This window comes from Lissotriton helveticus, chromosome 1_1, assembly GCF_964261635.1.
Source record: "Lissotriton helveticus chromosome 1_1, aLisHel1.1, whole genome shotgun sequence".
NCBI lineage: Eukaryota > Metazoa > Chordata > Amphibia > Caudata > Salamandridae > Lissotriton > Lissotriton helveticus.
Window position 1 is genome coordinate 1,716,228,699 of NC_136057.1, and position 72,089 is coordinate 1,716,300,787.

At 44.4% G+C, this 72,089-nt stretch overlaps 1 protein-coding gene across 1 annotated transcript; it reads right to left on the reverse strand.

Annotated features, from left to right (window-relative positions):
- Positions 1-3,626: 3,626 nt before the first annotated feature.
- LOC144774094 (aquaporin-5-like) lies at positions 3,627-39,252 on the reverse strand. The gene is made up of 4 exons (XM_078659123.1): positions 38,890-39,252; positions 38,319-38,483; positions 5,135-5,215; positions 3,627-4,670 (listed from the first exon to the last, which is right to left on the reverse strand). Exons 1-4 carry the CDS (start codon positions 39,250-39,252, stop codon positions 4,452-4,454), a joined length of 828 nt encoding a protein of 275 aa, XP_078515249.1. The 3' UTR covers positions 3,627-4,451.
- Positions 39,253-72,089: the final 32,837 nt, after the last annotated feature.

Here is a 72,089-nt window from a genome sequence, read left to right on the forward strand (position 1 = left end):
ATGCGTCTAGCCTCATAAGTGCAGTACATCAAAAACCTACAGATAAAGATCCTCTGTTACATTACTCCTCCTTCCATCCATGGACTTTGAGGGATAATCTCCCTGTGGTTAATTTTTTCAAAAGAGAAGGAACTGCACTGTTGTCCATACCTACATTACCGAATCCTCTATGTCCGAGGAACTTTTTGAGCAATGAGCCTACCCAAAAGAGGTTGTCAATAGGGCCTGGGAGAGGGCTTTGAATACTCCACGCTTGGCACTCCTTGAAAAGTACATGAAGTCCAGTGCTGAATGTCTCCCTATGGTGATTATTATAGACTCTCTCTCCACCAAAACCTGTCAAATTATATTTAAAAACTGTCCCCTCTTAAGTGTTGGATCCAACAAAATGCTGATGCCCCGTTTTGCATTTTGTTATGTTCCCAATCTTAAAGATATACTGGAGCATACATGCACAAAGAAGGTGACAATTACTATATAGCTACATTAACTACGGGACACTTTCCATGTGGGGATGTAATGTGTGTCAACTCACATCCCCATCCAAAAATTTCAAATTGAGTAATGTTCACATTTGCCACCCAAACAAGATGAGTAATTTTAATACCAGCTATGGCATCTATAAGCTCACATGTCCATGTGATCTACACTATATTGGATTAACAACCAGCAAGGTGAAGCTCCAGATGCAGGAACATATCAGTATGTTAAAAGCAGAGAACTGTCAACCAAAGTGGTGACCCAGTTCAAGGAAGCTGGCCACGGTCCTTTGGATTTTCACTGGACAGTTTTAGAGTATCTGGGTCACAGATGTGAAGCAGCATAGGAGGCTTTGAATAAAAAGGAGGTTATAGGTAACATGGGAACCCGGATGTCAGATGGGACCTTGGGGAAGCTTAGGCATAAACAACAGTGGTCCTAAGACCATAGATATCACAGTCAATGTACAAATACAACAAATTATCAATTAATGTACTTGTATATAAAAAAAACATGAAAAACCATGTGAAGGCACAGTGGATGTATGGTGAGAAACATGCACAGTGCTCTATATAAGTGATGCACACATGTGACAATATGTGATCAAGAGTGTGTATCAAGTAACACAACACAACCCATTTTATTTTTATGTATAATCAAATTGGTTCCGTAGAACTAGTCAAAAATGTTTTGATCCTTTAGACAGATAGATGGATCATCATCAGGACTCTAAGAATACATGATCCTGAGAAAAATGGGGGATTGGCATTAGTCAAATATTGCTGAAGGCACCAATGGGCTCAATTCAGCTACACATGTGCAAGGATTGTGTAGACTGTCAAATACATAAAGAATTGCCAGTGTACTTCGGATGGGGTACAGGGGATCTGGTAACTTGAGCGGATCAGAGTGGGCTGCTTCTAGAATGTAAAAATGTCTCCAGAGAAGGCCCGCAAGATCTTCTTGGACAGCAGACAGTACTGCTTGAAAGGAGATCTTAGTGAAGTTGGCTGGGTGTGCTCCAAAAGATGGCTGCTTCTCCTGGGGCCAGTATTGTCTGCTGTCCAGAAAGATCTTGCTGTGCTTTTCTGGAGGTCCTTTTACATATTAGAAGCATTTTGTTCTTACTTGATGCACTCTCTTGATCTCATATTGTCACCCTTTTGTATCACCTGTATGAGCGCACAGAGCATGTTTCTTAACACTCATCCACTTTTGTTTTTTTAATATAAAATTAAATACATTGATAATTTCATGTATTTTTATGTTAATTGTGTTTCTGAACAGACTGACAAAGGGGGTCTTAATGAGATAGTGGAGTAGCATAAGATCCAGCACTGAGTGTTGTACTAGTACTTTTGAAACCATTAATATTTGAGTAGTGGGTTCCCTAACGTATTTCTCCCTGGAGGTTTTAGGTCGGACTTGTTTAATATGCAGATTGTTTAAAAGTCTTTTAGGAAATTGCTCCCATTTAAGATGAGGTTACCTTCCTCTTGTACCTTTTTTGTCATCTTTATTTTGTATTGGGTACTTTGCTATGTTTCTTTCCCCTATTAGGGCAGCCATTTTGCTTTTGGCACACTTTAAGATGGTATCAAGGTGGGTTTATGCTCCAGCAGTATGGTCGGCCATCTTTTTTTGTGTTCTTCCCCTCAGGTGCCGCAGTGTATGGGCTATGGTCTAGGGTTTGATTGCCGCATCATGTGGTGTGTCTGGGAAGTTTTATCATTCCATACCTCAGTGCCCGCTGGGGCGTTTTGTGAAATTATGGCCCGCTGGCACCATAGTTAAGCTTCAAGGACATTTTTTCAGCGCCTTTCATGCCCCTGGCTTTACAACGTGTGGCTGTATTAGCTACTGGTAAACAAATGGCCCATGATGTCCCTTGTGTGTAGACATTTTTATAAGAGGAGAGTGTGTGATGAAGTCATATCGGCATACGCCTGTGCTGCTTTCACTGAAGTCAGCATGTTGTGTTTTTACGGCTTACAGAAGTGATATTTTGATCTCTTTTGAGATATAATAAGGAGCCTCATACTGGTTGGTTACTGTTATGACTCTGTTCTGTTCTCAGGCGGCCCATGGTCCTTCTTTTCTTTTGAAACCAATCTCGTTGCCCACTGGTAAGCATTCAGCTGGTGACTTTGTGGTAAATATGCTTTAATATTGTCAAAGCAGCTTTGTTTCTTGTGAGTATATTACCATTTTGGGTTTCTCGCATGGTTGTTCCTATTTTATTTGTAGGTATGGTGCGCAGTTAGGTGACACACGGGTCTTCGTGCCCTGATGAATTTGCCTGTAAGCTAACTGAGGAAATGAAACAAGTCGGTCATTCTTTACACGTTGATCAAAACGTGTTAGTGTGTTGTTAGTCACGGGCTTGGGCATACATATTAAAGAAATTTGAGGGATGCCATATAAACTCCTTTTATTATAGCCTTGCATCGAGGGAAAGGATTACATTTCGTAGTTTGTGGACGCTCATACAATAGGGTGCAGGACATTGTTTTAACAGTTTAGAGTTCATCTTGTTGATTACATGCAGCCAGTATATATAGAGTCACACATACTATATGGGTTCTCCTGCCGTTCGAGAAAAGTGCAAATGATTATAGAATGAGCTAGTTGGTAAGAATTAGCAAACTCTTTCTTGGTAGTTGCTTCTGTTAGGCACTTCCTAAATTTTTACCGAATATGTTCTTGCTGTGTGGGTGTTGTGCTCCATGGCACCAGTTCCTCATTTTTTTCATATGCACCCTTCTAATTGCATAATTACCATAGCAGGTTGGTTTCCTAGAGTAGGCTAGACCACAGGAGCTCTATGATGTCCAGCTAAGAATTGCTTTGGTGTAGTGTGTGTGACAGGGATTTTTTCTTTTTTGTTGAGAACTCATTCTACCAGAGCCAAAGCTGCTACCACTGTTTTGGCACGTGGAGTGCTTGTTCTTGACAAATGTCAGGCCGCATGGGCGCTATTGCACACGTTCATGAAGCATTACTGACTTCACGCTCAGTTCCAACGGGAAGGTTTTGTCACCCACTTGGTCTTGTAATGCCTTTTGGTTTGAGCCCAATACACAGACCCTCACCTTTGGGAGGCATTTCTTCAGGATCTATCCTAAATGTGAGGAAACTGTGGCTAGACATATTCACCAGAAGAACAAGGTTCTTACCTTCAGTAAGGCTCTTTCTGGTGGATACTCCATGTGAGTAGTAGAATGATAGCTACAGAGCGTATTTGTTTTGGGATATTCCATAGTGGTGTCATGATGTCAAGAGTTTGAGGTACAACATATTGGGATGGAAAGAGGTGCAGGTTTTTTCAATTTTCAGGTGCATAGTCTCGTTGGATGTGGTGTGCACATTGTTTACGAATGTTGTAGAGGTGCATAATGTAGCGTATGCATTTGTGGGTATGCGATATGTATGGTCTGCACCTGTTTTAAGTTGCTGGCGGCAGAAAACTGGAATGTATGACACTATTTTTTTATGATACAAATTACAGGAGTAGTTGGATAGCTATGTGGTGTATTAGGTCCTCCGAAGAAAAGTCCATGACACACAGATCCTATAGCTTTTTACTTCATTATTTTGTTTATCCATATGTACCTACTACCTCTCATAGAGGTACATATAACGGATCCCTGTCACTGAGATTATCATACTTTTATTCAGATACCCATTTCTCTTTGCTATTCATCCTGATCAGTCACAATGTTTGTAATTCAATGTTCTTGGCTTTTTCCTTCGAGTACATAGCTAAGAGTCTAAAAAATATGTTTAGGAGATGTATAAAATGTGATACTTCTTAGACAATTGTAAAATTACTTAATTCGGACATCTGCTCCTTACATAGGTCCGAGTTAAGACCAGAAAACATTCATCTACTTCTACCCGATTCGCACTTAACACTACTGACCACATGTTGCAGCAATAAAAAATTAATATCTTTGCTTCGGTGGTAGCCCTCACACTTTGTCCATGCTATTGGACATACTGTACAGTGATTGTCGGTCCACAGAGGTTTTCCTGCACTCAAGCTGGTGGTGTTCCTGCTCTTCTTGGCGACCTGTGCAGCTCCACAGAACAGCCAACTTCTCAGACGTAGTCATGTCACGTGGTGAAAGTAGATAATAGTAGATAAAAACTGCAACCGTGCCTCCTAGTATAGGTCCGATCCAGAAGATCTGAGGTAAAAAAATTGAACATTAGCTCTGAACTACCCAAAAGGATCCATATCCGTGTTGCTATCACTCGCTCATTTTTCCAGATTTTCTAAACTTACCATTCCACCACCACCTCACTTTAAACTCTCTTCATACTAATCCATGGTCTCCCTTAACATTGAAGTCTTCCCTATCCATTTACAGCCTTGCTGCTTCATGCAGACTGAAATAAAATGTCACCCCACTATATAAGTGTTTGCCCTTGAGGCTACAGCCCACATTGATCAATGGGTATCCTTTCCTTTACGCATGAAATGCACTCCTCTAATTTCCTCCAGTCATGCGCTCTGTAACTCCTTCTTTCCATAACTGGAGTTATTTCCTCACGGTTCATATTATTCCTGCGTTTGGAGCTGTCTATTTTAGGTCCATATTCTCACTTCGCAGCTTGGGATTTCCTATGTGAATTTCAGACAAATTCTTACCCAGTGGACAGGGAAGTTTCCTGTTATCAGCGATGGTCCAAAGGATCGAGCAGGATTCATAGAGCAGCCAGTATAGTATATCTAAAAAATGAGTACAGAATCAGAAATCAAACATTACAGCCTCAATTTTCAGAGCTCAGTGTTAATACTAAAGAGATAATGTAAGGTATGGAGGAACAGTGTATCCAACATAAAATGATGCTTTGAGCATTCCACCAACCTCTCAGTTCCTTCGCCCCATTTACAGGTGGAGAAGCCGGCGGGGTTCTGTTGGCAGAGCCCCATCTGTCTCTGCCTGTGGAAACCCTTGATCTGCCCACCACAGGGCTCCTGAGCTATAGTGACGACTGCCCCACCCTATTTAGGGTGGGTTACTGTCACTAGTTTTCCAAAACCGGAACTGCTGTACAAGACATGGCTGTCCCTTGTAGCAAATGTACGCCTTGGCCCCTCACGCACTCTTGGGGACACTCCGTTTACATCAGCACACTGTCATTTTCTTCTGCAAGACCAAACTCCAGCTTAAAATACTTATCCAATAAAGATCATCAAACATGGCACCTGTTTGGCAAGGCTCAGTCCCTTCAGTAGAGCTGCTGTTGTGCCTGATACAGAGGAAGCTGGCATGGTTTAATACTTTGAAAAGCATGGTTAAAGAAAATTCTAATTCCAATTTCTATTCTAAATTCTAGTTATAATTGTTATCAGAGCAGACCTTGCTGGAGGATTTGCCACCACCATGCAACAGCAAAGGAGTGGTAATTCCTCTGTTGAGGAATTTTCCTGTGGAAATTACAGATAAGAAGGAAATTATGTAGCTACTGTTTTTCATAGCACTATTCTCAAAAGAAGGAAACATTGTCTTTACAAAGGCCTTGCAACAAGCTGCTCTCAGTACATTGTTAGCAGCAATGCTCGTTGTTATGAAGGCCCAAAGTATCAAGAATTGGAGAAGCAGTTGCTGTGTTGTGGTTTGCTGAGAGTGACTGTCATTGTTTCTGTTCATACCTATCTCCTAACCCACCTGCCTGTTACAGTTAAGCAGGAAATATGCTTTTATACGGTGCTGCTTGCTACGTGGAAGTAGCGAGTATAATTCCGCCTATTACAGAGAAGCAGAGAGTATGTTTCCATGTAACAATAAAGTTGCTCATTACAGCAGAGGAAACAGTATAACGGTGCCCGCTAAAGTAACATTTGTGTTGCCCTTTTTTCCGCTTGCTATAGGGAAACAGGCAGCGTGTTTTAATGTAGTGGCTCCTTCAGGAGAAGCAGGTAGTATGTTTTTGAATCCCTCTTCCTGCCTATTGGAGAAAACAGGAAGATTGTTTCTATAGGGTTATGCCTGTGACAAGGATGAAGTCATTAATTTTTATATATGATGCTGCTTGCTACACCCAATCAAGCAGTATTTTTCTGTGTAATGTTGACTGTTACAAGGAATCCGTTTTTTAAATCTATTTTTTATAATTGTGAACATTTGCAGGTCGCATTAAGAGAACCAATTATTCCCCTTAACAAAATATTTACTTTTTAATGCCTTTATTATATACTTGAACAGGTGCCTGTAAACTTCCTGTACTGTTTCCCCTGCTGTCCTCGGTCTGTTAATCAGCCTAGAAGCCCTCTGAATCGAATGTGGCCTTCAGCCACATCATGTGCTCAATCCACTCCTTCGCAGAGCTCAAAGGACGTGGCCTTCTGGTGTGCCCAAAAAGCTCAGGATGATGAGGGTGATTTTTAACTTTGCTAAGCTGTACCCCTTACTAAAAAAAAAAAACCTTTGGACAAGGACTTCAGCAATGCCCTCTGCATTGTAGGTTTTGGGTGCGGCTGAAAACCACACCCTTGGCCTCTCTGCTTTTATTGAACCTACTGACCACAGTTTCTGGTCATACTGTATGAGCTCTTACCACGCTTATGGCCTTCGGTCATGGCTAGCATTGCCAGTCATTCAACCCCTCTCAGTTATTCCCCAATGCGCACAGCTCCTTCTAAGTAAGTATGGTGTTGTCTATGACCATGAGATACAACTAGTCAAAATGCCTCCAGGGGCTGCAGCTCATGCCTTTCTATTTAGGACTCTAGGTGCAGATTGAGGGAAAGTTTGACCAAAAGGTAGAGGGAGAGTGAGAGGATATTTTAAATGTATGTTATACATCTTCTCATGCATTTACATCTATGAATGAAAATATATAACGTCCCTGTAGGAAGCTGGCTTTTAATGTAGTTGGCCAATGTAAGGGCACACTGTGCAAAAAGTCCATATGACCCTTATTGGTTTACAGGGGTTTACTTTAATAATCCCAAATGCTCTGTCTGTGGTAGTGTGGTCGAGCAGCTTAGGCGTATCAGAGGGAAGTGTTAAGAATTTGTTGTACACACAGAGTCAATAAATGGGACACACACTCAAGAAGAAATCTGAGACCAATTTATAAAAATAACACAGATTTTGTTATGAATTTAGACACCAACATCTTCAGAATCAGGTAAGTACTTTTTAAGTACTTTTAAAGTTATCAATTTTACAAGTAAACAGTAAAATACTCAAATTATGTTTTTTGATGTAGGAGCCTCGAACTGGTAATGTTATCCTATGGGAGGAAAACATACGCAGCAAACATATGCTTGAAGTCTGTGATTGGAGGTGCCCTTTAGGACTGGAGGTACTCTGGGGCCAAGGTGTCCTGGGGTGTCCGGGTGCAGAGGTGCTGGTAGGGATGGTTGCCTCGAGTAATACATCAGTAAAGTCAATGTACCTGATATAAAGAGGCTGCAAGGGAGACTTGGAGACAAGTCTAGAAGAACCCATAGGGGAGTTCAAGTCGTGAACAGTCAGGGGTCCTGTACCTGGGCTGTGGGGCTCTGGTGTAGAGAAGTTTGTCTGGATGGCCGTTTGTGTTTGTGGCTCTCACGGGTCTCGGTTGCCTGCAGAGGACAGGAACAAAAAGATAGCAGGGCCACTCTCATTGTGGATCTCACCGGTCCTTAAGTCCCTCATCGTTTCACTGGCGGTGGTGTCCGGGCTGGACACAAACAACCCTTTGGTTGCTGCAAGTGCTCCGGCCCTCAGGGTATTGGTGTGGGGGATCCTGGAGGGTCTAGCACCTCGAAACTTGGCAGAGAGACGGAGCTGACCTCCTAGATCTATTAAGACTTCCTCCTAATGTGCTGCTCCCTCAGTGGGCCCAACGGCCAGCAACACGGTGTGCCGGACAATGGCAGTCAGTGCCTGCAGATGGCTCCTCCACCCGAAGGGCAATGCTAGATGATTGGTGAAATGCTCAATAGTCCTCCATGTGTTGGGGAGGAAACACAGCTTTTGGATAACTCGGGTCTTTGTAAATATCAAGGTACCAGCCGTCATGCAGGGTTTTGTGACAAGTTCGGGGTAGCTCCTCAGTTCTCGCAGTGATGACTCTTCTTTGTCTTCCTTCTGTTCCCAGGTAGAAAAATTAGTTTCTCTGGTGTCAGGGACCCCTAAATACTCAATGTAGGGACATTTAGGGGAGTATATAGCAGTAGCTAATGGGCTACCTACCATTAGGGGGATTACAACCCCAATATCACTGTGCCTGGCGGGAGTGGGCATAACCCTGACCCAGAATTCTCTATTTTAACCAAAACAAGATGGCGAAACCCTTCTCTGCATGTTCACTTTAGGTAGCCCACCTTAGGGGTATGACTAGCCTGTAAGTGAAACACCCTTCCTGAAAATCTCATTTTCTGCCTGCTCTGATGCCAAATGGGCCTCAAGGCTGGGGATGGTGTTCCCCAGATCTGGGGGAAGCTGTGGTCAAATATCAAAGGTGGCAGAGGCTTTGAATTTGAAGCCTCTGGCCTTGACATGGAAAATTAACTAGCCATCCTGCTGGAGGGGGTGTGATCATCTTCTGCCAGGCAGGCAGTGTTCCTGACCTCTGAGAGTGTGGGCTCTCACCTGCAGGGGGTCAGAAACTCATCTGTGGGGGGTAGCTGGACGATACCATTCAGACAACACACTAAGTGATTATTATGGATACAGAGGGCACCTCTAAGATGCCCTCTCAGTGCAAGAATTCATAAATCCAATACTGGCATGAGAACAGATTTATTAAGACAAGATGTTTGATAGCAAACATCAGTATTTTCCGTGAAGCCATTATGTAGCTGGGTAACTCGTAATGACCAGTGCCCAGTACATACCTTTAAAATGGCGTCATGATCACTTTAAATGTCTAGAAATGAAGCTAGTCATCACAGGGGCATAACTGTTCAAGCAGATGTACCCTCACATGTAATATAATGATCCCTGCCTTAGGGTTCTAAGACCTGTTGTAGAGTTGAATTACATATGGGACATGCACTGTACATGCACTGTACTTGGGCATTGCACACAGGAAGGGGGAAATGTCCAGTTTTTGGAATGGCTTGCACCATTTCATGCATCTTGCAATGGCAGGCTGCATGCAGTTTGTGTGTGGGTCCCTTTGGGTTACATAATACATGTTACAGCTCTTAGGGACCCTCTTTAGAATCTATGTCCTGTGTTTGCCAGGGGCACCATTTACCAGGGACTTACAAGGGTGCTAAAGTATTTGCCAATGGGTTACAATTACGCATTTGTCTTGTCCTTAGGGAAAGAGCAGTGGCACTGAGGCCTGGTTAGCAGAGACGGGGTGCACTACCAATCAACATCTGTACCAGTATGCAAAAAGTGGGGGTGACCATGCCAAAAGTGGTACTTTTCTACAGTCTCCAAGGAAAAGGAGAGGAGCACTTGGTAGTATGAACTGGAATATAATCATATGATTTACTGTCACTTGGAATTCCTATTTAATAAGGCGTGAATCTTTCAGCCATTTGAATGCCATGCTTACTCTTCTGCTTGCTGGCGAGAATATAGTATATATATATATATATATATATATATATATATATATATATATATATATAAACTTACCTGTAGGTGAAATATGAAAGGTATTAATGTGCCTTATAGAGATATTAAAATAGTGAAAGCAAGGTCCGGCATCAAGGGTGTTTATTGTCCCTTATATCCGGAGGTCATCATGTTTTTGCCAACTTTTCAAGCCTCACGAGGAGTCAATGGCATTCTTCAGGACCGAAGAGTCCACCAAACCTATCTTCCTACAGTGAACTTTCACAATGGATGCAAAATCATATGAGACAACGAAACACAAAAGGTTAAAGCAAGCCAAGCATTGTTGTCATTCATGAATCTGGAATGAAGAAGACAGCAATACTAAGGTTATTCACTTCATCTCTCCATAATCACTTTATAGGTAGACAGTTAGAAATAGTTTTCTAACTCGAACAGAGCTACAGTACACTGCAAACACATGCATTCCCACTGCATATGTTCTGTACAGATTTGGTGAGTCAAACGTGGAAAAGTCCTAGATTACATTTTCAAAAAGGGCCTTCAATGAGGATACAACACGAGTACATTTCTATGTCACAGATTAAAGTATGAAGTAGCAACACTGTGGACATCTCTTGCCCAGAAGCATGTCTCATTATTTTGAGGGAGTAAAAAGGGGTACCTACTACTCCACGAGGCGTTGCCGTACAGAGGCCTCTGCTTCTTCAAAATGAGAAGATACCTTGGCAATGCCTTATTTGAGTTCCATGGTCGAAATGTGACACACTGATCCCAGTTTCTCTTCACCCAAATGTCATAGTCCCTTGCCTTTGGCTGTATATAGTGGGTCCTGAGTACAGTACATGATATTTCACCATAAACTACATGCATCCCCAGAGCTCAATGTGCCAGGCCTTCTACCTTACCCAGTAACTTTTTCGCACAGAGCTTGGATTTAGTTCATTCCCAAACACCATTTCCTAATTTTCTCAGAGCCCACTGGTCCATGGCCCTTGGCATTGTTCAACAGACGTTTGGCACAGGACATGGTCTCCAGCCACATAATACACCCAATGCCACTGACTCCTGAGCCATAGGCATTACCTTTGCCTCTGCCAAGCAGGGTATGAGCATATGCTATAACATTCAACTCTACCCTTCATCCCGTGGCCCTCCCTTCAGAGCCTATTCACAGACTTTTTTTATTCCCAGAAGTCTCTGGGCACAGAGAGTTGACATTGGCCACATCCCTAGCCTGGTCTCCAGCTGCCAGCGCCTTCCACAGTGTGTCTTTTTCCCAAGTCTTGGATCTAGTCCTCTGTTGTGAGAGCAGGCAGGGCACCATTTTCAGTCATGAACAGTTGCCCACCCCTTACTTATAGCTTCTGATCACAGACGCTTGGCTTTGACCAAGGCCTGCGTCAGCTAATCCTTCTGCCAAATCACTGTGGCCAGAGGTCCTGGCCTCCGTCCATACTTCGTGCCCACAGTTCCATTCTTCACTGCCTCCTGGACAAGGCCTCGAATCATGTCCATTGGACACTTGGAACAGGGAATTGTCCTTTGTTGCAGTGTGCTCCCCGCCCCTTACCCTGTACCCCATCCTCAGGTGTCAGTTCAATCCTCAGGCCGCTACAGTTGATAAACACAGCGATAGGACGGGAATGGGTCACACAGTACCCCAGGTTACTATTCGTGATGAACCAGGCTTTGTTAAAGAAGAATCAGTGAGGTTTCCAATATTTCCCGATGCTGAAGTATGCAAAGCATAAACTGACTGAAATCCAGGTATGAATAATGAATACAGTGACGCCGTAAGGATTATTTAGAGCTCTGAACAAGACATACTTTGGGGTACCCAGCTGCAACCACTTTGAATGTATCACCCTCGTGATGCCAAAAAGCACTGGATTATACTTTAAAGTTTCAGAAAAAAGGGGCATGCAAAAACACAAGAAAGCATAAGTCCACCAACAAACAAAGCGTGAACAAGTATTGATAGAGCCATTTCTTTTGTGCCTAGATCTAGATTCATGCAGGGAATATAGTGTCAGCCATTCCTCCTACTGTAGGCAAAACACTGTAAGGATTAGTTTATTTTTTAGAAAGTGATTAGTGCTTTATAATAAAATAAGACCTACACACTGTACTTGAAACTGTAACTTCAATTGCCAGATATTTGTAATGAAAAATTAATTATTTTCACAACTGGCACTCTCACTTGAACAGTGAAAATCAATGTGATGATCCTGAAATTTGGACAGAGCCATCTAGTGAAATCTGACCTGCTCGTTTTATCTCAGTTTTATATGAATACACTTATCGGGGAGACAGTGACCAAGAAATATGCAGAGAAAGAGAGGTAGTGAGAGAGAGGTAAGGCTTTAGAGTGAGCTAGAGAACTTAAGGGATAAGGAAATTAAAATGTGGAGATAGGTGGGAGTGAAGACATTAAACCGCGGAGAGCGTATTTTATTTTATGTGCTTGCATTAAAAATGTCAACTGTTTTACACTACATAATTGCACATTAGTACACATTTTAAACATATTGCCATTTTGTTTTTTAGTGTTGTAACTTGCACACTTAGCCTTATGTAACCTCATTTTAAAATTGACAAAGCCAAGCAAGAACTGCAGATTTAGTGGGCCGCTTCCTACTGAATCCTACTGTATCTTCATCCCAAGGTGTTATCGCATTTTTCTGATGAGAAGAGCTCGACCTCTGTTCATTAGTGCCTAGCTCGAGCTTTATTGTCAATATGTAACTTTCCCTGCTTCCTGTATTGAAGAAAATGTATACAAGTAGAGCAGAACTGTATCCAATGTATCATTAAGTGATCCAGCACTTCAGAGAGAGATATACTGGTCCATTGACTTTATGAATCTCACTTAGAGTAATTTTGTCTGCTTTATTTTTGGCTATTAAAATTCTGTTAGACTTCTATGAGGTTCTCTGAATGTTTATTTTCTATTAACATAATAAAGAAAGAAGCAGAGGTAGACAAAGAGATTTTGGCAAGAATGGAGTAAGTTAGTTCTAGATTTGAGGTGGAATTGACAGAAATAAAGAAGTTTGCAGGTAGAGAAGTTAGGTCGTGAATGAATGGAGAGGTAAATTGAGAAATTTGGTAGAAAGAGAAGTGGGGTAGAGATATGAAGTAGTAAAAGATAAACGCATCAGAGAAATTAGATAGGTGATGTACACGTGGTGAGGAAGAGACAAGATGAGAGAGGTAGAGTCATGCGGTATAGAGAAATGGAGGTAGTGATAGAGAGATCAGGTAAAGAGAGATGAGGTTAGGAGATGGAGATGAAGTAGATGTAGGAGAGCTACAGGGAGATGAATGGAAATATAGCCGAGGGGAGTGAGGTGGGGAGTGTTATGGGAGAGAGGTGATATAGACAAAGGGATGTAGAGGTTGGCACATGAGAGGTAGGGTCATGAGAGAAGTAAAAGGATGCCGTTGTGAGCGATATTGAGAGAGCGGTGAGTAACACGAAAATGAGGTAGAGAGTTGAGAAAGAGTTGAGAAAGAGAGAAAAGGACTAGATATGTAGAGATAAGCAGATGCAAAGAGAGAGGTATAAAGAGAGGGCTGAGTTGGAAGAGGTGTCATGAAGTAAACAGAGAGGCATGAGACAGAAATATTACCTTTTCATTACCACTAACTGAGATCCTAAGGATTGAGGTTAGGCAGGGCTCATATGCACACTAAGCATTTGTGAAGTGTGCATCCCCTGATTTGAAACTTAAAAGTCTGGGGCATATTATCAAGACAGGCGATAAAATTATCGCCATTTTAGCGGCAGAAAACTGCCGCTAAAACGGCGATAATGGGCTTGATAATATGCTCTATGGAATTCCAAATGAAGCCCATGTTAGATGCTATTCACATCTAACATGGGCCTAGATGTATCAAGCCTTTTGCGAATCGCAAACGGTCTATTTGCATGTTTTGGCATGCATCCAAAATTCGCAAATTAAGGAATAGCAAAAATTTGCCATTCCTTATTTTGCCATAGCATTTAAGCAATCGCAATTTTGCGATTCCTTAAAAGCTATGTATGTAGCATTTTTGAATTGCGATTTTTGGTTGAGAAATCGCAAATTACCACCAACTTGTAGTTGATGGTAATTTGCGAATTCTTTAAAAAATGCACAATTTAGCATTTTTGAAGTTGGCATGTGACGCACACACATGCCCATAGGGCATGTATGTGCTCCATATGCACACACATAGGAATGAATGGGAAATTATTCCTTAATTGCGAATTCGAAGGAAGATTAAGAAATCGCCAAAAATGGCGATTTTTTTACATACATCCCATTTTGCTATTTCTAAATAGCGATTCCTTAAAAATAGCTATTTAGAAATCGCAAAGGGGTATGTTGATACATCTACCCATGGGCTTCAATTGGAATTCCATAGAGCATATTATCAAGCCCATTATCACCTGTCTTGATAATATGCCCCTCTGTTTTTAAGCACGTTGCTTTTACAGAGTGGCTTCTGACTGTCCCAATCACTTTACTAATGACCCCCTTGCAAGGTGAGCAGCCTGGGCAGATGCCCACTTGGTCCATCTTAAAGTGTCTCTGCTTACACAGTACTAAAGTAGCAACAGATCTTCCTCCTGTTTTTCCTCCTCTTCCTCCTTCTGCCCCCCTCTCACTGTGGCAGAATGTTAACACTAAATAGGCTGACAGCAGCCTCTGCTATATTCTCTGTCCTGGTAATTAGGCACTTAATATCCTCGGAGCTGTTTCTCGTCTCTTTGATTCACTAAGTGGACTGACTGAGGTAAAAACAGTGGCTGCCGGGATACTGAATACTTTCTCCACCAAAGTGTCTGCTTCTTATATCTGAAGAGCAACTTAGGGGTGCTACGGAGGACTCTGAAGTGAATTGAATGGTGGAAATTATGTCACATACTCTACGCTGGCAATTCACCCTGAAATGGGGGTACATTGTTTGTGACCATATAGCTAGCCTTCTTAACATGCATGGGGCGTTTCCCAGCATGTTAGGGGCATAACCCTACCCTTCTTGTTAAAGTTCTCCACAGATGTTGTTCACAATGCAACTTTTCCAAACATGGTAGTAAGTCTCTGCTATAAATGGAGTGACTGACCACCACTATGTTTGGTGAAGTTAGCACTGCTGCTTGGTGGACCTGATATTGGAAATAGAGGTGTCTATGCTAACTTCAGAGCTCTAAATTGAATGTTCAAGCAACCTGAGATGCAGATGGTGGAATCCCTGTTCTTGGCAGATCCTCAGGTGCTGCACTCCTTTTAATGAGGCCCTAACAGACATGCTGTTATGCGTGCATACTGAATAAGTAGATATGTTCACAGACATTAATGATGCTGAGGCTGGTGTGAGTTTGGATGTCTTGAGGGGTGCTTCATCACACTCGACCATTCTGCAAAGATGGGGAGTGGCAATGTAGGGGAAGGAGACAAGTTCCTCCCCATCACTTGGGCAGGGTCTGAAAGATATAGAATTGCATTCCATGAGCCTGAAGTGTAGCCATTGATCCCAGACATTCAGTGGTGTAGCATGAAGACAATGTTAGTATTATTCTCTCCCCTACCACCATGACAAGCGAGGAAAAGGATGAGCGAAGGAGAACAAACCTTTGACCTACCAATGTTTGCATTATGTTTCAGTAGGTCTCCCACTGTGCTGCAACTTGTTTTCATCTTATCCCAATGTTAGCGAACATAGGGAGTGTTGTTTTTTTAGGTAAAACAGCTGTCTCCTTCCTCTCTCAAAATCGAATATGCTACACAATGTCTGTCCCATTTGAATGGTGCAGTTTGTTTTGGGAATTTAAAACGGCCCTTTCCCCTTGTTTAATCTCTGGTAGGAATCATCTTCATGCTTATGATACAAATATAGCAAACAAGATGGCTCTCCTCAGACATTTTCAGATTTTCAGAGTCTCAGCCAAGCATGTTGCTCCTTTTTTTAACCAATCATTTTTTTCGGGTACATCAGGAAAACATAGCCAATTAGGAGGTGTGTTTCCCTTTTAAAATTTTCCAGACCTTTTCAAGCACATCAACAGATCACACATTTGATCTTATTGAGGTTTTGCCCCAACGTCTGACCAAAATACACAAAACTAGTTAGAGGACCACATTTTTCAGCATTTGTTTTCTGTTGTCCCTGACGAATTTCTCAATTGAGACTTCTAAGGGAATTCTTCACAGTGATGGACTTTCCGGATGGCCTATTAAAAAAGATTTCAAGAGTTGATGGATACTAATAATGTGGCCTCTCATATTAAAGGTCACAGTTTGAATTTGCTTAAATGTAAAAATATAAATATTGTATGATCGGAACATTTCTTTCTAAATTTTAGATAAATTTCACCCATCCCGAGCTGCTGTCACAGTGTGGTAGGAAGATACCGATTGCACGGGGGCCACCAAAGGCCTCCACACGTCCCGCTTTTCCCGGGCCCACCCCGCACGTGCTTGTGCCATCGCTGTGCTTGCACTGTGAGTGTGGAGCCGCCTGCCCTCGGCTTTGGGTTGACGCCGCCGCATCCCTCAGACTCACGTCTGGCGGTGGTGAGCGGCGGTAGAGAGCACAAGTTGCACAGAGCCACAGCAAGGAGCCACAGCAAGGAGTCCAGCACAGATCAAAGCAAGTAAAGGCGAGGAGGCACGGAGCTACACAAACTGATAGCGAGCAAGTTCGGGAAATAAATGGTGAAGAGTTGGTGCGGGGTTGTTGTGAGGGGCTTTGACTCGGACCTGGTTGCCCCCCCCTTCCCACACTCTGTTACTTATCCTTAAAGGAAGGTCAGGCTAAATTACACCCATCACCTTTGTACATAGCCTGACTAATTCAACCTTTGAATTATTTGAAAACTGCTACCTAGATAAAAAAAATTAAAAAACAAAGGCTAATCTTAAATTTATCTCCCAATCCTCATCCCTTATATCTCAATTTACAGTTTCAGAACTTCAGTTGCCCATTCGGGATAGGGCAACTCTTTGTAACAACTCGCCATGAGATCAGGAAAACCCAGAGGAGGGGAAAAAAAAGATAAAAAGCCCACTGTTAGTTCAAAGAAGGAGATGATAATGGATGGAGCCAAGGTGCTGGTTAAGGCGGATATCAGTACTTCACTCGGATTTACACCAGGAATCACACCTGGAGTAACACCAGGGGGGACCAATGCAGGATGGGGGCAATTCAACGGTGACAGGCTGCAGGTGTTGGGAGTTTCAACCTCTGTTATGTCTGTTACATCAGTAACCCATGGATCAGCAAGTGTAAAGTGAATCACCTTCAGCAGCAGCAAAAATGTCACTGAGTCAGCCCCTCAGGTTGCCCATGACAGGGGCAAGAAAGGAACTTCATCAGTTCCACCAGCACCATCAAGGCACCACTCATGCCCTAACAGCAGCAAACAGGCATTGATCACAGATTTCCTAAGTGTGGCAACTAAAACTATTGAGGAAAATAAGGAAAACAATGTTAATAATGACTCCAATAATTCAAATGATTTTACAAGCTTAAATTACAATAATTCTAATAATAAAATTATAGAAGTTCAAAACATAATTGACATAAATGTCTTCCAAGACAGAAGCGATAAATATAGCAAAATAGCAACTGAAGATCTCAGGGAGATACGACCATACACTCAGTGCACAATAGATTTTGAAGTTCAAGGCTCCCAAATCCAAACATCCACAGCGCTCCTAGAAAGTGGACAAAGTTACAATGCAAAGACGACGGAGGCACTAATCCATAATAATCCTTTCTTGTCAGAAACACAACTCCTGCAGAAGCAACAACAGTCTTTCACCGGTCTCAGTAGCAACAATGAGACCATTCCAAAACATCAGATGAGCTCTAACATATTTATTCCTTATGGAAATAGATATAATTAGTAGGAGGTCCTATATGCAGAGGTGCTGGTTTGTGCTAAAATGCACACAAACAAGCAGGACCAATTCACCTTGCCATCTAAGTCATTAGAAAAAGACCATCTAAGTGGACATGAGCTCATGATCTTCAATCAACATGCTGATAAGTACCTTAAAGGCAAAAACCTTGATAATTCTTCGATGATGCCACCGTCACAAAACAGGGTTCGATCAAGGGAGTTCTCTGGCGTACTGGATTTTTCACCTCCAGACGTCCACCGCCTTCAGGAACAGAGAGCTAGCTCTCCACCATCAGCAGTATGGTCACACTTGCTAGACACTTTGGATACCATCGGTAAAGCTATGAGTTACCACGCAGATAAATTAGATACCCAAGTGGAACTTCTAAACACGCTTGCCATTTATGTTCAGGGGTGGAACAAAAGCTGCAAAATGTTAATGAAATGATCACGAGGGTACAGTCAGATAGAGAAACAACTTACCAATCGTGTCACTGTTACTGCGCCCAAATAATAGACCAACTAGCTGCAGTCCCAATCATAATGACCGAACTATTGGGGGCCATTAGGGCTACTCCTTCAAAAATCAATTTATTAGCAGAGAGAGCAAAATAAACACAGAGGGAAGAGGACCAGACTTGTTTGAGCCCTTACAAGGAGGAAAATGTAAGAGTCATAGGGATCAATGCAGCTCAAACACCGGGCGCTACCAACACACCACAGCAATCAAACATTACAGAAAACAGACATGCCTTGGCCACTTCACGAGCTGATAATTGTCACGAGCAAAATACAAATCAAACAAAAGGCGTAGCTCCTCTAAGCAAGCGAGAGAGAAAACGTCTGAGAAAGGCCAGAAAGGTAAAAAGACAAGACAGGACCCAAACGTAATCAACACCACGTTAGAGCCAGAAGTGACTCGAAACTAAGCTAATGCTATAATCACAAGCAATTAGGACGCAAGCCCAGCGGCTCATTTGACCGTATCAATTCAAAAATCCATCGCCTCGAAAAGCCTCACTCAATTTACAACGGAAAATTCCCAGGCAGTAAAAGTCTACAGCATATTTAAGCCCTTAGAGAAGGGAAAGAAACGGCACTCAACAACTCAGACTACACAAACTATAAGTACATTACCCCCACTAGGGCCTAATATGATAGAACCTACCACAACCAGCATTAAGGGAGTTCACCTTCCCAAGGAGGGTGACAAGGAAGAGGAGAGGAGAAACCTTGAACTTATAAATAGACATCGTCTGGGAAGTTGCGCGACATCGCCGGCTAAGGCCAACAACACATATATACAAAGCAATACATGTAACGTTCAGAAATTCTTTGGGACCTCCTTGGAGCAAATTGTGGGGGTAAAACAAAGTGATATGAGTGCAGTTACTAAACAAAGGCCGGACATTGTTGACAACAACATTAAACTGGAATTTATCCACCACTATGTCTCAAGGGAAACTCAAGATATCCTCAACAGAGGCGCATTATTAAAATTAATTAAAGCACTTCCTTCCCTGAGCCATATTGGTACCTGCAATTTAGAAAGTATAGAATTCAGACTCAATTCTGACTCAACGGGCCATGAAATCACCATAGCAACTTTTTCCGACATTTCCATCGTTGAGCAGATTTAGTAGCAACAGGATTTATTTGCCAAATGGGGCATAGAGATAGAAAAGCTTGCTCTGCCCCGTTATCCAACACCGTTACAACTACCAAATCTACTGAAGGGTATGCTGAGAGGTGCGAAAGGCCCGGATCAATCCAGCCCAGGCAATGGCATAGTTCAAACCGGTAGTAAAATCATCATCGACATCGCTCAGCCCGCAGCAGACAAGCACCCGCCCCACGGGCAGAGGAATCCGTCTGGTACCAGTCACGGTATGGCATGAAGAAACCCACCCAAAGCATTAAATCCAGCTAATTGCTGCAGCATCTGCTCTTGGAATGTGAACGGCCTAAGTGCAAAATTGAAAGATCCAGACTTTAGGGAATTCCTTACTCAATATGACCTACACCTCCTCCAGGAGACATGGCAGACAAATCCAACATCAATTGTGGGATATAAAGAATATCTCAATCCGGCTAAGAGGGTTTCCAAATATGGTAGAGCAAAAGGAGGTCTCTCCATTTTTGTTTCGACAAACCTTTCTTGGGAAGCTTCCGAAATAGATCTTGACTTGACTTGGACGTCATGTATGAAACTAGTGGCTACATCCTCCTTTATGCATTTGCCCCTTGCTATTAGAACCTCGAAAAATAGTACTCCATGAGATTTTTAGGAAATATCAATTGAGGTCGTGCAGAGCTGCAGTGATACAATGCCTTGGTGGACTGTCAATACAGTTGTCATGTCGAGTCATCACCTTTTGGAAAATGGCAGCCAAAGAACTGGACAAAAAAACATAATAGTCCACATGGCAAAGATATATGACTGTCTGGTCACTCCCTTCCTGCACTGACATTAAATATCACTCTTTTCATATTGCACTGCGATGAAGTTCTTACAATTTGTATAGATTACAATATTATTTTATGATAGGATAATGTTTTTACTTGTTTGCATTTTATAGATTTTTATCTTTGATAACTATTATGTAATATGTGTATTTTTCCATGCTTTTATGATTTTTAACGAAATCAATTAAAAGTAATACTTACTTACTTATCATGATGCTTACAGAAAGGATGCTGTTTTAGAGAAAACGTGTATATATCGACAAAAAATACAGCTATTAAACAAATTTGAGTTATACGTTGTTATATAAAATACTAGAAACTAATGTCATGGACAGCTACAAAGGCATTTAAAACATACCATCAACGGATTAGCTACCAGTCAAGTTTCCTCCGCAAGACAGAACTGAAGCCATATTGAGGCACGTCAAAATGACATTCTGACGGCCGTAAATGAAGATGGATTCTCATTAACATTAATTATCCGCCTTCAACTGTAGACTGCAGTAGATACGATGTAGGAAGGTGGCTTTTAATGTATTACACCAAAATGAGGTACACTATGTAGAAAGTCCAAATGACCTTTACTGGCTGACAGAGAAATGCTCTCTTCTGTGGTAGTGTGGCTGAGCAGTTTAGACTAATAGAGGGTATTACTAATGCATATGTTGAACAAACAAAAAGTCAATAAATGAGACAAATGCTAAAGGAGAAACTCTAGACCGATTTAGAAAAATAACACTTATTTTTATATATTTTCTAACACCAAGAACTTCAATCTTATGTATGTACTTTTCTAGCTAATGATTTTACAAGAGACAGAAAATGCACTGTATATGCAAAGTAATATGGTAATGAAATCCTATAGAGAAAAACATATACTGCATACAGTCACTTGCCAACAACTTGCGGGACTAATCTTCAGGTCTTAAGATAGGTAGGGACCAAGGCCCAAGACAGCAACTACAGGTGACCTTGGTAGGCTCTGGGGAGTCCTGGTGCAGAGGTGCTTTTTGGTGTGGGGCGACCAGTTGAAGTCAAAGGGAGCAGTACCTACAGAAAGAGTACAGCAGAATTCAAAGGTGAGTTGAGGTATTGGGGGTCTCTGGGTGCTAGAAACGCAGTTGGTTAACTTGCACTCAGGCCATGGGCCTCGGGCACAGAGGTGCAATGAGGGGTCTGATTGCGGAGGTAAGAGGCCCTTGCTTCAGGTTGTGACCTGGTGATGGGTACACAACAGGACAGCTGGGCCACTCTTGATGATGTCTTCTGTGTTGCTAATGTCCCTCGCTGGCTGGCCAGTCTCTGTGGGGTCAGTGTCTGGATTGGACCACCAACAAGTCTTGGCTGGTGCTAGGATTCCGATACCCCGGGTATTGGTGCTGGAGGGCTCCTGAAGTTACTAGTGTCTCATTTCTCCCTGGGGAAACGGGGCTGACCTCAGGGAGCATGGAACACCTCCTCCTGAGTAGCTACTGCATTAGTGAGGCCAGGGGTCAGCAGTTCAGTAAACCAGAGCTTGCATTTTGGTGCACTGCAGGCTGCAGGGAAGTAGCTCTGCTACTCCACGGGAGAGGTTGGCTGTTTTGTGAAGTGCTGGCAACCCTCAAAGACTTTTGGAGGTTGAACAGCTGCGGGTTGAGTCATCTTTGTCGCAATTGTCGGGTACAGCAGGCAGGCAGGCAGTGCTGGTGCCAGTCCATTGCTGGGCCTCAATTCTTGCTTGTGGCACTTCGGTGTCCTTCTTCTTCTTGAGTCAGTTGAAAGTTCCTGGTGTCAGGGGGCCCACCTAAATACTGAATGTAGTCACTTAGAGTGGCACAATACGTGCTGCAAACCTTAAGGACCCTCTTTAGTACCTACATGGGTGCTAAAGGTATTGCCAGATGTGGAACAATTGCACTGTCACTGGGGACCTTGTTAGCAGGAACCCAGTGCACTTCAGTCAAAACTGCATCAGATACCAGGAAAAAAGTGGGGGCGACCATGTCAAAAGGGCACTTTCCTAGACATGGTGAATGATATACTTCTTCTCAGTAGATTGTAGACTGGTGCACTTGTTTCTGGCAAGAATCTATGACGTTATCCCACATTTTTTTCCCCGCAGGGAATCACAACGCGGTCATTACAACAACCGCGTTGTGATTCCGCATACCATTACTCTGCAAGTCTGAACAACAACTTGCGGAGGGGGGTGCTGGATGTTGGAATAGTATCATTTACTATTCCAACTCCAGTCTGTGCGAACACTAGGGAAGGGGTTGGACACCTCCCCCGCCCCCTCCGCAAGTCGTTGTTCTGACTTGCGGAGTAATTGTATGCGGAATCACAACGCGGTTGTTGTAACAACTGTGTTGTGATTCCCTGCATTGTAAAAGTTTCGGGGTAAACGTTGTTTACCTTCTGGCAAAGCTGCATGATGGCTTAGGTCTTTTTTTTTCAAACTGAACACAATGTTTTGAATTCTAACTACAGATTCTACAGAGAAGACTGGATCTGGAGATTTTTCTCAGCAATTCCATTATACACTAGTAGGTGTCGTCGTGGGGCTCCCTGTTGGGTCCTCCTGCCCCACCCTGTAAGTTACGTGGTGGCTACAATAAAACCTCCACATGTCAACATCAGTTCTGTTCTTTCTGCAACTTCCAACACAAATCCGGAGCTAGCTTCTGTGATTTCTGTAACCGGACAGTTCTTTTTACCAAATTCTTCCTGTGTGAAAAGGTCATGTTTTCCCCTAAAACGAAAGGTTTCAAACCCTGCAAGGTCTGCCACAAACAGCTGTCAGTGAAAGACCTTCACACGGTCTATCTCTGATTTCTGGAGTCCACGCATGACTCGACTTTGTGTTACAAATGCCCTTGGATGAATCCGATGGTCATCCTTGACTGCAGGGCCAAACTCTATGTCGCCAAGCATCGCAGGAATGCTCAGGAGGTCCAGTATCATTCGAAGTTGAGGATGTGAACATGTTCTCAGTCACGAGTCAATTACTGAGAGAGGCCATCCCCCCACTACAGGTTTTCAGGTAGGTTGAAAAAGAAGAAGCGCAAAAAGATAAAACAAGTCTCTACTATCTTCCCACCACTCTCATCAGGAGTAGCCACGCCAATGTGAGGGTAGTTCCAAGATTTGGTTTCGGTCCCCCACCTGGGAACCAACCCCTGCATTAGTCCAATCCAGCCCGAGTTCCCATGGCCATTTGCGACACTGTAACAGTTTCAAGCTTTCAAAGAGGTTATGTTGCTGAATTTTTATATCCTTCTAGATCCCTCAGGAGCGCTTCTGCATTCCATGGATCCAAGGAGGCCTCCAGTTGGGTCATTGCCTGCAGATCTGTGTCCTACTGCACATCTTAACCCCGTGTTGGGTCCACCCTGATTCCTGGGCCAACACCTGCTTTGACTGCCAATACGGCACTGAGGCCTGTGCTGGGAACCCTTAAGTTGGTACGGGCAGCAATGCCCCCAATGCCAGTTGAAGACCCCCATAGTCCTATTCGACTAGAAGGTGAATCCAGCATGACCTTTTTCGAAGTCACACCCACCTCACCAACTCTTACAACCCCACTATGATTCTTATACGCTTCCATTGCTCAATGGATTCTCAGATCTGGAGCCACTATATCATGACAGCGATGACACATCACAACTATATGGTGTCGAGAACCTATTTGAAGACCTCCAAGCGTCCACTGGACTTGACATCTCACCTGCTTGTCTCAAACCTGCCTCACTTCTCCACCTGGTTCTTCTACAGAGGAATCTACCTTGTTTGCCATGATGATAAAGAGGCAGCAGGCAGAAGTGCTTAACCTCAAGCTTCCCTCGGTGGAGGTAAAAAATGTACTTACAGACGTACTGTAGCTGGACAAAACCTCCTCAGAACCACTCTTTTAATAAGGCTTTAACAGGCATCTTTTAGGCTCTTGCTCTAAGCCCGATCGTGCCCTCCTGACAACTTCCAAATATCCAGGAAAGACAGACGAGCTCCTGACTATAAAGTTTCCTGCTGCAGCATCAGACACCCAACAGCTTTGTGGTTTAGGCCTCCACCAGTAGGTTGAACCAGAACGTGTTCCCAATCACCTTATCACACAGGGAGACATAACGCATGGACGCATTGGGAAAGTAAATGTTCTCATCTGCTATTCTTACCCTCAGGTCCCTAAAACTGAGTTGCCTCCTGGGGCGTTACTCACATGGGTTGTGGGATATGGTGGCTGGTATCTGGCCCACAGTCCCATAAACCTCCATGCCAGTCTCTAACAGATAATTCAGGATGACCACGACGCAGCAAACTATGTAGTCAGAGTGTGGATACTGTTGACTGTCTGGGTAGGGTTGTTGTTACTTGTATAATGCCTGGAAATGCTCAAAAGCCTCTTCAAGTGATTTCCAACCATCACTCTGGGACATGCTCTTTGATGGTACCCGTCTCTTTGAAGATAAGGTGGACTCAGCGCCAAAGAGCTTTCAGGAAAGCAAGGCAGCAGCGCGCTGTCTTGGCCTAGCACCACCCATTTTGCCTGCCTTTAGCAACAACGGACCTCCGAGGCGTTTTCTAACCGAGGCTCGAGATCTGGCTGACAGGTTTCAGGCCCCTAGGGGCAGCAAACTACACAGTCCCACCTTCCAAGCCACCGATGCTGAAAATAATCCCCTTAGTGGCTCACTGTCACCTGGTTGGTGGCCAGGTAAATGATTAGCTCTACAGATGGCAAAGCATCACATCAGACAGATGGGTGTTTCAAATCATCCACCATGGTTACACCCTACATTTCCTATCCATCTCCCAAACATATCTACTACATTGCAACGGCTTCTGGAGGACTACTTGTAAATTTTGCAATGGTTAGTTGAAGATCTGTTGGGGAGGGAGCCATAGAGAGGGTACTGGCATCATAGGGCAGTACCGGCTGTTACTCCCGCTACTTTCTGTGGCTAAAGAAAGTCAGAGGACTTTGTACTATTCTGGACCACTGCCCTCTGAACTTCTTCCTCAAGCAGAACAAGTTCAAGATGCTCATCTTGGCCCAAGTACTGTCTGCCCTGGATCCAGACAACTGAATGGTGGTATTGGATTTATTAGCAGCTTATTTCCACAGTCCGGTTCTGGAGTCCCACAGATGTTACCTGCTGGTTCAGGTCAGCCAGGACCATTTTCAGTCCGTAGTGCTCCCTTTCAGCCTTACCAGCACATATCAGGTGTTCACGAAAGTGATGGTGTTGGTCGCTGCCCATCTTCGGAGTTTGAGAATACTAGTCTTACCATACCCCAATGATTGGTTGCTGAAAGTGGGCTCCCCTCAAACAGTTGTAAACTACCTTCAGAAAATGAACAACCTGTTGATATCTCTGGGCTTTTCAATGAACATGCCAAAGTCAAACCTGACTCCTTCACAGATGCTCACTTTTATCAGAGCCATCCTAGACATGGTTCTGTTTTGGGTATTCCCTTCACCTCAACAAGCTCAGTACATTTTTGGTTGTGATCCCAATGTTTAACCCTTTTACCTGGGCCTCAGTGAGAGCAGGTCTGAGGCTTCTCCTGCTTGCTACTACTGAACCATGCCAGTGGAAGATGCAGGCTCTGCAGTAGGATTTGAAGTCTCATAGTCTCAGCAGATTTGGTGATTATATTGGTGCCCCAACATACCTTCTACGGTGCCACGACTCCGACATAGGGCTGCACGACGCCACCTATTGCCATGCGAGGGAATTGCTGAGAAAATCTCCAGATCCAGTCTGACACCTTGTGGAAATTTACAAGGTGAGGAGTCTGCGGTTAGATAGAGTATCCACCATAAAGAGCATTACCGAAGGTAAGTAGGTTGTTCTTCTTGTCAATCTACAGACATGAACCTGAATTACAGGGTTCCTCAGAGATTTTGGTTATCTCCCCTACTGTTTAATATCATCAAACCTCTTGTCCACATTTTCTGCAACAGGGGTCTTTTGAACCTACACTGTTGACATACACAGATATCTTTGTGTCCATGAAATGAAGCAGGCATTTACAACCCTTAAGGAAGGCCCAGAAGAGGTTCCATGCTTAGGGAGCTAAAGCTAAACAGAGCCATGGCTGGAGAATTTCTAATAGGCACATTACTTAACAAATGCAGTTGAGAGAAAGTGCCATATGTTCGACACATGTTTGGACTTTTGACCACCTTCATCAAACAAGCGTGAAATCTAGGGATCATCTGGGATTCTGAAATAACCCTCAAAGCACATGCAGGCTCATCAGTTAAGTCACCTCCTGAATACCAGCAAAAACAGAAACAAATCATTCCCTGCATTTACCAAACACACCATAAAATGTTACTAGGAGAGTTTATTGTGAGTTCGATTATGCTAAATTATTTTAGAGGGACCTCTATCCGCATCAGTTAGCTCAATTCAGCTAACCCAAAATGTTGCTGTACATTAGTTCCTCGATAGCAAAAAAATACAACCTAGCTCTGCTGGACTTCATAATTACTTTGGCTACCAGTGGTCAAACTGGTTAATTTCAAATTATTGTGCCTAATAAACAAGTGTTTTAACAATTTTGTCCCAAAATGACTAACCGCTGCACTAGCAGGAAGCCAGGCATTTTTGGAATATTGTCAGTGCCAAAATCCACAGGGAAGTGCAGGCACTCGGTTGTGAGCTCAACGCTGTGGAAAGCTTTACCCATGGAAATTAAAAAGACAACCCTACATTATGAATTAGCTTTAGGAAGACAGTGAAAACTCTCTTATTCACAAAATTCTGCTACCATTTCTAGAGTGCATTCCTCACTATTGACAGTTTTTTGTTATGAATTTTGTATGGCCATAGTGCCTAGAAATAATCATAATTTAGTGTGTGTCCTATAAAAATGAAATAAATACATACATGGTGCTTTAAGGCCCTCTTCTGTATCTGTGGTCTCCCTTTCGACTATTGCACCAAATTAGGCAAAATATAAGTGAGCTACTGGAATTTTGTTATGAAATATTTTGTGCCGCTTGGTGAGTGAAGGCAAGCAATTGGCAAGGTAAAAAGAACTTTTCTATGCAACCTCTCCATCTTAGCTATTCAGGATATGTATGGGGCAAAATTAGCAAATCTCTACATGGTCATCATAGAAAAGTAGTCATGGCACTTACTAAGCTTCTAACGTTTTTATGTTTGTTAATGTTTAAAGCTTAATCCACACCATATCTCGCTTCTCAGCCCTAAATCTGACCATAACCCTAACAATAAGTCTCATCCTAATGCAGCTTCATGTGACGGTTTATTTCCACGATTTTGTATTATAGGTGTGACGTCTATATTACATACAAACTTAAAAAGAGTTACCTAAAAAATAATTTTTAATAAAATTGTAATATAAAAAAGCCATCGCAAGAATCGATTATTGAAGTTGCAGGTTACAGCAAAGAGGGTTTGATTAACTTCACCTCTAGAAACGTTTGTTTTTTTGTGGTTAATTTTCATGACAGAACATATACATGCAAACTAGCCTGCGTTTTTAATTGTTAAAAGATTAACCTACATCATCGTTTTCTAAATTATATATTTCTTTTTTTTTTTTACAGACATTATTTTTCAATAAGATTGATCATCTTGAGAAGCACAATCGCGCAAAACAAGATGGCCGCCGCCTAGGAAGCTCCAGCGCGTCGGATCCGATTTTCGGCATTTTAACGCCGAAATCTTGTCACAAAAATGGCAAAAATGGATTTAAATATGTTTTAAAGCTAATACCTCTTAGGTTTGGTGCTTTTTGACGATTATTTTTGTCTGTGGAGCAGCTTTTTTCTTCGATTTTGCTTCTGCTTCCAGCTCTGCTCCCAGGATCAGCCAGGTCAGTCAGTAAGGGGGGCGGAGCAACACTTCAGGAAAGGGCCTGGCTTGGGCCTAGCCACACCCATAGCTCTTTTTAGCTGCTGAACCTGCTTTACTGAGGATTTCCTATTGCTGCCTTATAACTTTGAACATATTATCCATTTTTTCACTGAATTTTTTGTCTTTCACTAGATTATTAAAATTGAAAATAAAAATCCTGTACCTTCTAAAAGTAGGCAGCAAGTTTCACCTCCTCCAATGAAATCTAAAGCGGTTGAATCATTAGAACCTTCATTATCTCTGATTTTAGAAGAAATTCAAGCTCTTCGCAGTAACACAGATTCTATTGCTTCAGACATTAAGAATGTTCGTAAAGATATGGCGAGTTTATCGATGAAAATCTCTGATAATGCCATTAAAATACAGGATAATAAAGCTAAGCTTCACTCTATTCATCCACCTGTTGCCAAACTATCACCAATGTCTACACATCTTCTAGACATGGAAAATCGTAATAGGCAATACAATTTGCGCATTTTCAATTTGCTAGAAGAAGTTGAAGATGATAACTGCAGACTGTATTTAGAAAACTTGCTTCCAGGCCTTTTATAAATTACATTTCCAGGAAAAATTGAGATTGATAAGCCCATAGGATTCCTTCACATCGCAATCCTAAGCTTTCTAAACCTTGTCAAATGATATTCAAAGTTCTGCGTCATCACCATCTAGTTTTGATACGCAAAGTTGCGAGGGAGATTCCTTCCTTGGTGGTCAACGGGAATAAAAATGTTATACACCAGGATTTTGCAAAGGAGACTGTTGTTACTCGCAAGGAATTTTCTGCTCTGCGTCCCCAATTGTGAAGTCATGGGTTCAAGTATGGACTTTTTGACCCTTCTATTATACGCATCTGGAAAGACAATTTTTCAAAATCATTTCAACGTCCTGATGATTTACGTCACTTCTTGGATCAGCATTCGCACCATTCCATGGCTACTTATGATTCAAATACTTGAGTTTAACCATCTTCTTATACCCTGACAAGGTTATTGTTTCTATATACTTTGGGCTCCAACGGTTCCGGTCATACTTATAGAACGCATGTGCGTTTCTTTCTTGATATTAATGTACTCTGCCTTTTTCCCCCTGTTTTCTTTTCTTCCTATCCTTTTTTCAAATCTAGAGTTACTGTCTTTCTTATATTTCTTAGCTATGTTTTATTCGCCTCTTCTTGTTCCATCGCTTTTCTTCCTTTGCTCTTCTCTTAATATTGGCTAATGTTCATAATATTAAAGTTATTTCTCTAAATGTGAAAGGTTTGCGACACCCAGTTAAGCGTACAAAAATGTTGGATTATTTAGGAAGTTGTAAAGCAGACCTTAGTTTTGTTCAAGAGACTCATATTGATGATAAATTATTAAATTATATGAAAAAGAAGTGGGTCGATACTATTGTGTCGTCTCCTGCAAATGGTAAGAAAAATGGTGTTGCTATTTTCTTTGCGAAAAAATTACATTGTCAAGTTTTAAGTAAAATTTCAGATACAGAAGGTAGATACATAATAGTTAAAATAAAAATTCATGATTCAACTTTTTTTTGCTTAATATTTATGGTCCTACTGCTGATTACCTTACTTTTTGGTCCAATATTACTACAGAAGTCTTAAAGTTGGGTAAAGTTCCGTTGATTGTAGGGGGTGATTTTAATGTTATTGCTGACCCATTATTAGATAGGTTGTCTAGTACTAAATTTAATCCACCTAAGGTTTTTCATGCTTTTAAATCCTTTATTCATACCGCCAAATTAGCTGACATTTGGCGTCTACATTTTCCTACTGACAAATGTTTTACCTTTTTTTCCAATCCCCATAATTCGCATTCCAGAATTGATTATTTTTTACTTTCTACTCCACTTATTCAATCTGCAACTAACCCTATGATTGGTAATATTGATATATCTGATCATGCCTTGATTTCTTTTGTTTTAAATCTATCCTCTACTTTTACCAAACAAACCAGATGGCGTATGAATACGGATATTGTTCTTAATGAGAATAATAAGCCGAAACTATTAAAAGCCATTCAAGATTATTTTTTGTTTAATCCGGAGGACTCTACTTCTATGGTCACTAGATGGGATGCCTTTAAATCCTATATTAGAGTTACTACAATTTCTATTATGGCTAACGAGAACAAATCCTTCAATGCTAATATCAAACACCTAGAAAAGCAAATAGCGAAATTTGAAAGGTTATTTATTACATCAAATGATCCTCAATACTGAGTTAAGCTACAAAAGCTTCGTTATGAATTTAACTCTATCCTCGGTAAAAGAGCTGGTGTCCAAATCTCTAAATCTAATGCTAGATTTCATTTTAATGCCAATAGGTTTGGGAAACTCGTGGTGAATTATCTGCGTATCAAAAAAGATAAGACACAGATTACTTCTATTCAAGGTCCGCATGGCAAGATTGCACTATCCCATAATTATATTGTTAAAGAATTTCTGGATTTTTACTCTAATCGATATAACAAGCCAGACTTTCACGATACCTCATTAATTGATTCTTTCTTACATACTTGTGATTTCCCAAAATTTCACAATCAGATAGACTTGGATTAGATTTACCCATTACTACTGGTGAAATTTTAACAGCCATAAAATCTCTTCAAAAAAATAAGTCCCCAGGCCCTGATGGTATTCCAGCTGAATTTTATAAAGAATTCCAGTCTCATCTTTTGCCATATTTATTTCAACTTTTTACTTTTTTTCGGTTCTTCTGGGACTATTTCAGGTTCATTTGCTGATGCTTTAATTATTGTACTTCCCAAGCCTGATAAAGAGCCTACCCTTGTTTCAAATTATCATCGTATATCTTTAATTAATCAGGACTGTAAATGATATGCTAAAATTCTCTCTAGATTAGCCCCTATACTGCACTCTATTATCCACCCAGACCAATCAGGATTTATGAAGAATAGATATTCTGCTAACAACACGAGAACCTTACTGCATGAAATTGAACAGAGTCCTACTCTACTTGCTACCTCTGGAATTATGGCTTTAGATGCAGGAAAAGCCTTTGATAAAATCCATTGGCAATTTTTATTCCAGACTTTATTGTCATTTAATTTTGGTCCCTTGTTTATCCGTATGATTTCTGCCCTGTATTCTACCCCCACTGCTCGGTTATTTATCAATGGTCAAATATCTACTCATTTTTCCCTTTTTAGAGGAACACGACAAGGTTATCCCCTTTCCCCAATTTTATTTTTGCTGGGAATTGAACCTTTTCTTAGTCATATAAAAAAATGTGATGATATTAAAGGTATTACGATAAAGAATGTTACTATCAAAATCTTAGCTTATGCTGATGATGTGTTGTTATTTATTAGTGATCCTATCTCTTCAATCCCGTCCTTATTAGAAATTATTGCCAAATATTCTACAGTCTCGGGTTACAAACTTAATGTTAATAAAACAGAATTTTTTCCCTTAAATGTTTTTTGTACTCCTGATATGTTACCTATGGCAGATATTATTTGGCAAGCAACTAAATTGAAATATCTTGGTATTTTGTTTTCATCCTCCATCCCAGCGACATTAACATTGAATAGTAATTTTATTCTTGATTATATTAAGGATAAAACATCTAAATGGCCCTCACTTCATCTCACTAGGTGGGGAAGAATGGAATCCATTAAAATGAATATTGCTCCTAAAATCTTTTATTCCCTTGCTATGATCCCTACTCAGTTTCCACTAAAATGTTATAAAGATGTTGATACATTTTTATCCAAATTTCTCTGGAATAATAAATCACCTCGAATTTGTTATAAGAAACTAAAAATGCCCAAATGTAATGTAGGTTTTGGCCTACCTGACTTTCTTTTATATCATTAAGCACTTATATTAAAACAAAGGGGCAAATTATCAAGGGGGGCGATAGGCACTTTTCGCCGGCCGCTAAGCGGCGAAAATTCTATCACCCTATTATCAAGCTGTCGCTAACAGCAGTTAGCGACAGCTTGAAGGCGATAGCGAGCGGTTTGGGGCCCGCTTTGCATGACAGCGTTATTTATCGCTAATGACATGCAAAATGGGCGTACCCAACCCGTTAGGGACTGAAAGCAGTCGATAACGTCCCAATCGCCTATTCCCAAGGCTGGCGTAGCGATGGAAATATTCCCGCTATCGCCAAAAACTAACACCTGCTCTGACTAGTTCTTAGCCATGTTATCCAATGGGAGGTGGATAACATGGCTAAGAGCATTTCGTCGCTAATGCGAGAATTCGCTATATTCCCTGAGATATTCTCGCATTACGCCGCTATCGCTGGATATTTTTGCGCTATGGAGAAAAACGTTGCTAATAGCATGTTTTCTCCGCTAAAATATCCAGCGATAGGCAGCAATAAAAAAAGTCAATAAGCGCATTTAGCGATAAATATCGCTAGTTGTTGGTAATATGCCCCAAAGTTCTCTATGGTTTAGTTCTTCTTCTATACTTAAACCTCCTATTTGGTTTCATATTGAGAAATCTCTTGTTAATCCTTTTCCATTACCCACCTTGCTTACTATGTCTCATAAGTCGGCAGTTATACATCATTCAGTTACTATCAAATCTTCGAAACTAATATTTAATGATTTGGATTCAAATATTGCTTCTTCTATAAATATTACTGCAGATTTCTCATTATGGCATAGTTCTGTTATTAAATTGAATCGAAATGTGACTTTTTGGAACTCTTGGATTAAGGCTGGTATATTTTATCTTAAAGATTTATTTTGTGATAATGCCTTTATTACTTTTGACATTTTACAATCAAAGTTTCAGTTACCTAATACTGACTTTATTAAATATGTGTCTTTATGTAATTACATTTTAGATTCATTCCCGCATGGTATCCCATCTACTGTTGCAACAGATTTGATAATTTATATTCAAGCTGTATCCACATCTTCCAATGCAGTCTCTATTTTGTAAAAAAAATTAGCTACTTCAATAGGTACCAATCTTAATATAATTTCAATATTTTGGAAAAATGAACTTTCCCTTTCTCTATCTAATGACTCTTGGAAAGTTATTTGGCTTAATAGAATTTCTGGTTGGCTGCCTGTGTCTCTCTACCAGACAAATGCTTATATTCTATTCAATTCTTTATGGACCCCATCACGTCTCTTCCGAGCTAAATTAATACAATCTGATACTTGCTAGCATTGCAAATTACACCCAGCGTCCTTACAGTACATGCTATTTGATTGCCCCTTAATTTCAACATTTTGGTCTGAGGTTTGGGATATTATGCTACAAATATTACCTGTTCAAGATGTTCTTTCATATAAGCTATTAATTTGTAAATTGGTCGCTCTTGTACATCGTCTCAATGACTCAGAAGAAAAAAATTGTTTAATTTCTTAATTTCGACTGCTTTAAAATCAATCACTTTTTGTTGGAAAGATGCTCCATCTCTGTCTGTTCATGCTTGGTGGTCCTGGATCATTTTTACAAGAAGAGGTGCATAATTATCCTTAAATGGGATTAATCATAACTCTCCTTCTTAACAATCCTTTTGGTCACCTATAGATACATATTTGTTAACATGAATGTGTTTTTTCTACTCCTTATTTTGTTTCACATCATATTTTGTATTATCTGTATGTTATTAGTAACTCTTATTTATATAAAAGATGATATAGTATTTACCCTTCCTTCCCCTCCCCTTTCCCTTCCCTTTCTGCTACTCTTCTTTTTTCCTTTTTATTGATTATCGCTTTTTGTAATTCATTTACCTATTATATTTTGCCGGTGATTTGTACTCATCAATTGTTTAGGTATTATCGCTCATGTTAACATTTTTTGTGTTGTCTATGTCTGTCATTTTTTTTCTGAAAAATGTAATAAAAGTATTTTGAACTTACATTTTTTTTTTTTAAAAGCCAAGGAAAAACCCCAAAAAGATTGATAATCTTACTTTGAAACAGGCACTATACGTACAAAGCTTCTTGAAACACTTAGGTTTGGAATGCATTTTAATCATTCTAGAGGACATTTACAGTATGGTGGGTGGCCAGCCAGCCCGCCCAACAGCCTGCCGTGCCAGAGAAACCCCGTGCCTCCATCTTCTGGGACGAAACCACCCGCCTTACAAAGAAATCCTTACTATCTTCATAGATAGTTTTACTGCAAGTTCTTCCGACGGGCAACATAATTTTGGCCTTGGAAAAACACAAATCTAAAGAAGATATTTATTGGCTTGGTGTGGTGGATTGGACAGGAACGTTGGTATTTGAAGGCCCATACGTAATTGGGTAGCCCATCCCGTGCATAGACTGTCAGCCCTGTGATGACAGGGCCGCCTGGTCTGAGGTTTTCACTAACAGATCATTTTCTTGTGTTTAAATGAAGTGAGGGAACTGTAAGGTTGGTGGAAAGTGGGCCCTGCTGACCTACAGCATGGCTCTCACTCAACCTAACTCTAAATTACCCCCTCTGTGTGCAATATAGGAGCATGCTGTCTGCACATTATATGCGTACAGCTACATGTTTAAGAAGGCAAACAGACTATTGCCCTAATTTAGGGCATAATTACAAGCCTGGAGGTCCTCTTACCGCCAGACTCGTGGTGCGGCTGTGGTGGCGGTTTTCTGATCGCCACATTACAGCCCTGGTGGTCGAGCCTCCCCGGGACCACCAACATTGCCAGGGAACTGCTGTTCCCTGGCGGTGGCGCGGCGGTCTTAAGGCAGGAATATGCTTGGTTGGACTGCCGTGGTCCCACCAGGTATATTACGAATTTCCTCATCGCCATTGATTTCATGGAGGTCTTACCTCCATGAAAACAGTGAGGGTGAGGAAATGTGGAGGCACACAGGGGAGCACAGCATTTGCCCCCCTGTGTGCATTCACCCCCAATTCCAGCATGGCATGGACTTCACAGTCCATGCTGTGCTGGAACTTCCTTTGCAAAAAAACGATGGATTTGGGCCCAGATCTTTTGACTGGGGGAGTGTGTGACATTGATCCACATTCAGTCCATCACTTGTTGTTTTTTGCAATTGCCGCCCTAAGTGCGCTGGGGATGCCCAGACGTGGGTCCCAGGCACTCCACACCACTTGGAGTCAAGCTAGCCGGGCTGAAGAGAGGTGTTACCTCGAAACCGGTCCGGTCCTCGGATGCTTGATTCCGGTCTGGGAAAGATATGGCTGTTGTAGTTCGGACTGGACTGTTCCCATGGGGCAACAGGGTCAGAGCTGATTTGCATAAAGCCATTATCTGACCCAGGGTGGTGTGGAGTGCAAAAAAACGATGGATTTGGGCCCAGATCTTTTGACTGGGGGAGTGTGTGACATTGATCCACATTCAGTCCATCACTTGTTGTTTTTTGCAATTGCCGCCCTAAGTGCGCTGGGGATGCCCAGACGTGGGTCCCAGGCACTCCACACCACTGGAGTCAAGCTAGCCGGGCTGAAGAGAGGTGTTACCTCGAAACCGGTCCGGTCCTCGGATGCTTGATTCCGGTCTGGGAAAGATATGGCTGTTGTAGTTCGGACTGGACTGTTCCCATGGGGCAACAGGGTCAGAGCTGATTTGCATAAAGCCATTATCTGACCCAGGGTGGTGTGGAGTGCAAAAAAACGATGGATTTGGGCCCAGATCTTTTGACTGGGGGAGTGTGTGACATTGATCCACATTCAGTCCATCACTTGTTGTTTTTTGCAATTGCCGCCCTAAGTGCGCTGGGGATGCCCAGACGTGGGTCCCAGGCACTCCACACCACTTGGAGTCAAGCTAGCCGGGCTGAAGAGAGGTGTTACCTCGAAACCGGTCCGGTCCTCGGATGCTTGATTCCGGTCTGGGAAAGATATGGCTGTTGTAGTTCGGACTGGACTGTTCCCATGGGGCAACAGGGTCAGAGCTGATTTGCATAAAGCCATTATCTGACCCAGGGTGGTGTGGAGTGCAAAAAAACGATGGATTTGGGCCCAGATCTTTTGACTGGGGGAGTGTGTGACATTGATCCACATTCAGTCCATCACTTGTTGTTTTTTGCAATTGCCGCCCTAAGTGCGCTGGGGATGCCCAGACGTGGGTCCCAGGCACTCCACACCACTTGGAGTCAAGCTAGCCGGGCTGAAGAGAGGTGTTACCTCGAAACCGGTCCGGTCCTCGGATGCTTGATTCCGGTCTGGGAAAGATATGGCTGTTGTAGTTCGGACTGGACTGTTCCCATGGGGCAACAGGGTCAGAGCTGATTTGCATAAAGCCATTATCTGACCCAGGGTGGTGTGGAGTGCAAAAAAACGATGGATTTGGGCCCAGATCTTTTGACTGGGGGAGTGTGTGACATTGATCCACATTCAGTCCATCACTTGTTGTTTTTTGGAACTTCCTTTGAAGCTCCCATTGCCGTTCCTATTTTATAGGCACTGCCGTGGGAACGTCAAAGGCACTAAAAAAGTCATTATTCCGTGGCGGTTTGGCGGTGCTGCAGCGGGGCGGTCCAGACGCTACACCGTTAAACTCGTAATCAGGCCCTTAGAATTTTTTCTAAATGAGGGCTTAAATGTATTAAGGTAATTTGAATTTGTCAACCTGGATGCAGTGAGGATTTATTATGTCTGGGCGAGTTGGTTACAAGGCAATATAAAAGGACAATTGACAGAAATATCAAATCGTGGTGTTATCTCTTAATTAGTCACAGCACCCTGTCCGCAGAACAAATTGCTCCAGTACACTGCAGGATCTGTATTTTGGTGCTTGCTTTCTGATATAATCTATGCTTCAAGGCCACCCTTCCAAACAAAGGGGAAAAAATAAGCAGGCACTCAGGCATACTGTATATTATAGACGGTGTGCCAATACCATTTTGTGTGGCATAAGGTGCATAGGCCAGTGTTACTTTAAATGCTCTGCCATGCCATATGGTCTATATGCCAAACACAATAACATTTCTCTACCAGTGCCGGTACTCTGCTGTAAAAAGTGCTGCTCAATAGTTTGCCAGTGCTACTTTTTTCTCTTCCATCAGTACGAGCCTAGAACCATAAATAGATGCATGCCTTTTCAAATCTAGCCACTAGATTTAAGACCAGGAATATAGCACATAGTTATACCAATAATGGAGGTGCACAAACACCTCCAAGTGTGACTACAGGGTTTTCCCTCGTAAAATATGCACCACTTATAAACCTATTTGATCTTTTTTCCCTAAAACAGGATCACCGGTCCACTTGACTGGCAACTCTTCTTCCTCTGCCAGGGGTAAAGAAATGTTCCTCTGTACATTTTGCCTTCGACTGATTTTGCCATTTATTGGTTACTAAGATTTATTGTCACAAAATACTGGGATAAAAAAATAGCCGCAGTTTATATTGTGGAGTCTACAGAGTTGCAAGTCCATTTTGCAAACACTAAGGGGCAGATTTAGGTTAACTGGCGCATCCCCAGGGATGGGCCAGTTAATGTGCGCCACAGTGCGCCACCGCTCCGCCACCCATGGTGCGCCGCATTTACAATGCGGCGCACCATGGGGCAAAAACGGCACAGATGCGTGACGCATCTGTGCCATAAAGGTGGCGCATTGTTGGAGTTGCGTCGCAAGCGGGACGCAGCTCCAGCAAGGCTCGGGGGATGCACCATCTTCACAATGCTGCGTCAAGACCTACGCCTGCTTCAAGCAGGCGCAGGGTTTTGACGCAGCATTGGCCTGAAAGTGACTGAGTGAAATCTTATAGATTTCACTCAGCCACTTTTAGGAGGCGTTCCTGCGCAGGAACGCCCCCCTCTACGCAGGAACGCCTCCTTATGGCGCAGGGCTTTACAACGTGACGCATCTCCAAGATGCGTCACGTTGTAAATAGGGCGCATTGTTTGCGCCGCCGTTGCGTCAAATAAAGTGACGCAATTGCAGCGCAAAGAGGCGCAAGGGCCTCATAAATCTGCCCCAACATGCAGAATCCACACTCTTATGAGACAGACCATTCCCTACTTCGGCCACACCAAGGACAGAAAGACAGAAAGGTTTGAGTTTGCACTTTCGGTTCCTCAGAACGTTTGTGCAAAGCAGTAACAAAAAAAGGAAGCACAGGGAAAGGGCTGGGATATTGAAGCTGGATACATACCCCTAGTAAATGCCCGAGAGTAACAGATAGGCCGATGGATAGAGCTGGCGAGCCCACATTACCAGCCCGGCGGCAGTCTGTGGTGGCTAGAACACAGAGGACCAGCTGCAGGGTGAGGACAAGCTCGATCCCCACGGCTTGGGCTGAAGAGGTGCCGTTGTTGAGCTGGAGAGAGAATAATATGCATTAATACAAAAAGTTAGAGAAATTTGGACCATTGGCCCTTCTTGATTTACTCCATCCAGCCTTAAGTTCTTCGAGATGCAGGAACCCTACAGTCTGCCAGACTTATTCTCTTTCTCATCAGGGTGAGTGAATCCACAACAGAGGTATAGAATCCCACAAAACTCGATTTAACCTCCTACACTTATATCAGGGACCGATTTGCATTGGCTATAGAGTAAATATATATTGCAAACATAGCTGCATACCACAATGTCCTCTGAATCTGAAAACAGGAAACCTCTCAGATCCCTGTCACATTTATTTGCTCACTGACCCAGCAGGGGTGTACTGGGCAACAACTGGCTGAGTTTTTGCCACCCAGACAGCGGGTAGACCGAGTACTCACCCTGTTTACTCCAAAGGTCCCGTAAGCCTCAGATGGAGTGACCGCGTGAAGAAGGGCTGCTCCGGCCACTGCCCCCAGCATCTGGCCTACGATGTACACCACAGCTCGCAAGAGGGAAATCCGCGACCCCAGCAGAAATGCCAGGGTGACTGCCGGGTTCAAATGAGCACCACTCACGTGCCCCACTGCCTGTACAAGCGTACCGATGCCCAGGCCAAAGGTCAACGAAATCTGCAGGACACTTGGTGGTTCCGAGGACCACAGGAGTGCCGAGCCTAGACCGCAGAAAACGAACACCAATGTCCCTAAAAGTTCGCCCAGAAAGGCTCGTGTGAAGGCCCCGGTGCACAGCTCGTGCGCCATGCTGTGATTCCAAGGAAGTTTTCGTTCTGAGCCGCTTCATAAAGTTCGTACTTCACGCTCATAGTGAGATGCACGCTTATATCTGCTGGCACACGAGGGAAACATTCCAGGAATAGGCGTGGTCACCGGTATCCACCTTTTAAGGCCAAAATTCTTCTTCACCAAGCTGTGACAACTCATGTTAGTAACAGAGAAGAACCATGTTATTACACATTATTTAGATCCGCACGCCTATAAGCTGCCACTCGCCGGTTTCACACGTTGAATTGTTCCTGTTAACATACAAAAAATACAACGTTTAGCACTGTGGACTAAATGGTCATGAGTTCCTCTTACCTCATCCCCACCACTCCCAAGCCAGTCCTGTATAGTCGGTGGCCTTGTCTCATTTTTTTTTTGGTGCAGTTTTATATAGCGCGAACTCGACCGGAAGGTACTGGAGCGCTTTACATGACCACCAGTTACATTACACAAGACACGTTCATTTTTTGGTAGGTGCGGGGAGATTAAGTAATCTGCCCAGAATCACAGGATGTTGAGTCGACGCCGAGGCTCCAACCTGGTCTCCCAGCTCCAAAGTCGGCATCTCTGTCCCTTATGCCACACCCTTCTCTACAGCGCTGTGATTCACGTTTTTTCAATGCCAATAGTTAACCGTATCTATTTATCTGGCAACGAGAATAGCGGGAAATAGAGTTGATTGGGCAGGCCTAGCATTATGTAAGTGTGAGATCTGGGTAGTTTGATGTGGGACATACCATCTATAGCAGCTAAAAACAGTTTTCACTACGACTGGAGGAGCCCTTTGCACTCCCACAGGAGATGGGCCAGAGGGCCTTCAGCCCACAGACTCACCACCAGCTGGCAGAGTTTTTAGGGCCCCACATGTCTGGAGTTCGTACGGGGTGTAATTCTAGTCAGTGGTTAGATCGAACAGTGATTTTCTTGCTCCTTTTCCTATGTTAGTGATTTAGAGATGGTGGAAAAATGTAAACAATCATGCTAAATCTGTACTTACAGTTTATTTGGCAACAGGTTGCTACACATAATTGTTGTATTGCTGCATTACAAGTGTTTTATATTAATATCACTTCACTGCCAGATGAAGGCGTGCCTGATAGCATCAGCTAAAAGTTGGTATTAACTTGTCAGTTTTACATGTAGTCAAACACATGGAAACACTGTTTCTCATGCAACTCCCTGTTTATAGCTACATTTTACTACCAGGTGCAGTCATGACGATTAACAATTTCTAATTAATTGTATTATGAAAAAAGGACATAAAACTACAGAGTGGAGAAGGGCCCGAGGTGAAATAGTTTATAGACCTACTAGCATCTTGTCCCCCAACTATACATTTTAAATACACGAAAGATGCCACAGGTCTGTTGCACGATCCAGAAACAATGAGGAACCTATAGAGTATTCCACACGAAGAACTGGAATAACAGGATAGATAAAGAACAGGAGAGATACAAGAGAAAGGACACTATAAAGTGCAGTCCAGAATAGAAGCTTTATCTAGAATAAAAAGTACCCATCAGCCCACTCACTAGTGGAACTTCGTCATCTGGGATTTCATGCTTGAAAAGTTGGTGTCCAAAAAGCACTTCCTCAAGGAGATATTGAGGCTAGCCTAGGACCCAATGGTTGAACCCTCAACCAGAAAAGATGACAGAGTTTTAGGCTGATAGGGCTTAGTTGCAGTGCTCAAAGAAAATGTATAAGAATATGTGAAACAGAAAGGATAATAATCCAAGTGATTTAAAAATGCCTATCTTGATGTCAAAAAGGTGACTTTATTGGGTGTGCCCATCAAGATGGTATGATTAAAAAACAGAGTGATAGTAGCAGAAAAAATAGTTTGCTAATTACCATAGATGTTCTCTGGTCAACATGTTTCAGCCTTAAGAGGCTTTCGTCAGGACCTATGAATCACTACTGCAACACTTACTTCATGTGCTGTGAAAGACAAACTACAGACATTCTTATGGGTGGTGTATCCCCTCCTGTCAAAAGATATAAACAAGAAAAAAGAAGAACACAAAACAGACCACACAACAAGAAGTTATGGTCATTATAGCAATAATTATGTGCATATATCTTGATTTGTACAGTGTGTTCTTGTTAACAACTTACCCAAATTCTTGGGATGAAAAACCTCACCTCACCTGGCGACGGCTCAGGCTAAAGGAGGCCACGCACTAGAAAGAATTATTTAAAATAATGTTTTTCAGATCATCTTATGGAAAAATATCAAAATATATCCCAGACTAAATACAGGTAGGTGACTTCGGTAGCCGTAGGAAAGATGACGTATATTTCAAAAAGATTCATCATTCAAACACCATCTATGTCCGGTAAAGTGACATTGAGAAGAGTATGTATCCATTCTACTAGTAAAAACGTGAATAACACATGTTACCCTTAGGTGCGCTATTACCAGTTGTGATCATCAACATATTAGTTCTTACAAATAGATGCACTCCTCGTGTTACACGCCTGATTTCACAATGCAAAAAACGAGTAGACAAATTAAAATTGATACCGCAGCTTAAAGAACACCTACCTCTCCGTCGTTTCCTACGGCTACCGAAGTCACCTACCTGTATTTAGTCTGGGATATATTTTGATATTTTTCCATAAGATGAACTGAAAAACATTATTTTAAATAATTCTTTCTAGTGCGTGGCCTCCTTTAGCCTGAGCCGTCGCCAGGTGAGGTGAGGTTCTTCATCCCAAGAATTTGGGTAAGTTGTTAACAAGAACACACTGTACAAATCAAGATATATGCACATAATTATTGCTATAATGACCATAACTTCTTGTTGTGTGGTCTGTTTTGTGTTCTTCTTTTTTCTTGTTTATATCTTTTGACAGGAGGGGATACACCACCCATAAGAATGTCTGTAGTTTGTCTTTCACAGCACATGAAGTAAGTGTTGCAGTAGTGATTCATAGGTCCTGACGAAAGCCTCTTAAGGCTGAAACATGTTGACCAGAGAACATCTATGGTAATTAGCAAACTATTTTTTCAGCTACTATCACTCTGTTTTTTAATCATACCATCTTGATGGGCACACCCAATAAAGTCACCTTTTTGACATCAAGATAGGCATTTTTAAATCACTTGGATTATTATCCTTTCTGTTTCACATATTCTTATACATTTTCTTTGAGCACTGCAACTAAGCCCTATCAGCCTAAAACTCTGTCATCTTTTCTGGTTGAGGGTTCAACCATTGGGTCCTAGGCTAGCCTCAATATCTCCTTGAGGAAGTGCTTTTTGGACACCAACTTTTCAAGCATGAAATCCCAGATGACGAAGTTCCACTAGTGAGTGGGCTGATGGGTACTTTTTATTCTAGATAAAGCTTCTATTCTGGACTGCACTTTATAGTGTCCTTTCTCTTGTATCTCTCCTGTTCTTTATCTATCCTGTTATTCCAGTTCTTCGTGTGGAATACTCTATAGGTTCCTCATTGTTTCTGGATCGTGCAACAGACTTATGAAAAAAGGAGCCATCGAGATGTTGTTGTCTGTTTCTTTCCCTGCATTGTTTAGTATGACAGTCTCCATTGCCCACTTTTGTTCCCCTTGTTATAGTAATCCATAGTGAGGCCCGCCCACCTCCGACAGGTGCTACCCAAATTTGTTTCTATTTATATCGAAGTAGAGGCCCGTAATACGTATAAATATTCCTTCTGCACTCCCTGCAGACCTGCCAAATTGTGCATAATCTTTACTGTGTGAGGAGGGGTGTGGTCATGCACCGAGCATAGCCTGGGGCACTTTAAATTCACAATCTCTCCATCCAACTCCCCAAAAAATAAGGTTCTCAGGATGCCCCTAAATTCCTGGGGAAGTTTCACACCCCATAAAGGACATTGGCTGTTCAGAGCAACTAATAGAGACGTCTAGCCACTGGAGCCTTACCTTTGCATTACCTCCAGGCGTTAGACTGGATCTGCAAATTTTTTCGTAGGCAGTACTAGTGCTTTGAATTGGCTGGTACTGTCCAGTACAGAGTACCAGCACTTTTTTATTTTGAGAGGGAGAGTACTTGCACTTCTCAAGAGAAATGCAATACTTTTAATTGGAGAGTAGCAGCACTTCTCATAAACAAGCAGGTAACTTGCACTTCTATTTTTCCATTTCAAGTGCTGGGCAGTACCCCTGTACACCTGTAGGTGGTGCCGTTTGGCTCTGCATGGTGTCGTTGGTATAATTTGCGCGGAAGTGACGTTTGTTGTGTCTACATAGGTGCTACCCAGGAATGATGACATTAGTTATATTCTTTCCATGCCAGTCAGTGCAGATCTGGGAAGAGCTACCCCTTTATTAATTTTTGACACCATTTTTTGGGATGCTTTGTCGAAGTCTTCGGAGGTCTTACCTCCTGGTGTGGCAAAAAGAGTCACCCAAAAAGGTCGGATTCAAGCTCTGTGACACCTGTATCTTGTTTGCCTGTGGTACCTCGAACGGGACCATGCCATGACCCGAAGGCCTGTTCCGACGGGCGTGTCAGGCACTCAAAGGCCTTGAGGGAGCATTCTCTCAAGCTCCTAGTGGCTCGATGCGTGACTCCATGGTGATTGAGGTCCCAGTCAAAAGGAAAGTCCCAAGACCGGTCACCAAGTCCAAAGTTGTAGTCGCACTCCAAGTCGTTGAGCCATTCAGGTAAGTCCCATTCCCACAAGAAGAAAAAGAAGTCGTCGAAGTGTGCTTCGTCTTTACCTCGTCTGTCAGTCGACAAGATGAGGGAGCGTCACCTCTCAAGGCCTGGCTCTGTGGTTGAGCCAGCTCCTGGGCCGAATCCACGCATCCCCAAATTTCCAGGAGTCAGAGCAATGCCTGCCCAATTTAAAGAATTCCATGAGGCCATGCATTCCTTATTTGGGCTGCTCATTCCCTCTGGTGTGCCTTTGAGCCCTGCAGGTTCTGGAGGGGCCCCTATTGGATTTATGATGGTGTTTCTGACACCAGTTGGGCCCCAGGGATCCACTGATGTAGGACTCAGGAAAGGAATGGGAAGGGTTGTTGGACCCTGAAGAATATCAGCATTATGAAGATCAAATGGACTTTTGAGATGATCTGGCTGAAGCCAGTGGACTGGGCACTTTTTCAGGTACTGGCATGCTTTCTTCCCCTGCTATGGCTACGGAGGTGGTAGCTTCATTTGCAATGGTGGTGTGGTGAGCAGCTAAGGTCCTGAACTTTAGTTTGCCCTAGCTCGCAGTCAAGAATAACGTCTTGACTGAAGTGCTTCAGCCGGTAGTGTCTCCATCAGAACTGCTCCTCACTTTCAATGCAGCACTTCCTGCTTGGGACTCAGCCCAAGCCCAGCACAGGAGCTCATGTGAACAGGACAATTGCACACTGCCACTGACTTGATCCAGAGGACCCAAACTAACTCACACAACACCCCACTCCAGAGGGCTTGGTAGCCCAGGCCTCTATTTCCCACATAAATCCTTGCACCTTCCCAACTACCCCACCGGATCGGGAATCCAAGAGGCTGGATATTTTAGGCAAGAAAAAGTTTTCTTCCGCCAGTTTGGCTTTGCAGTCGGTGAACATTGCATACCTTTTGGGGTGCTATTCTCTCTGTGGAATACGGTTAAGCGGGTGCTGCCAACGGTCCCAGAGGAGGCACGGGCTGTGATCTCCCAGGCTGTTGCTGAGGGGAGGCATGCAGCGAAGTTCACCATTCAATGTGGACTAGACATCACTGACTCACTAGGTTGAACATTTGTTTCAGCAGTGGCCCTGCGATGCTACACCTGGTTGAGACTACTGGCTTTTCTGGGGATGCCCATACATCACTCATGGGCCCTTTGATGGCTCCCGTCTCTTCGGAGGCAAGGCATATTTGGCACTGAGTTGCTTTAAAGACAGTAGGGCTATGGCCAGGTCCTTGGGATTTTCCATGTCCCCTTGTCACCCTCAATCTGCCTTTTGCTCCTATCGTAGCTATGGAAAGGGCGTGCAGCTGCGTCCTTATCCGTCCAGCCACTGTGGTGGGCAACCTTACTAGCTTCTGCGTGGCCCAGGAAGTGGCTCCTATCGCCCCATGGGTCATGTGACCAGCGGTCAGTTCAGTTCATCACCCCCCCCGCATCCGCAGCCTCAAAAACCTTCCTAGTCCACCCATTTACCATCATGGGCACCCAGTGGGCGGCAGGATCCATCATCACCTGCCCCACTGGCAGTCCATAAGATCGGACAGGTGAGTTTTGCAGATTGTCCGAATGGGCTTCTCCCTCCACTTCAAAATGATCCACTGATGGAGGGCCATCTGTCTCTTCTCTGACAGGAAGTGACGGCTCTTTTGGCCAAATGAGCCACAGAGAGAGTGCTGATCCTAAAAGTAGGTGATGATTCTTATTCCCGCTACTTTCTGATGCCCAAAAAGGACAGAGGCTATCATCCTATCCTAGACCAGCGCACTCTCAACTTCTTCCTCAAGATGGAGTAGTTCAAATTGCTCACTCTAGCTCAGGTCTTATCTGCCCTGGACCCAGGAGACTGGATGGTAGCGTTGGACTTGTAGGAAGCATATTGTTGTTTTCTCTGCCTATAGGCAATACCTATGGTTCACAGTGGCCCATGAGCACTTTCAGTTTGCTGTGCCTCCCTTTGGCCTCACCAGTGCCCCATGAGTGTTCACTAAGGTGATGGCGATTGTTGCAGGTCATCTGCCGAGATCAGGGCGCAAGTCTTCCCCTATCTCAATGACTGGCTGTTGAAGGTGAGCTCTTCCCAGACTGTCATCTCCTTCCTCCAGACTACAGTGGACCTACTGCATTTGCTGGGGTTCACTATAGCATGCCAAAGTCACAACTGATTACCTTTCAGATGCTCCCTCTCATTGGAGCAGTTCTGAACACGGTGCAGTTTCAGGCCTATCCTCCCGAACAGTTAGTCCAGGATATTCATGCTATGATATCGATGTTTCAGCTTCTATCCTGGATTTTGGTGAGACTGACTCTGAGGCTTTCGGTACTCATGGTCTCCTGCATCCTGCTGGTGACACATGCCACCGGCATATGCAGGCTCTGCAGTGGGACTTGAAGTTCCAGTGGGGCAGCATCAGAGAAATCAGGGAAATCTCTCCAACATGGTCCAGATCACAGAGCGAACTGTAAAATATCTGCAGTGGTGATTAACAAACCACAATTGGATCAGCGACAGACCTCGCTTCCTTCCCCAACCAGATCTCACAGTAGGGACAGATGCATCAATCCTGGGATGGGGCGGCCATCTAGGAGAGGTGGAGACCAGAGGACTCTGGTAGACTTCATATCTACATGTTGAAGCTCTGCGCGATTATATTGCCATTAAAAGCCTTTCTGCCTTCCATCCAGGGAAGGCTGGTGGAGATGTTCAAGGGCAATACTATCTCCATGTGGTACTGCAAAAACCAGGGTGGTGTGGGGTCGTGGATCCTTTGTCAAGAGGCCTTGCATCTCTGGCCATGGCTGGAACAGCAGGACATATTCTTAGAGGTTCAACATCTGGCAGGCTCTCTGAACACCACAGCGGACAGACTCAGCTGAAGATGCCTACCGGATCATGAATGGAACTCCATCCAGAGGTGGTACAAGGTCTCCTTCAGCAGTGAGGAGATCCTTGACTAGATCTTTTTGCCACCGATAAGAACGTGCCATGTCAGCAGTTCTGCGCACTGGAGTCTCCAAGGTGGCTCTTGCTCGGAGACGCTTTTTGTCTCCAGTGGAGCTCTGGCCTCCCTGTACACCTTTCCACCCATACCACTCATGCCCAAAATTCCCAAAAAAATCAGGAACGACCGCGCCCAAGTCAGTCTTATGGCTCCGGACTCATCGCGTAGAGTCTGGTAACCTGAGCTGTTGAGCATGGCAATCTAATCAGGATGGCCCATCGGGTGGATCTTTTGTCACAACAGCAGGGGAGGGTTTTCCACCTGAACCTGTCAACACTACGCCTTTTTGCATGGAGATTGAGCAGCGACAGTTGATAGCTTTTGACCTTTCGCCAGATGTCTATGGTGTTTTCTTGCCAGTAGGCATCCCTCCACCAAGACTTTTTACGCCTGTTGTTGGACAAACTTGTGTGGCATGGTGCACAAGAAAACACCTTGATCTCCTTTCTGTCCCCACTATCTAAAGTTCTCCTGTTTATCTTTCCCTTGCCCAGCAGGGCTCTGCTCTGGGCACTCTGAAGGGCGTTCTCTCTGCCATTCCTGCTCTTCTGCAGCAGTCTGATCAGCCATCACTCTTCAAATCCCTTATTGTACATAGGTTTCTAAAAGGTTTACAACATGTTTCCACCATCTCCATTTATTGTGCCTCAGTGGGACCTCAATCTCATCCTCAGCTTCCTTATATGCTCTCCTTTTGAGCCTCTGCACAATTGTCCCCTCAGGCTCCTTACCATTGAGACAGTCTTCCTGGTTGTGATAACAGCTGCCCGAATGGTCAGTGAGCTTCAGGCTTTATCATCCAACACCCTTACCTCACCATTTATCCTGACAAACTGGTGCTTCATACAAGAGCCTCCTTTCTTCCAAAGTGGTCACCATTTTATGTAGTCCATCACCTTGCCTACTTTTTATGCTCCTCCAAAGAACAGGAGGACTCCACCGTCTGGATCCAAAAAGATTGTTGTCATTCTACCTTGACCACACACAAGAGTTCTGGGTGAATGATCAACTCTTCGTGGAGTATGTCGGAGCAAAGGAACAGGCCGTACAGGAGACCATCTCACAATGGATTGTACTCTAGATAAAAATCTGCTGCGCATTTGCAAAAAAGCAACCCATGAGGGTTTGTGTGCTCATTCCACATTGGACATCTGCCAGGCAGCAACATGGGCATCTCTGCACATGTTTATCAAACACAAGTGTCTGGACAGTCAGGTCTGTAAGGATGGGCACTTAGACCGTTTGGTCCTGAAGGACTTCCTAATGTGAAATTGGCTCGCCAACTGACTTCCAGGGAAGTATTGCTTGGGTATCTATTCAAAGGTAAGGAATCTGCGGCTAGAAGTCTATCAGATGAACAAGTTACTTACCTTTGTAATGCCTTATCTGGTAGAGACTCTATCTATCCACAGATTCTTTACCGACCCACCTATCCTCCCCGCTCTGTAAACAGATTTCTAGGGACAGGTCTTTCCCCTTTCAGGGCCCTACACCACTAGTACTTTGTGACTCTGTGTTTCTGGCGGGGAAAGTTGTAAAAAGTAGGTCAGCATGCCTGGGTGGCGCCTATATAGGCACCGCAAACGTCACTTACGGTGCAGACTACGCCAATGACACCATGAGGACCTGACCAACTCCACCTACTGGGGCGCAGGTGTGCTGCTCCTGAAAAAAATTCCGGATCCAGTCTGACACCTGGGGGTAATTCAAAGGTAAGGAATCTGCAGCTAGATATAGTCTCTGCCAGATAAGGCATTATCAAAGGTAAGTAACTTGTTCATCAAAACAATTAGCTGGAGATCGTCTCTCTACAGGGGTTTCCAGCTGATTATATGCACATCCTGTGATGTCAGATCCACACTGGGTGACCGTGCTAATGTAGCTGACATTGTGTAACACCTGGTGACATTGTGTGAATTTGTAGGCCAGCTCCTGTTGTCTTTTCTGTCCTTAGGATAAGGCCCCAACTCACAGCGATAAGGTAAGATTATTTCAAATATATCAATGATGTAATTACTATACCGGAATCGAAATTTGCCTAGCTTATGTAACGGTAAGTTTCAATTCTATTAAGGACACGGAGGCGAGGATTATGCTATCTTCTTCCTTCGCTTTATTTCATTATAAAAACACAGCAGCTCAGGAAAAAATGTTCAACACTATGCTCAAAGGAACAAAGAGCATATAAAATAACTTTGTAAGTCCCAAGAACTACAAGTCCCATGATATTAGTCCTGGTCATCAAACGTAGTCCTTCCACTATGTCCGCTACCAGGTAGAAAGCTGGTCCTTCCTTGAACTTCCTCCTCTTTCTTCGCGTAGGTCACTCCTTCATCTCACTGATCCTGTTTGACGCCATCGTTTCCCATCAGAAAAACAACAGCGTAAATCGGGTGCAACAAGCACGTAACAGACGCGGCGATCTAGGCTGCTGAAGTGTTGTGACTTGCTATCTCTCTGTAATCGTTGCTAAGCTGACTACTAGCTCTCTAATGCGGCTCCGCACTTATTGTTGTGCAATTTTAAATCACTGAAACTTTTAAATTGTAATTTGTGTTTATGCAATCACCGTCAGTTGAGAGATCTCACCTGTATTATTACTTACGCTCCAGACCCCGTTCCGCCCCGGCTGAGTGCCGTTTGTGTGGAGGGTCGAATTGCAGAGCGCCAGTCCCCGCCTTCTATTCTCCACTTCCGCCCTGCCTCACCCAGCGCAGGTTAGCGGTCTAGTGGTTAAACGCCGTCCTACTTAAATGACGATATGGCGGAAGCGCAGCGGACGAGCGCAGCGGGAGCGCCGACTTCGCGCCGAAGTCGCGCCAAAGTCCAGCCCGTCTGCGCCCGTCCGCGGCCAGCCGCGACTAGCGGCCGGCCTCCTTGCTAAAAAACTCATTTATTCATCCTCGGACCTACATTCTCTTGGCCACTCTGTCCCTTTGCCACCTGAGGCTATTAGAAGAGCTCAGGCTTGCGGCATCGCTCGTCTCCCTAGTATGTTCCCTGCCCCTCTGTCCTGCCCTACCTCACCACCCGCCCCTCTTACCCCTGTGTCTTGTACTTTGTCCATTCGTTATTTAAATACACGCTCCTTGGTGAGGCACCAATTGGACATTTATCGTCTATTAGATGATTCAGACACAGATATTCTTTTTCTGTCTGAGACATGGCTTACCGAGGACTCAGTGCCCGATATTTTAGCCGCTACCCCTAATGGGTATTATATTTTACATGTTAACCGTCCCACAGGGCAAGTTGGTGGCGGAGTTGCAGCCATTATTCGCAAGGAATATGTCTTTACCATCTTAGATTGCACCCCCATTCCTGATACTCAAACTCTTGTCATACAGCTTCGCTCTGCCACTACTTCCCTTACCTGTGCGCTCATGTACAGACCCCCTTCTTACATGCCTTCCTTCCCTCAGTCAGTTGGGGAGATGGTCTCCCAGCTTCTTATTAATCACTCTAGGATTCTTATCCTGGGTGATTTTAATTATTGGCCCAATGACCCCCAAGAAAGTCGACTGTCTGAACGGTTCTCAGAAACCCTCACCAGTCTGAACTGCCAGCAAATGATTTCAAGTCCAACTCACTGTAAGGGTCACATACTTGATCAGGTTTGGTCGGCCAATCTTGATATCGACCCTCCTCTGATCACTCCATGTACCTGGTCGGACCACTATATCATCTCTTTCTCAGTTGACCTTCCCAGTTTTCACCGTCCCCCGCGGCCAGTGAACACCACGGCCCGTAATTGGAAGAATGCCAACCTGCCAAAACTTCATTCTCTTCTGGCAGCCTCTGTCCCTTCAGATTTTGAATCTGTATCTAACCAAGCCTCCTCTTTGGAGTGCTGGCTGAAGGATGCAGCCGATTCCGTAGCCCCTTTAAAGAGCATAAAAGTCCAGCGCCCCCACGATGCCCAGCGCTGGTTTAACGACCAGCTCAAATCTGACAAACTCGCTCTTCGCCAGGCTGAACGTCGCTGGCGCCGCAAGTACGACCCTTTACTTAAGACAGAGTTTACCACTCTACTGAAAAAATACAAATCGTCGATACTTGAGGCTAAAACATCTTATTTTTCTAGGAAAATCTTGGAGTCGGCCTCAAAAACAAAAGACATTTTTTCAATTGTCAACGAGCTCTCCCTTCCTGACCGCATCACTCTTCCCCTGGTGCCTACTCAGGCTTTGTGTGATGAGCTCAATACTTTCTTTCAAGAAAAAATTTCCATCATCAAAACCAACATCCCTCCCCCCTCTCCCTCTAAAGTCTTCCCCCTTTCCCCGGTAAACCCTCAGGAATTCTCTACCTTCCCTCCGATTTCTATTTCCGATTTTCACAGCCTTCTTCATAAAGTCTGCTCTGGCTCTCCTAGGGATTGCTGCCCCCCTCACATACTGAAGGAAATTTTTATGGCCTGTCCCGGTCCTGCCTTGGCCCTCCTCAACTCCTCCTTAACATCGGGAGTTGTTCCAGAGACCTTTAAGCAGGCCGTGGTACTTCCTATTCTAAAAAAGCCCGGCGCAGATCCACTTGTGCTGAGTAATTACAGGCCTATCTCTCTCCTTCCTTTCCTGGGAAAGATCCTAGAGACTTATGTCACCAGGTGCCTGAGCTCGTTTGTGGAGACCTCTCTTTTCTTGGACCCTCAGCAGGCGGGCTTTCGCCCTCTCCATTCCACCGAGATGGTGATTGCGGCCGTCATGGACACCCTTAGAGCTGGCGCCGACAATAACCTCTCTCAAGCCCTGGTATTGTTGGATCTTTCGGCGGCATTTGACACGGTCGATCATACTATTTTGATCGACCGTGTCAGAAATGCCGGCATCCAGGGCATCGCCCTGGACTGGGTGTGGTCCTTTCTGCAAGGCCGATTGCAGGCAGTTCACCTGTCGACCTTCGCTTCTTCTTTTTCCCCTCTCACCTGTGGTGTACCCCAGGGTTCTGCCCTTTCTCCCCTCCTTTTTAATTTATACCTGCAACCACTTATGGTTTCCCTTCATCACTACCCTGCCACTATTTACAATTATGCAGATGACCTTCAGTTGGTCTTTCCCTTGGACACTTCACTTTCCTCTAAACTTAATTTTCAAAACACTATGTTGTTCATCTCTGATTGGATGGCTCACAGCCAGCTCAAGCTGAATCCGTCAAAGACGGAACTTGTCCTGGTGGGTGGCCCCACTAATCCTTGGGATGACAGTTATTGGCCCCCCTCTCTTGATTTCCCTCCTCGTCCGGTTAGCACTGTGAAAAGCCTTGGAGTGGTCATTTCTGCGGATTTGTCCATGAAACCCCAGATCTCGGCTGTGACATCATCCTGTTTTTTTCAACTACGCAGGATCCGTAAGATCTGTCGTTTTCTAACCAGAGAGGCACTAATTCTAGTCTTACTGGCTCTGGTCATCTCTAGGGTTGACTTCGCCAATCTCCTGTATGTGGGGATTCCTGCTTATCAGCTTCAAAAACTCCAGTTAATTCAGAACCAGGCGGCTCGTCTGGTGTTTCATCAACCCAAACACCAGCATGTTTCCCCTCTCCTGAGGAGCCTTCATTGGCTCCCAGTAGCCCAACGGTGCTCCTTTAAACTCGGATGCACTGTCTTCAAATCCCTTCACAATTCCGCCCCGGAATTTGTCTCCTCCAAACTAAAGAGATATCTTCCTACCCGCAATCTTAGATCGTCTGCTGATAACCTTCTTTGCATTCCATCTCACCGCCGAAAAAAGCATGGCGGTTTGCGTTTTTCTTTTCTTGGCCCTTCCTTTTGGAATTCCCTGCCCTCTTCTTTTCGTCACTGTCCTACTTATGAGTCATTTAGGAAAACTCTGAAAACTTTTCTTTTCAAAGCGGCTGCAGTATGATATCCTTGCTCCTACTCGCTATGTCTGTTATGAGCGCCAAGAAACCGTTTCGGTGTATGTGCGCGGTATAAATATTTTAACATAACATAACATAACATAACATAACGTAACAGAGGAGCATCGTAAGACTGGCATAACATAGCTACAATGTAGAACTTACCGTAAACGCTTTACTTACTTCCATACGGGTGGGTCCCGACTATGGAGGGTCAGCTGGGTGGGATAATCCTCGCCTCCGTGTCCTTAATAGAATTGAAACTTACCGTTACATAAGCTAGGCAAATTTCGATTCTATGTCAGGACCGGAGGCTTCAGATTATGCTAGTTCAAAGCTTACTCACCACCAACTGGGCTAGATCCACTACTGGTTTGAAATAGAACCTTTTAAACGTGGAATCCGAGGACCAATCCGCTGCTCGCATGAGATCCTCTAACCGAGCTCCCACTGAAAAAGCCTTCGAGGCCATGGCCCCCCTGGCTGAGTGAGCTCCAAAAAGTTTCGTATCAATGCCTGCCTCTTGCATGACCCAACGCACCCACCTTGCAATAGTGGGGGAGGAGACTGCTTTGTGTGGTTTACGCAAGGCAATTAGTAACTGTCTTTCGCCCGCCGGGCGAATGTCCAAGGTAATGTCTTCATAAGCTTTCAAGCAATGTACAACACACAATTTTGGGGTGTCCACGAAAGCCGGGCACGAAATAGACCGAGTTGCGGACTTCGTGCGACGCCCCACCGTGAAGGTAACCCCATCCGGAGAAAAAACACGCGCGGAGACGTCCAATGCGCGTACATCTGAAACTCGCCTGCAAGATACCAGGCATAGAAGCATGGCTAATTTTGCCGAAATTTCTTTCAATGACAAGTAACGATTAGCCGGCCAGGACAGAAACAAATTCAAAACCACGTTGACATCCCAAAGAACTGAATACCTGGGTTCCGGAGGCAACGCAAGGCGGATACCTCGCAAGAGCCGACAAACAAAGGGGTGCTCCCCCACCGGTGAATTCTCCACCGGTTGGTGTCCCGCAGAAATCGCAGAACGCATAGCATTGATCGTCCTATATGCCAGGCCCTTAGTCGCCAATTCAGCTAAGAAATTCAAAATGGGAACAAGGCCTGCGACCAGGGGATCCAGGTCCCTTCGTATACACCAACGCATCCACCTAAGCCAAGCGGATTTGTACCGCTTTGTCGTGCTATCAGCCCAGGCTTTTGACAAGAGGCCCTGAGCTGATCCCGAAAGGCCCGGGAGCGACCAACGGCTCCGGAAAGCCTCCACGCCATGAGGCGGTGCAAACTCCGAGTGATGAGAGGATGCGGCTCCCGACTCGGATTCAGGAGGTGAGGAAACTGGGGGAGTAGGATTGGAAAATCCCAAGAAAGTTCCAGAAGAACTGGAAACCAGACTTGAGATCTCCAAAGTGGCGTGATCAACACCAAGTCCGCCCCCTGATGGCGCAGCTGGGCCGCCGCTTGGACCACCATCGAGAATGGGGGGAAAGCATAAGGCCGATCCCGACTCCAATCCTGCAGGAAGGCGTCCGTGGCCTCCGCCAGGGGATCCGGCCTCCAACTGTAGAACCGCGGTAGCTGGTGGTCCAGGCGGGACGCAAACTGATCCACCGTAAACGGACCCCACAGGTCGGAGAGCCACTGAAACACTCGGGGATCTAACATCCATTGACTGGAATCTCGCAGATGTCTGGAATGCCAATCCGCCACTTGATTGACGCGGCCCGGCAAGTATTCCGCCGTCACCGAAATGTGCCGGGAGAGGCAATAGTCCCAGAAAGCCTTCGCTAAATTCGCCAACGCTCGAGAGCGCGGACCTCCCAGATGGTTCACGTAGCGGACCGCCGAGACGTTGTCCATTTTCAGCAGGACACAGGCTGTCGCCGAATCCTTGGTCCAGCAACGCACCGCAAAGGACCCCGCTAGGAGCTCCAAACAATTGATATGTAACTGTTGCTCGTCGGAAGACCAGACGCCGCCGGTGGAGAAGTCCCCGCATCGGGCTCCCCAGCCCGACCTGCTGGCGTCGGACTCGATGACTAAATCCGGGACCGATCCGAAGACCGCACGCCCATTCCACGCCTCCATGTGCGTGAGCCACCAAGACATCTCCTCTTTCACCTCCTCCGTAAGGGGCACCATCTGGTCATAGATCATACCCCGTCGCAGGTGGTGGGCCTTGAGGCGTTGAAGCGCCCGGTAGTGTAACGGCCCTGGAAAGATCGCCTGGATGGAGGACGACAGGAGCCCCACCACTCTGGCTATGTGACGCAACGACGTCCGATCCTTTGCGATCGTCTGTCGTAACAAATGTCTGATCTTGGCAGTTTTCCTTGAGGGGAGACTGAGCGTAGCCTCGACCGAGTCTATAACGAAGCCTAGAAAGGTAAGTTTCTGAGTGGGAACCAAAGCTGACTTGGGGCCGTTGATCACAAACCCCAGCCGTTGTAGCAGTGAGACAGTTTGCCGAAGCTGACTCGCCAAGACCACTGGACACTGGCCCATCAAAAGGAGGTCGTCTAAATACACCAACATCCGAATACCCTGTCCTCGCAGGTACTCCACCACCGGGTGCAACACCTTCGTGAAGCACCACGGGGCCGAGGAAAGCCGAATGGAAGGGCGGTGAACTCGAACACCGCGCCTCTCCAGCAGAACTGTAGGAAACGACGGTGCGGAGGGTGGATAGGAATCACCAAGTAGGCATCTTTGAGATCCAACCTCACCATCCAATCCAGAGGGAGAAGCATGTTTCGAAGGAGGTGGATCCCCTCCATCTTGAAATGCCGGTAGACCAACCACCCATTGAACTCCCTGAGGTTGATCACCGGAAGTTTGCCCCCATCCGTCTTGTCCACCAGGAACACATTGCTGATGAAACCAGCGGGGTGGCGCGTTGATCGACAGATGGCTCCCTTGCGTAGCAAGTCTTGGACCTCCCCGTCGATCAAAAGCGCGTCGGGCTCTGAAAACACAATCGGCCGTGGTAAACACTCCTGAAATGGCTGATCGTAGAATTCTATGTGAAAACCACGGACGGTTTGTAAGACCCATGCGTCGGCAGTAAGCGACGCCCACTCCTCGTAAAAGGTTGCCAGTCTCCCACCTATGGGAACGTGATCCAAAGAAAGGACACTCACCATTAGTATTGTTGGGTCCTGGGTTCCTGCGGAAGCCTCTGCCGCCAAAGCGCTGCCCTCTTGTGGGATAGAAATTGTTGAAGTTGGCAGAGGTCTGGTACTGCCCTCTGCCGGAGCCTTGACCTCTGTTATTGGCATTCTGCCCTCGGCCGGGCGCGCGGCCCCTTCCGCGACCAGCCCCTCCAGAAAAACGTTGTTGAAAAACGCATTTAATGGTGGACTGCGCCTTGTCCAGCGAGGTAAAAGTGGAGACACATTTACCTAATTCCCTGATGAAGGGTTCCCCAAAAAGGCCACCCTGGGCTACCGCCCCCGCTTCTGACGAAGCCAAGTCTCCCAACTTGGGATCCAGTTTGATGAGCAGGGAACGTCTACGCTCTGTGGAAAGGGCGCAGTTAGCTTTCCCAAGGAAAATTATTACTCTCTGGGCCCAGTTAGACAAAACCTCAGGGGAAATGACGGTACCGTTGGCTTTCGCCTCCTCCGCCATGTCAAGAATCTTTGTGGCGGGCCCGACCGCGTCAAGTAGCTTATCCTGGCATGACCGCCAAGAGCGGTCAATGCCTTTGCGCGGGTCCTTCATAAATTTGGCTAAGAAAGTGGCCATTTTCGCATCTAACTCTGGCGTCAGGGCCACCTTGCCTTCTAGTGTGGGCCTCGGACATTCCCCTCGCAGGCAACCCCTAGCTTCGTTCTCTAAGGGTTTACGCAGGCGACCGCCACGAACTTCGCCACGGTCTCACCCGGTGTCCAAGCCGCGGACCTCGGATGCACTAACTCATCCGGGTCCAACATGCCCGAACCATCCCGTGGTAAGGCCACAGTCGAGCCCGAGGGGCGCCAAGAGCGCACAGATTCCCCATCGTCGTCCGTATCGGGAGAGGATAGCCCCGGAGACGGGGGGGGCGGTCCCCGCGTCCAATGAAGGGTCAGGGCCCGAAAGTGGCGCAGGAGAGGCAGAAGACGCTTTAGCCAGGAAAGCATCCCTGAGACGCTCGAATGCATCTCTGTCCACCCCCTGTGCCCCCGACGGAGCACCTTCCTTGCATGGCTTTTTGGGGGCCGGTGGACCCTCAATCGAGGGCCCCGGGAGGTTAGAAGAACCTTGTAAATGGGCAGACGCTAACTTCTGGCACTCCTCTACAATACGTGCTGAAAGGCGGTCCTCCATGGGCCCCACTATCTCAGTCACGCAGCGGTAGATTGAATTGTCAACCGCCTGATAAAATTCATCATCTTGGAGAGAGGAGTTAGACTCATCAAAATAGCCATCCCCTTCCATCCTAGCCTTGTGAACCAAACTAGGGAGGACGACAGAGCTGCCTACCCCACCGGGTGTCTGTGGGCAGAATATGGGCAGTCCCAAGGGCTGCAATTAATTTATGGGCCAAGGTACCTGGCAATCGGGGTTGCACTGAGTCCCCCAAAGGCGCAGACCCTCACACTGGACTGGGTCTAAACCACCCCCACAGCGCGTTCACCACACACAGACAAATCCAGTGCACAACTCGCCTTCCGGCGTTCCACGCGGTCAACAGCCGCTATACAGACCCTTAAGAGGGCGTCAGAATGTGTCAGGGCAGTAGTACAGACCCGGTTTTACCGGGCGTGAAGGGGTGGCGAGGGCAAGGCTCCGACGCTGTCTGACTCCTCCGCGCTTCTCCCAGAGTGAGGAGAGCGCCGAGGAGCCAGCGAGACGTTCGGGCGCCCTCTGGCGGGCGTCTTCTGCACCGCAACAACACTCGGGCAAAAACCGCGAAAGGAGCGAGAAAACGCTCCCGCGGTAGGGGCTCTGAAAGGCAAACAACGCCGCGATAAGCCCCCAACAAGCGCTAGAGCATCGCACACTCAAATATCCAGCACAGAAAACGAACATGTAAGAAAACAGAAAGAGCACTTAACTGGCTGCGTGAGCAGCGAAGAAAGAGGAGGAAGTTCAAGGAAGGACCGGCTTTCTACCTGGTAGCGGACATAGTGGAAGGACTACGTTGGATGACCAGGACTAATATCATGGGACTTGTAGTTCTTGGGACTTACAAAGTTATTTTATATGCTCTTTGTTCCTTTGAGCATAGTGTTGAACATTTTTTCCTGAGCTGCTGTGTTTTTATAATGAAATAAAGCGAAGGAAGAAGATAGCATAATCTGAAGCCTCCGGTCCTGACATAGAATCAGCAGTGTAGCAGTCTTTGAACAAGAGCTGATAGTACAGTGTGCTTCCCTTCTCATGCGTGCAAGCTGAGAAGGGGAACATGGTATGCATGCGCCGCTATGCCACAGAGACAATTTTGTTGATCTTTCTCAGCGCATCACGCTGCTCGCACAAGTGTGTGCGTCTGAGCACACACTTGTTTTTGTTAGCAGATCTCTTCAAGAGATCTGGTTGCCAGAGCAAACTATATCAATGGATGTTGCCACCATAGCACCCGGCGCGCTACACCCATAGTGCAAAAAAGTCTCAGCCCCCCCGTCATGTGTCTCAACCCGGGCTGCTGCAGCTCGAGCTGCTATGGACTCGGCTGGGCATTATCTGGAGTATTAGCTCCGGCACGGCCACGTTTTTCACAGGGCTTTAAAGACCATTTACATATTTACTTACCTTTGTAAACTGGTTACTGAGGCTCAGTTTTTTTTCTGGTTCCAGTATCCCCTAGGCCCACAAGCTACGTATTTCTTACTTTTGTATTTTACATTTACTGCCTTAGTGTGAGAATGCATTTAGTGAAAAGTAATATATATTAGGGTTCCCAAAACAAAAATGCAAGTCATAGGTTGTATAAAGATCCTGCAAAAACCTCAATAGGGTTATACATAAAAAAGTATGTATTCATTTGTAATGTGACTTTTCTTTGTTCCCTTTAATTATCAGTCATGGATCATTGAGGCAGCCCTAGAATACAATTAAAAGTGCTTTCTATTTATATTTGCTGTTGGAAGTATGCACAGATAAGTGCTGAAAATACAGCTTTAGGTGACTGCTTATCTTTGTACCATCTGGAACATCATAATAATGAGTTGCCAACTCGAATCATAAGACTGGAAGTTTGTTGCAGGATCAGCACATTATTTATTTCTTCCAGCCTCCATTCCTGATTGATGCCATAATAGAAATAGTTTTCCTTATATCTAAAACCCTATGCCACCATCAATAACATGCTGCGTTACTCCAAGTGTCTGGGAATGCACCTTACATTCAGACAACTTACTCCTCATTCTTTCCCTTTCACTTTCACCATCACCATGCACTCACACCATTCAGCCGCTCACCTTGCACTTACAGTGATCACTCTGCACTCCCTTTTTTATTCATTTAACATTTTTACACACCAGAGAGGCAAGATAATACAGAGGTAAGACAATATCAAACCACCCTGGATCCACCCCACCCCCCTGTTCAACAGAGAGAATAAAGAGGAAAGAAAAACAGGTTGAATGGACCAGCGAAAATCACGTATAACAAAAAACTCATTCAAGATAACAAATTCCTTAGCAACCATGATGGAATTAGCGTAATCTAGGAAAAAGGACACTTGAGTTGGATAACAGCTTGTGGGTCCTGCCTCTGATGTTAAAAACATTGATGTGTGTTTGGACCAGAAAAAGAAGATTTATAGACAGAAGAGAAGAGGATAAGAGACCTAACTTAAATTAACCCTGTGGCCCTGTCTGATCAAGCCAAACAATCAAAGGTTACCAAATAGCCAGGCCCTTCCTTTGCCCCTTGCAACCATTTTTGGTGTAAATAGCCTTCTCAAGATGACAAGTCACGACTGATCGAGCCAGCCATTGGGAAAACAAAGGAGGATCTGCATCTACCCATGCCTCCAAACCATCATTGCTACAAAAATAAGTGCCCCACCCTTATTTCTGCTAACCTCGTCTTGGGTCCCTAACAGGATAGTCGTGGGGGTCAGTTTGATGTCCTGAGAGATAACCCTCCCAAGAAAGTCCTGCATTTTGACAAGGAGTGGAGCAAGTTTCGGACAGGTGGCAAACATGTGTACGGAGTCTCCACAAAACTCCGAACATCTAGGCCACAATGTCCCCTTGTCTGTTCCCCATTTGGTGACTCTGCTGGGAGTAATATATAAAAAGAAAACAGTTTTAAAAAATTGCACCTGTAATTTAGCCGGCAGCAGATCACTCTGGGCAGATTATAAGGCATTATAGAACGTACTGTGTGGGACCTCCAACTTTGATTGCCATTTGTCTGCTATTCTGGGCAGGTAATCGGGATTTTGGCTATTCAGTGCAGAATAGATAGAACCAATCCGAGGTGGAGCTGGGGCCCTTCATTTATCAATAAGATCTATTTTCGCAAACCCTGAGGAACCACCAGCCTTTCAAGACAAAAAATCGTCGATATGTTTAAAAGCAGTCCATATTCGTTTTTGAGATCGGAAAATGGCTTAGTTCCTTCGATGGTGATTAAATCACCTAGTTTTAGTATACCGATTTTATACCAGTCTTGGAGATAAGACCTCCCAAAAATAGCAGGCAAATTTGAATTCTTGTTAATAGGGGAGTAGTAGTTCAGTCTCCCTAGCCTATAAATCCTACGCACGTTGGAAAAAACTTTAAAAATGCTGATCAGAGTCTTAAATCTGACTCGCTTGTAGCATCTAAAGGACGTTTGTCGCAAAAGACAGCCACGAGCTTCCTCTCCTAGTAATAGTTGGAAGGGTGAAGGAAGCCCAATGGTTGGAGTAAAGGAATGTTCTCCCAGTAGTTCCGTGCTATACTGTAGGATCGACGGGCAATAATAAAGTGTTATGTTAGTGAAAGACCATCTCCCCACTCCCTAGGAAGAGAAAGTTGTTTGAGCGCCCGTCTGGGCCGGGAGTATGCCCATAGAAAATGTGTGAAGAGTTGCTGAAATTTCTGCAGCATGGTTTTATTGAACTGTAGTGGGATAGACCGGAAGAATTAAAGTAGCTTGGGAAAGTAAGTCATCTTAATGAAGTTGCATCTACCCACTATAGTTAGATGCAGATTGTTAATCAGATTGAGCGCTCTCTTGGTATCAGCAGCCAATGGGATTAGGTTTTATGCCACAATTTCATCTGTGTTCTCCTTCCTTATATCTGAAACCCTATGCCATTGTCAATAACATGCTGAGTTACTTCAAGTGTCTTGGAATGCACCTTACATTCAGACAACTCACTCCTCATTCTCACCCTTCACTTTCACGCTCACCCTGAACTCACAGTGATCACCATATACTCACAACTTTCACCCGCTCACCTTGCACTTAGTGATCACTTTGCACTCCCAATGCACTTGCGCTGTTCACCCTGTACCTCACCCTGCACTCATGTGACAATTCACTCACCTGACCCCCTCACAGCTCAATCTGCAATCTCACTCAAGCAAGCCCATCACTAACCATGCATTCATTTGTCCCACTCTGCACTTACATCTGCACCCAAATTCATATGGTCACCTCACTCACCCTGCTGTCACTCCTCTTACCGTACTCTCACCAGGTTGCATCGCTCACCGTGCACTCACATGGGCACTGTTGCCACCCACACAGGGCAGATTGTTAATGTGCCTGCTACAAAGAACTTGTACCATGCAGATCACAGAACTGAGTTTGAGTAAACTATGAGTAGTGCTATAAAAAACGTTTGTCAGAAAGGTGCTATAGAAAGATGAGGTGGATTGTTGGTGAGTGGTAGTGAGGGAATTCATGGAGAAGGAAGAAATGGGGGTGGGGACGGCAAAAAAGACTGTTGCACCATGTGCAACCAGTGCTAGGGCCAGTCTTGGCTGGGAGTGTTAGTCCCCCCAAAGTTCAGGTCTAGTTGTGCCCTGCATAGCATGTATGTTATAAAACATGGAGGAGTTACTGGCACCTCAGCAGCAACAATGGCAGAGGAGGATATAATACTGTTTCCAGAGCCGACCTCCATCCGCTGTCAATGCACCTCTATCTTAACCAGCATCTGAAAGAATTATCAGCCTGATTCATGTAGCCAATAGCGCTCGCAAAAGGGCCAGATTCCGAGAATCTGGCCCTTTGCGAGTGCGATTTTTGCATTTGGTATTCATGATCCCAAATGCAAAAATCGCTATTTAAGAATTAGCAAATATGCGAGGAATAGCATTTAAGGAATCTCTATTAGAGATTCCTCAAATGCTATTCATGACACATCAGGAAATTGCGATTTAGCACTTTTGGGGCCGCTATTTACCGAGAGGTCAGACCTCTCGGTAAATAGCAAAAACTCAGAGAAATGCTTTTAAAAGCATTTTTCTAAGTTGCATGTTGCACATACACATGTCCTTTGGACATGTGTGTGCGCAACACCTGTTCAAATGTGCTTTTTAGGGGTGCTACAGGGTGTCCTTTGGACACCCCTGGCACCCTTAAAATCGCTATCTTATTTGCGAGTAGCAAATTGCTACTCGCAAATAAGGGATACTCCCCATTCATTCCTATGGGCCTCTTGGCCCATAGGAATGAATGGGGAGTTTTTGCGAGTAGCAAATTGCTACTCGCAAATAAAGAACATGTAGGAATCGCTATTTAATTAGCAATTCCTACATGAATGCCGTTTTGCGTGTCCTCAATAGCGAGTCGCTATGATTCGCTATTAGGGCCACGCAAAACGGCCTGTACATGAATCAGGCTGTTTGCCTTTGCCTGAGGATGAGGTAGGCGACAGCACTTCAAGAGGGGGATATGGGCAGGCGCACAAATACAAGATATGCTCAAGCAAACTGGAGATATGTTAGGGTTTCAGCATAAAGACACTCCAGATGATGAATTCTTTTCACAATATAAAACCCCGGAAGGCATGTACTTAAAAGAGTGGAAAGAAATTGACAAAACACATTTTCACGTTTCCTTTCCAAAAAGGTATCCTCTGCAATCATTTAGGGAGATGGTTCCCCAGATTCCTAAAACAAGTACAATTCTTGCGAGTATGACATCACCATCCTCCTTGGCATCAGAAGAACCATCTTTGGCAAAACCACTTGTTAAAAAGATGAAAGCTTCCCACCATCTTTGGCAAATCCACTTGTTAAAAAGTTGGCAGCTTCCCTTAAAAGATCTCATGCAACTTCAAATTTTGCACTTCAAGCAGCAACATATGTGGCATACTTCTCACAGACAATGCTGAAAGACTCTCAACTCCTTTATGACTGTCTGCAGGATCTTGAACACTGGGAGAGGATGTGGCGCAGTGGCCAGAGTAAAACACACAAGATGATGGACGGAATGTTGCACAATGGCAAAACATTCACCCCAAGTCACAGATCTGGGTTTAATCCATCGTTATTTTGCTCACCAAGCCACCCCAGTTCAGACATGGCCATATGCAAATCAGTCTTGACCCTGTGCCTCATCGGAACAGTCCAGCCCGAACTGCCAAGCCATGTCTTCCCTGGACCAGAATCAAGCACCCTAGGACCGGTTTCTGGCTATCAGCCATCATCAGCCAGGATAGCTTGACTCCTGTGACCTAGTGAGCACGGGACCCACGTCTGGGCATACCCTTCCCACATAGGGTGAACAGCAAAACACACAAGATAATGGACGGAATGTTGCACAATGGCAAAAAATTCACCCCCAGTCACAGATCTGGGTTTAATCCATCGTTATTTTGCTCACCAAGCCACCCCAGTTCAGACATGGCCATATGCAAATCAGTCTTGACCCTGTGCCTCATCGGAACAGTCCAGCCCGAACTGCCAAGCCATGTCTTCCCTGGACCAGAATCAAGCACCCTAGGACCGGTTTCTGGCTATCAGCCGTCATCAGCCAGGATAGCTTGACTCCTGTGACCTAGTGAGCACGGAACCCAAGTCTGGGCATACCCTTCCCACATAGGGTGTACAGCAAAACACACAAGTTGATGGACGGAATGTTGCACAATGGCAAAACATTCACCCCAGTCACAGATCTGGGTTTAATTCATCGTTATTTTGCTCACCAAGCCACCCCAGTGTGGCGCAGTGGCCAGAGCTACAGCCCGGGGAGCTGGGGATCTGGGTTCAAGTCTCAGCATTGGTGCAACATCCTGTGATTCTGGGAAAATCATTTAATCTCTCCATGCTCATGGTGAGGGCCTGGATACCCTCACGATATTAACCTGCGCTACATAAATCTACAAACTTACTTACTAACATACTAAGGCACTTCTGCCAGAGTAAGACATATGGCAGTGGAGCACAGAGGAGGTGACCTGTGAAGGAGAACACTCGCATGAAACATGGCGTCAGGTGGAGGATCCAGGAGGAGTGAGGAGCTGCTGGACATAGAGCCAGAAGCAGTGTCCCCTAGGTTCTTAGTAGTCAGGAACTGCAAACCAGAAGCAGTGGTAGATTGCACAAAGGGCTGCTGGGGGGCCACAGAAGCTGCCCAGATGCTTGTGCCGTGAGCGGTTCTCAGCTCATACTAATAACCACCACCTTCCCTGTCACGATTCTCTCCCACTACCCACTTGCTGGGAGGTACCATTGGTAATGGAGACATCTGGTGAATCTGGGCCTCCACGGACATGGGAGTGGGGGGCAAGGAGGTGGTGTGTGCATGTTGGTCGTGGATGGGGAGCTAGAGCGGGTGCTGGAAGTAAGAGAGGATGAGGAAGCCCCCCAACCCTGCTCGACTGGCAGCTCCTGTGCCTCTTGCGGCCCGACTCATGAAGATGCACTTCCAGAGGACCCTCAAGTTCTCCACGGAACTGTAGCGACTCTCTCTTTAGTGTACTTTGGTGATTCATGCATCTGTATGCCTTCACATATCACCTCCAGATTCCAGCTCTCAGCTTTCCCAAATCAGCGGGGAAGAATTGCCAGATGTAAAGTATCCTCTGCACTAGTCACTAAGTGAAGTATTACAGACACCTTTCAGCCACCAAATTCCTTTCAGACAAAGGCTGGATAGTGGCCCTGATTTTAATATCCTATGTTTATCCCTATTAACATCTTTATCTAACCAAGGAAGATTGAAGCTGTTTGCCATTGCAAGAGGGCATGCTCAGGTTTTTTAATGATAAGATTTAAAGTTCTAAAACTTCAGAGAAAGACCAATAATCCACAAGGAGCTGAACTCTCTACTCTGGTACTAACATCAGAGGAACAAGCATAAGAGCTCGCAGCTCGCTAATACTCCATGTGAACAGTTGAGTAAATATCCAGATGAGAAAGCAAAGAAGTGCTGGATGCACCTATAAACAAGAATGCATACAAGGATCATGTACCAAAAGGATGAGCAAAAAGTTCTTCAACAACAGACATTCAGGTGGACCAATATCTGCCAAAGCTTAAGGGTCTCAACGTAGACAGGGGTATCAGTAGACATTTTCTGACAAAGACAATGACACCAACAGTAATTTAAAGCGAAAAACTTGCCACGAGATGCTGGGCCACTGGAGCAATTTAATCTAGATATAATCCGTAGTGGCCAGCCGCTTCCAAAATACCACTCAATACAGATAAAGACAAGCAGGGCACCAGTCCAGTCGAAGGCACAAACAGCCGCTCATATCGAAAAACCCCAACATAATAAACAACAGCTCACATTTGACACCAAATCTGCATGGGGAAGGGAATGGTGCATGTAGATTTCCACTGGTTACCCATGTGTATGTCCCCAATAAGCCCGTTGTGCACATACGAGAAATTACTGAGACACCCGATTGTCACCCGGTAAAAATAACAGCGGCGGCGGTGTCTACAAGTGAGCAAGGCTACCTAATCAGAAATTAACAGAATTCCTCTTCAATAGACTCTCATCAAGCTGAGATATGCGATGAATTAATAGTAACGCCATCTAGTAGCAAGCAAAACAAGCATTGGAAACGCAACCAGTCTCACATTTGTTGGAGTTGGAGCTATTGGCATTGCAAATGGCAATGTTTTGTACTTGTGCAATAGGCCCTGTATTTGTTGGAGCTATTGGCATTCTTTATGGCAATGTTTTTTTTTTTGCAGTTTTATATAGCGCGAACTAGAACCGAACCGAATCAGTTATCAGAGCGCTTTACATAGCACCAGTTATGTTACATTTTTTTTGTTTTTAGGCACGGGGAGATTAAGTGATTTGCCCAGAATCACAGGGGGTTTTTTGGCGTTGTTACTGAGACTCGAACCCAGATCCCCAGGTCCGAGGTCGAGCGCCGTAGCCGTTAGGCCAACCCCTCTCCCAATTTATGTATTATGAAGTGTATGTGGTGTGTTGTGGAATTTTGTGGATTAGATTAGTTAGTTGTGCAATTGTGTGGGGCGGAATTGTGTGCTGTGGATTTGTGTATTTGAATTATGTGATTATGTGTTCAGTGGTCAGAACTGCCGACACGGGAGTTGGGGACCAGTGTCAGAGCCTTGGCTCAACATCTGTAATTATTAGTAAATCCGGATCTAGCACTTTAAATTAAAAATAAAACATAAACAACATCTCAGAAGGGCAGGGGTGGGAAAAAGATAAAACGAGTTAGGCGAGCTGCACTATTTAAAAAAAACAAGTGGCGGGCTGCTTGGAAAGTGAAAGCGTGCTTGAAATATTATCAGCTACTGATAATTACTCAGGGATGCATCCCAGTCCATCATCATTTTGCACACCATGCCACCTCAGTGTAGACCCAGCCATACGCAGATTAGTCGTGTCCATGCTCCAATAGGAACATTCTAGCCTGAACTGCCAAGCCAGGTCCTCTCTGAACAACCAGAACTAAAGCACTTCAAGACTGGTTTCGCGCATGAAACTTTCACACATTTAATCTGCGCAGACACTTCTACTTGAGGTGACTATAACACCACAACAATAGGCTTGTATTAGAACGTCTGAGACTCTAATGTAACCTCGTGCTTTTCGTGAAGAACCTTCCAGAGCGTGCCTCCTGGTGGGCGGCAAGGCAAGAAAGGGTTAATACACAGCACTGCTTTTGCTTCCCAGCTGAGGAGAGTGACGATTCTCCAATTAATAGGCAGAGAGAATCTTGATTTCAATAAAGACAAATGTAGGCTAACATTATGCAAATACTTTTATTTGCTGCCCGAAAATTGCAGCCCTTAAAAGAATGGCAATACATTATAAAACATAAGAATGTTCACAACACTATAAATAGACAGAGCACACTCCCACTTCCTCTTAGGCTGCGATGACACCAAGGATTGGCCACATCGTGGCATCCCGTTTGCTCCTAAGCATTGCTATCTAAGAATCAAAGGAAACAACTGTACAGTAAAGACGTATAGAAAGATATAATGAAGTAGTAAAAAGCACAAGTAATAAACAACTTCAGAGAGCATTACATTAGTAGTAAAAAATAGCAGAAAAAACAATTTCAGTGAGCATTACATTAACTTAAGAAAATAGTAGTAATCTCAATACCATACTCCTCAGGGTGAGGAGGGTGGGATAATGTTAGCCTCCGTTTGTCTTTAATGAAATCAAGATTCTCTCTGCATATTAATTGGAGAATCGTTATTTCATTACAAAACCGGAGGCTACCATTATGCATGTTTAAAGCCATGTAAGGCTACACTGCTAGCATGCTCTACTGGTCTCAACTAAGTAAGATTTTGAGAAGGTATTAGTATTGGACCAATCAGCTGCTTTAAGTATTTTAGGCAGGGATCCTCCTGCCCAGAATACTTTACTAGCCATTGCACCTCTAGAAGAATGTGCCCCAAACTTAGAGAGAGATTCACACCTGCTTCATGCATAATCAGACGGACCCATATGGCAAAGGTGGCTGTACAAACAAGTCTATATGGACTAACATATGATAAGAGAAGTTGGTCAGTGTCTGAATATTGAAATTTTACTCTCATAAGTCTTCATACAATTAACAACACACAATTTTTCGCACTCATGGAAAAAGGGATAGAAGATAGACTCTGACATGGTTTTGGTTCTTTTCCAAATGTCGAAATGGACACCTTCAGGAGATTAAAATCTAGTAGAACGTTGTAATGCTTTAATGTCGGATACCCTTCTAAAGGAGATTAAACAGAGTAGGTCACTAGTTTCATGGAGATTTTTGTTTAAGTGAGAGTACAGGATTACTAGGCCAGGCCATGAAGAGTTTAAAAATTAAGTTGACATCCCATAAGCACTCGTAACGTGCTTTAGGGGGTGTCTTCTTAGTCTAACTCCATTCATAACTCTTTTGATTAGGGGGTCCCTACCAATTGCAAGAATATTAATCAAGGCATGACCTGATGAGATTGCAGATCTTTAGCAATTGATAGTTCTGTAAGAGAGGCCTGACTCAACCAGATGTGCTAGATAGGTGGTTATCTGTTGTAAAGAGCTCTGTACGGGACCCAAATTCCATACCATGCACCAACAACACCATTTCCTCCAAACTCCTCTATATCTCTTTCTAGTTCCTGGTGCCCATCAATCTTCCAACAGGCTTTTAGCCTCTCCTGAAAGGTCTGAATATCTGTCAGAACCCCTGAAATCTTCCAAACAAGAAGGTTCATCTTCCCCTCTAAGACCAAAAGATGTTCTTCTCCGACCGGACCTTGAAGTAGATCTAAAGATGATGGGATCAGGTGTGGAAAATCTACCGTCAGTTCCATTACCCCAGGAAACCAAACTTGGGTTCTCCAGAAGGGGGTTACTAGACTGATGGAGCATGACTCCAGTCTGACCGTCCACAAGAGTCTCTGAATAATGGAGAAAAGGGGAAATGCATAACCCTTGATTTTTTCCTAGAATTTGAGGAAGGCATCGACCGCTGTTGCGTTGGGATCCTGTCTCCAACTGAAATATGCTTGTACTTGGTAAGTTAGTCTGCTCGCAAAAAGTCTATCTGAACTGGACCCCATAACTTCTGAATTAGTGCAAAGGCCACTGAATTCAATTTCCAATCGCTGGAATCATGTAGAAAATGAGAATTCCAGTCTGCCCTGATCTTCTGAATTCCCGGAATAAATTCTGGCCTGAGTGTGATCTTTTGATCCCAACAAAAATACCATATCTGTTTTGCTATATCTGAAAGAGTCTTGGATTTGGCACCTCCCAGATGGTTTATAAATGAGATAATGAGACAACAGAGAAACTGTCCAAGTGGATCAAGATGTTGGAGTTCTTTAGTAACTTTTTGAAACTCATAAGGACATTTGGACCCGCTAACATCTCTAGGCAGTTTATGTGTAAGGACGGTTCCTTCAATGACCACCTCTCTCCGGTTTCTAGATTGTTTAGGCAGGCTCTCCAATCACAGTTGCGCACATCCGACTCTAGGGTAAAGTCTGGAAGGGTTCCGAAAATGGCTTTCCCTTTCCATGCTTGGAGGTTCTTTAGCCACCAGAGTAGTTCCTCTCATGCGTCCTCCGATAGGGTAACTGAGTCATCGTACCATAGACCCTTCCTGAAGTCTATCTGTTGTGTCAGAATCATGATAGACTTTTCTATATTTATTATGAATCCTAGATTCCCTAGGAGGTCTACTGCCAATCGTAAGTGTTTTTTAAAATATGTTTTGTCTTGAAAAATAATAAGGATGTCGTCTAGGTAAATAATTAGTCGAACTTCACTCTCCCTGAGGTAGCTTACTACTGCACGAAGGGCTTTGGTAAAACACCAAGGGGCAGAGGACAGGCCGAAGGGTAGACAAAGGTGAACAGCCTTTACAACGAAACTTTTACAACGCACTACCATTACGATGCAACTTTTAGAACGCAAACCATTACAACGCATTGCGCTGGGGGGCGCTCTAGGATAGGGAATAGGTTTAATGTACTATCCAACACCTTCCCTACTATCCACGGGGACGGGAGTTGGAATAGTAAATTCAACTATTCACTATCCAGCGCCCAAAAGCACTATGCGTTGTAATGGTATGCGTTGTAAAACTTGCGATGTAAAGGTAGGCGTTGTAAAAGTATGCGTTGTAACGTCATACATCAGTAGACAAAGGAACTGATAAATAGTTCCTTTCAAAGTAAAACAAAGGTACTTCTGGCTGTCCTTGTCCTTGGGTATTGTAAAATAGGCATCTTTGAGATCTAATTTTACCAGCCAGCCCCTGGCTTGTAAAAACGTCTCTCAGAAGATGGATCCCTTCCATCTTGAAATGTCTGTAAGTTAATAACTTGTTTAGATTCTTGAGGTTTATGACAGGATCGCAGCCTTTGTCTTTCTTTTTGACTCGAAAAATTTAACTTATAAAACCTTTTGAAATCTCTATTAAAGGCACCTTTATTAGAGTTCCCTTGCCTAACATCTGGGCTGTCTTTAGAGCTATTAGTTTTGAATTATCTGTGTCTAGGATCATTTCTCTGGGTCTTTTGAGTTGAAATGGATATTTCCTAAATTCTATTTTTAAGCCAACAATAGTCTCTGAAACCCAAGGGGCTTCTGTAATATTTGACCAATTGTGTGCAATGTGTTTCAACCTCCCTCCCACCTTTGTATGGGAACAGGAAGTCAGGCTTAACTTGGTAGCTTTGATTCGAGGATCTTGGTCTGCCATCATGGAATCTTGAGTTCCTCCCTCTCTGGGGATAGAAATTGGAGTTTGGGCAAAAGTCTCCGTTGAAATAAGTGGGGGCTCTCATGTCTTGGTGGAATAATTGGGACCCATAGCCATTGCAGCTGACAGCCAGTCCCCTCCTGTCTCCATTTCAAAAAGTGGGTGTCCACCAAAAACTCTGCGCATTCTAGACTGTGCTTTGCTAAAAGTGGTAAAAGTGAAGAAGTACTTGCCCAGTGATTGAACAAAGTTGTCTCCGAATAGGAACCCTTTGGTATCGCCCATGTCCTCCCTAGAGGACAAATCAGCTAGTTTAGGGTTCATCCTTAAAAGAACCACTTTCAGACACTCCGTAATTAGGTTAGCATTGGCATTACCGAAAAAAGAAATGGCCCGTTGGGCCCAGCCCCTCAGAAGATCATATTGACCGGAATATTATTGGCCCTTGCCTCTTCAGTCATATCCAGAATCCTAGTTAATGGCCTGAGGATATCAAGGAGCTTGTTCTTACACTGTTTCAGGCATTTCTCAATCCCTTTCCTAGGGTCCTTCCCGAATTTAAACAAGAATATTTTCAATTCTGGATTGAGGTTGGGGTGCTGCACACCTTATCCTCCATGTAGGGTCTTGGGCACTGATTTTCACAGAAGGTTGCGAGACCCTCTGTCCAGAGACTTCCTTACCCACACAGTTAAATATTTGTTAATGTGGTCCATTGGCCACCATTCTGAGCTGCAAGGATGTCTGATGGACGTGTGGTTGAACATTTCCCCACCAAGGTGGTCCTTAACAGACGAAGAAGTGGAATGTTGTTCCAGGTCTAGGTCTAGATTCTCTAGGGTATCCTGAGGATCAAAAATAAATTTGTCCATGCCCAGCTCCTCAAACACTAGGGATTCAGATAGTGAGTTAAAAGTGCCTTCAATATCATTTGTACCATGAAGGTTATTTCTTTTTCTCATGTCGCTACGGGCAACTTTTCTCAGTGTCCCAATATGTTGGGCTTTTTCTTTTGTGCTGCTATGAACATCATCATCTATTGTAGTGCGGGGGCTACCAAAGTCATTAGCATGGGTGGATGCTTCCTCCAAGTGTTTCCTCTTGTGGGACATCTTCCCCTTCTTCAGGGGTCTTGAGGTATTAGGGGACTATCCATCCGAGAGAGAAAAGTACATCTCCTCAACTCGGGACACCCTCTTCCTCTTGGCCAATGCGGCGTCCACCACCTCCTTAACAGAAAACCTAACTCTTCCTCGAGGAACCTCTTAAGGCTCTCTCCCATAAACGCCTCCTTACGGAGCTGTTGGGGGTTATTAATATCCATTCAAATTAAAGGGTGGAATAAACAAAAATAGCCCTTAGAAGGCTTACTCACTGTTGGTAGTCTGTAGAGGGGATATTATATTCCCCAAACTCTTAAAAGGGACTTCTTTCCCTTACACCTTAAGGTAAGGGATGTTTTTTTCCCTTTAATTCTTTTTCCTCCTTTTAAAAAAATTGTATTTTTATTTTTTATGAATAAATTGGGCCAATTATAACATGAGCCCACCGGGTTACGTCACATGAAAGAAAATATGTAGACAGTTCAATGTAAATCCTTTTTCCATATGAGGAGGCGTCTGACTCTCAGCAGGCACCGTTACGAGCTTGAGCGGTGAGCTGTAACCATAGTAACGTGCCTGCCGAGATTGAGCC

Coding starts and splice junctions, on each gene's coding strand:
- LOC144774094 (XM_078659123.1), bottom strand. CDS start 39,252: ATGGCGCACGAGCTGTGCACCGGGGCCTTCACACGAGCCTTTCTGGGC. Junction 5,216..38,318: donor CTCTCGGGCATTTACTAGGG/GTATGTATCCAG, acceptor CTCATTTTTTAG/ATATACTATACTGGCTGCTC. Junction 4,671..5,134: donor GAAACTTCCCTGTCCACTGG/GTAAGAATTTGT, acceptor TTTTTACCTCAG/ATCTTCTGGATCGGACCTAT.